The sequence below is a fragment of the Peromyscus maniculatus genome, chromosome 22 (assembly GCF_049852395.1).
Source record: "Peromyscus maniculatus bairdii isolate BWxNUB_F1_BW_parent chromosome 22, HU_Pman_BW_mat_3.1, whole genome shotgun sequence".
In the NCBI taxonomy this organism is placed as follows: domain Eukaryota; kingdom Metazoa; phylum Chordata; class Mammalia; order Rodentia; family Cricetidae; genus Peromyscus; species Peromyscus maniculatus.
In genome coordinates, this window is record NC_134873.1 from 41099893 (window position 1) to 41171981 (window position 72089).

The 72089-nt window shown below is 45.1% G+C and overlaps 1 protein-coding gene across 5 annotated transcripts; it reads left to right on the forward strand.

Annotated features, from left to right (window-relative positions):
- Positions 1 to 38799: 38799 nt before the first annotated feature.
- Positions 38800 to 54445, forward strand: Ypel5 (yippee like 5). Of its 5 annotated transcripts, XM_076559213.1 has the most exons (4): positions 38840 to 38952; positions 40147 to 40177; positions 50242 to 50406; positions 52565 to 54445. In XM_076559213.1, exons 2-4 carry the CDS (start codon positions 40169 to 40171, stop codon positions 52787 to 52789), a joined length of 399 nt encoding a protein of 132 aa, XP_076415328.1. In that variant the 5' UTR covers positions 38840 to 38952; positions 40147 to 40168; the 3' UTR covers positions 52790 to 54445. The 5 variants fall into 5 exon arrangements, with proteins under 5 accessions (XP_006990753.1, XP_076415328.1, XP_006990755.1 ...); XM_006990691.4 differs by lacking the exon at positions 40147 to 40177 and having other exon boundaries at positions 38800 to 38952; XM_006990693.4 differs by lacking the exons at positions 38840 to 38952; positions 40147 to 40177 and adding an exon at positions 39803 to 39932.
- Positions 54446 to 72089: the final 17644 nt, after the last annotated feature.

The following is a 72089-nucleotide window of genomic DNA, read 5'->3' on the forward strand; positions in this document are numbered from 1 at the left end:
GGCTCTGGCAAGGACACTGGAGGGCTGTCCTAGAGAAGGAAGGAGCTCCTGCCTCTGTGTTTCACCCACTGACCTGCCTCACCCTGGGTAGCCATTACTGGTGACAGTGGCGCCTGAAACCAGTTGTCATTTCCTAGGACTTGAAGAGACAATCCGGGGGGCTGGAGAAATGGCTTAGAGGTTAAGAGCACCGACTGCTCTTCCAGAGGTCCTGAGTTCAATTCCCAGCAACCACATGGTGGCTCACAACCATCTGTAATAAGGTCTGGTGCCCTCTTCTGGTCATACATGCTGTATACATAATAAATAAATCTTTAAAAAAAAAAAATAAATAAATAAATAAAAAAAAAAAAGAGACAATCCGGCCAGGCTTTGGTGGTATAGGCCTGTTATCCCAACACTCTGGAAGAGGCGGAGGCAGAACTGTATTAAGTGTAAGGCCAGGCTCGTCTATGAAGTGGACCCTGACTGAAGAGAAGGAAGGAAGGAAGGAAGGAAGGAAGGAAGGAAGGAAGGAAGGAAGGAAGGAAGGAAGGAAGGAAGGAAGGAAGGGAAGGAACGGAAGGAACGGAAGGAAAGAAGGAAGGGAGGGAGGGGAGGAGGGAGGGAAGGAGGGAAGGAGGGAGGAAGGCAGGCATGAATCTGATCGTGTTGCTTCAGAATTATCAGTCCAGGCTCTATCACTTCCCATCACCTCTCCTCACACATGCGGGGCTCCCACTGGGAACACACGCTAACACTTATGGGTGAGCATTCTACCTCTAAGCCTCTCCCTTTTTGCTGCAGACAAGGTCACGTGCTTCCTGAGGGTGTCGCCTCCACTCTGTCTTCGTTAGTTCGCCGTTCTTCATGCCTAGTAAGCAGTTCCTCCCGGGAAACGCTCTCAAGTGAGCTGCTGTGGAGATCAGCTCACGTGACACCAGCCCCCACACTGGAGACCACTTTCCAAGTACAGCTGTTGCTAGTGAGCATGAGTGGGCTCAGCAGATGGTGGACACCTTCAGGACCGGGTCAGGTGGGAGTTACCTCGTCAGTAATCAGTTCGAAGAGAGATGCACTGAGCCAGCATGGAAGGAGTAAGGGTCAAGGCCCCACCCACTGGCCCCAGCCTCCCCTGGCCCCAGCCTCCACTGGGCACCCCGCAGCTCTGGATTGTTGCTTTCTTCCTCAAGCCTTTTCTGTCTCCTTCCAAACCATCAATTGCCGTGTGCCCCTGTGTGTCACTCAGGACATGAACACTACAATCTATTTCCTGTCAACTTACGTTGTTTGACGTTTTCCCGAGAAGAACCAACATCTATTTATGTTGTGGAACGTTACTTTAGGATGTGTTACATTCTTTGAACGATGCAAAGACAGGTTACATTTGTTCGATTAAATAAAATTAACCTGGGGACAGGAGGCTGAGCCAGCAACTAGCTGACAGGAAGTGGTAGGGAGGCAGGAAGTGGTAGGGAGGAACCATGTGTCGCTAGGGTTCTTAAGTCGGGGCTGAGCAGAAGGCTGAGCAGAAGGACGCCCTGTTTTGGTGGAGACACAAGCTAGGAAAGAAAGTTAACTGCCACTCTGAGCCAGCAGAATTTCACCTCAACCTTTGTATCCTGAGTTCTTCAGAGGGACAGAGATCTAGATAAGGTTTCCTTTAGATGCCACCATAGAGCCGGTGCTTGAGGGAACAGAATTCCGGCCTGGCCTGGCTACCACCGGTGGAGCCGAACAGCCATGGGCGGCTGTGGAGCTGCAAACTGCCAATTAGGGCAGCAGTTGCTTAAAGGGCAGCTACTGAATTTAATGAAGAACAACATGTTTATCCCAGACAGGACTCCATTGACAGCCCAAAGAAATGACTCCACTCAACCCTGGCTTAGTGACCAGTGGGTTTATTGGGGTTACTCACTGGAGCCTGAGTAGCTGCATCCCTGAAAGCCCACCCCAGCGTGAGTACCAACTCCCCCGAAAAGCATCCCTGGGGCCCCCTGCACAACTTGCAGGCAGTTCTGTTCATCTGAGTGTCTTCTCCCCTGCAAGTACTCTCTGCTCTTACAACCTGGGAGAGGGACCTCGTGAATCTCACCAGCTTCTGGACTTACTGTTTCATTGGCTTCCCGGGTCTTGGGAGCCTCCCTCCCTGGGGGGGGGATGTCTCAGTTCTGAGGAAAACAGCTACATAACAGCTACGCTCTGTGACAGACTGGAGAAGCAGGCACATCAGCTTTCCAACAGTGATGTGCCGTCTTATTTACACAGGCTTGTCTCCTGGGAGTACAGCAGTGTTGATTACCAGGCTTTCTCACGCTCTGCCTTGGTGGCACTCAATAGGGTAATGCCTCCCTCCTCCGCCTATGATTCAGGCCTGTCAGTCACATACAAAGGAAAACGATTTATCATTTCTAAGTAGAAGCATGAAAGAATTGCTACAAGATCTCCACACCACACCACACACACACACACACACACACACACACACACACACACACACACACACACACACACACACGATCACTGCTTCTCCCAGCCAGTGACCTCCGCCAGGAGGTCAAGTCTCCCTCCACCTTGTCTCTAAGTGAGGCGACATGGAGCAGGAAGTGTGGGCAGCAGCAGCCTTGCTGGAACATATGGCATAAATAAGACATAAGTCTTTTTCCCCAGTCACGAGGCTTGGGGCTTTATTTTGTTACCACAGCAGACAGCAGGGCTCCACCTGTCCTTACTAATCCTTAAGCTGGCTTGGACTGCTCCTGTCTGGTTAGCAGTGCAGGGATTGGTGCCTTCTGGAGCCCTCAGCACTGGATGCTAATTGGATAGTGGGAAGACAGCACTCTCCCGTGACAGTCCACAGGATGGACCTTGGGGAGAGCACACAGCCCTGGGAACAGATTGAAGCCCCTGTAGGTCTGGAGAGGCAGTAATGAGCCTTCCAAAGCTGTGGCTGAGTGTAAGATCCCTCTGGGAGAGCTGGAGTTTGAAACAACACGTAATAAACACGCAAAGATAAACACTCACCCTAAAGACAAAATGATTCCTGAGATGGGAAAACCAGCACGATCAGTTGTTTTTATGCCATTAACTTGTCTAAGACAAGCATGGGAGTTGAAAAGGGAACATTTAGAAATGAGAACAGAAAACCATGCACAGTGGCATATGCCTGTAACCCCAGTACTTGGAAAACGGAGGCTTAAAAATCAAGAGTTCAAGGCTAGCCGGGTCTACATGAGACCTTATCTCAAAAGTACAGAAAGGGGGATGGGTACATAGCTCAGCTGTTAGAATGTCAGCCCGGCATGTGAAGGCCCTTGGATACATCCCTAGTACCACATAAAGCACCACAGGCAGGAGCTGGAAAGTGATAGGAGAGAGACTGGAGATGTCCTGGGTCCCGGGGCTGAGAGACCTTCGGCTATGGCAGACGAATAGATTTTAGACACCAGCTGCACAGCATCATGTCTGTTGTCAACGACATCAAACCACTCACTTGGAAATCTCTTAGGAGAGCAATCTCTGTCACACAAAGGTGGATAACATATAAATACTAAAGAGAAGAAATCTAGGCCACTAGCTCACACCTGTAACCACCACATTCAGGAGGCTGAGGCAGGACGATTGTCGTGAGTTTGAGTCTTGCTTGGGCTACTAGTGAGTTTCAGGCCAACCTGGGTTATAAAGTTAGACCCTTTTCCCAATAAATACAGAAAGAAAGGAAGTGGGGGAAAGGACGGAAAGGAGGGAGGGAGGGAAAGAGAAAATATTCTAACGAGACTCGCCAGTGCACACAGACGTCCTGAGACTATACACAGTAAGATCAGAAAGCGACAAGACAGGGACTCCGTGTGAGTGGAGCCCGGGCTGTCAGTGAGAGAGGCTAGGAAAGAGTGAGCTCCAGATAGTACATGGCACTGGAACCCAGGTGCTGGGGTTTAGAGTAGCTCTCTGGATGCTGGGAGAGTGAAGCAGAGGTGGATGGGAGGATTCTCTCAGGCAAATGTCATTCTTCGTTCCAGGGAGACAACCAGCAGTGAGTGTGTAGAGCCCAGGCTCTCCACTTTCTGATCCCCGTGCTGTGCTTCCTGTGGTCTTTGAGAAAGGGACCTGGCCGGAGGACCCCAGTGTTCAGTCTCCCTGCTGTATGTGACTGACGTTCACTCTGTTCTCTACTGAAACACTCCAGCCCACGGAATGATCACAATATGCACTACCTGGTGAAGTCTCCTAATGACCATCCAGCCTCTCCAGGAGGTTATTCCTCTGTACCAACAGTTTCCACCTGGCCTGGCTCATTAGAAAGAAAAGATGCTCGCATTGGCAAAATAACAAGACGGAGAAAGAACTTTAGAGCAGACCACTTGCAGTCCCTGTGAATGGGCCCATGCTGGCTCTCCACAGTTCAAATGCCAGTCAGCACCTCTACTCGCTGGATGTGGAGCCCTAGGTGAGTCCCCCACATCTTTCTTACAATGAAGAAAGCATCCACCTCAGAAGAGTGAGACTATTGGGCCCATCCTTTATTTTTATTCTTTAATGGAATACTTATATGCATTTCTCAAACGAGATACAGTTTTACCTAGTTCTTAGCATTTTCTCTCTCGAGACTTGCACATCATACTTCTTTTTCATGTGAATATGTTCAGAAAAACTTGATATTTTATCAGTGATAACCTATATGCCTATCTTTGGCAGGAAAGACTTAACTGAGATGGTGATATCATACCCTAGAAAATTACAAAGACAAAGGTAAATGTATAGATAAAAGATACATTTAACACACAGGAAGATGGCCCAGTAGTTAAGACGTCTTAGTGTTCTTCCAGGGGACCCAAATTCAGTTCCCAGTACCCATGTTAGGTAATCACAACTGCCTGTAACTCCAGCTACAAAGGTGCCCTCTTCTGGTCACTACAGTTGTGTGTGTGGGTGTGTGTGTGTGTGTGTGTGTGTGTGTGTGTGTGTGTGTGTGTTTTGTGTCTGTCTGTCTGTCTGTCTATCTCTGCCTCTGTCTCTCTCTCTTTCACACACACACATATCACAATTAAAAATTAAATTAAATCTTTTAAAGATAAAAGGATAAAAAGGGATTGGCAAGACGGCTCAGCTGGCGATGGCACTTGCCACCAAGCCTGATGACTTAACCTGAGTTCGGTTTCTGGAACCAATACAGTAGAAGGAGAAAAACCCAGCTCCTGCAAGCTGTCCTCTGACCTCCACACCTGGGCCTGAGGTATAAACAGGCACACACACTAAAAGTAACTTTTAACCTGAAAAGGTAAGAAAAGAAAGGTTGCTTATCTGCCACTGTGGTAGAATGCCGACCAACACCAACTCGTGGGAGAAAAGAGTTTATTTAGCTTGCAGGAGACAGTCCATCATCACCCACAGTCAAGGCAGGAACCTTGGGCAGAAACTGAAGCAGAGACCACAGAGGTACTCTCTCAGCTACCTTTCATATATAACTTTCATCATCAAGCCCAACTGCCTAGGAATGGCCCTGCTCGCAGTGGGCTGGGCCCTCCTACATCTGCAAGCAATGAAGAAAATGTCTCACAGACATGCCCACGTACCAACCAACCCAAAAGAGGCAATTCCTCAACTGGTGGTCTGTCTTCCCAGGTGTCTCAAGACCATCAAGATTAGCCATCACCACTTAGCTGGCAGTTTGTGTTCCAAGTCCAAGCTCAGGTGTCCTGCCGGTTTGACCTCTAGTGAAGGCAGCAGAGGTCAACACATCATGACAGGAGTATGCGTGTGTAAAATAGCTTATGTCACCAAACAGGAAGTCAAAGAGAGGCTGGGGACTCACAACCTCTTCTGAAAACATGCCCCCGGTGACCACTAGGCCTCACTTTCCAAAGGATCTATCACTTCCCATGATGCCTCCCTGAGGAACGAGATTTTATTTACAAAAGTTCTAAATAGAGGGGTTGCTCAAACCATAACAGTGAGAAAGAATGGGAAAGCAGATTATGAAATGGCATGGAGTCCACATTTCTGCCCAGAAGGGATCTGTTTTCCATCCTTTTCAATCAGGAAGAGAGTCTTTCTTTAGATGAAGCTAAAAGAACTTCTTATTGGCATCAGGTAATTTCCAGGGGTGTTGCTGGATCCTAACAGCTCCATTGCGGGAGGGGGTGAGAAGGCGTGGCATGGACGACACAGACACCAGGAATCATGTAAAAGGCAAATAGCAGACTGGCTTATTCAGTAACAGAGAAAGCCTTATATACCCTCCTCACAGCACCCAGGCTGTGTCCTCATCTGGTGACATTGTGTGGTCATCCCTCATTGGCCAGGCACAATCAGGAGCTCTGTCAGCGCCTGTTGCTAGGCCCTCAGGCAGACTCCAGGTTGGCTCATAAGGAAGTAAATTATGTGCATGCCTTGGCAACTGCTTGAGCCAATGTCCTTGACCCTATGGGCCTGTCCTACTACATATCAGGAGTAGCAAGCTTATTTATAATCTTTATTGTGTAGTGTGGTGGTTTGAAAGTGAATGACCCCCAAAGGGAGTGGCACTATTAGGAGATGTTGCTTTGTTGGAGGAATTGTGTCATTGTGGGGGTAGGCTTTGAGGTCTCCTATGCTCAAGCTACTTCCCGGTGAGACAGACCACTTCCTGTTGCCTGCAGGATATAGGCCTCTCAGCGACTTCTCCAACACCATGTCTGCCTGCACACCACTATGTCCCACCATGATGGTAATGGACCGAACCTCTGAACTGTAAGTGAGCCTAAATGTTTTCCTTATAAGAGTTGCTGTGAGGGTTGGGGATTTAGCTCAGTGGTAGAGCAAGTGCAAGGTCCTGGGTTCAATCCTCAGCTCAAAGGAAAAAAAAAAAGAGTTGCTGTGGCTGGTGGGTGGTGGTGGTGGCGGCGGCGGCAGTGGCGGCGGCAGCGGTGGCGGCGGCGGCAGCAGCGGCGGGTGCATACCTTTAATCCTAGCACTCAGGAGGCAAAGGCATTTGAATTTTGTGAGTTTGAGGCCAACTTGGTCTACAAAGCAAGTTCCAGGGCAGCCAAGGCTGTTACATAGAGAAACTCTGTCTGGGGAAAACACTAGCTATGCATGCTGTTTGCAGCATTTTGGAGAATGGAGAGATGGCTCAGAGGTTAAGAGCTCTGGCTGCTCTTCCAGGGGTCCTGAGTTCAAATCCCAGCAACACATGGTGGCTCACAACCATCTATAATAAGATCTGGTGCCCTCTTCTGGCATGCAGGCAGAACATTGTATACATGTATGCGTGCATGCATACATACACACATTTTTTAAAAGAAGAGTTGCTGTGGTCATGGTGTCTCTTCACAGCAACAGAAACTCTAGGACATGTAATTATCTATGTCAAAACATCAAACCTGTTGAATTTTTAAAAATATGTGCAATCTGTTGAATAGCAACAAAGATTTTTTTAAGTACCTTCCAATTATCATCACAGTTTGCCAAACACTGATCCAGGCAAAGAATGCCCCCCACACTGGGGCAGGGGGACACCTAAGAGGCAGGACAAAATGTACACAAGTTAGAAAGAGATTAACAGCACCTTGAAGTCAACATTAAAAAGAACAAATCTCTAGGGAAAGTGATCAATCAAGACTGCAGTTAAAACAAACCAGGGACAGTCACAGATACAAACACTGAAAATGATTTTTGCATAATGTTGAAGGCCCTGAAAAACTAAGCGTCATCTTTATACCCTGAATAGAACAGAAAATAACCTGAGATGTGATGTTTCCTGAGAAGTACCCCATGCTCACTAACTAACCCATTCTGTAAGCCTTACCACAATATCCTTCCTCAGAACATTTTCACTGTGAGTTCTCCGTCTCCGATTTTCTGAGCCCATGCCCTGCTGCCCCATGGCTTACAAGGCAAAATAAGACTCCCACTTTCCCTCTCTCCATTTTTCTCCTTTATAATGATGTTTACCAGACTGTCCTCCCACCTACCCAGTTCCCCAGGGATACCTGCTTTCTGCCCACCCCAGAAGTCCTTCCCCTTCCTAGACCTGGCTTCATGTAACAACCTCTGCAGACCCTTTCTTGGCATCCTCAATAGATGGTCACCTGCCTTTCCTTTCATTAAAAACCCATCTATAGGGACCATATTTCTGTGCCCCCAACTGGGACATGTGGATGTAGTTTTATGCTGTTGATAGATGTGAGAGAGAGAATATTGCTTGGATGCTCAAAAATGGGTCACTGGCAGATGTTTTGATCGTGCCTAGAGCCAGGGAGCAAACTATTGAAACAGTGACCTTGGGTCAAGCTGATATTCTGTCATTTGCCTTTTGGCATGGGCTACATACAGCCTATTACTAAATCCTTTTTTTTTTTTTTTGTATCTATTTTACAAATTTCAACTTTAATTATCTTGCAGAAAGAAACTATGTGAAAACTTCAGTATTGTCCTGGCTAGTTTTATGTCAACGTAACACAAGCTGGACTCATCAGAGAGGAGGGAGCCTCAACTGAGAAAAACGGCTCCGTAAGACTCAATGGCAAGGCATTTTCTTAACTAGTGATCAACGTGGGCAGCCCATTGTGAGTGGTGCCATCCCTAAGTTGGTGGTCCTGGGTTCTATAAGAAAGCAGGCTGGATGGCGGTTTCTCAGAAAATTAGGAATCAAACTACCTCAAGACCCAGCCATCCCACTCTTGGGCATATACCCAAAGAATGCTGATACATACCATAAAGATACATGCTCAGCTATGTTCATAGCAGCACTATTTGTAATAGCCAGAACCTGGAAACAACCTAGATGCCCATCAACGGAAGAATGGATGAAAAAAATGTGGTACATATACACAATGGAGTACTACTCAGCAGAGAAAAACAATGAAAGCATGAAATTTGCAGGCAAATGGATGGAACTAGAAAATATCATCCTGAGTGAGGTAACCCAAACCCAGAAAGACAGTTATGGTATGTACTCACTCATTGGTGGATTCTAGATATAAAATGAACAATCAGACCACAACCCATAGAACCATAGAGGCTATATATATATAGCATGGAGGTCCGTAGGACGACTGTGGCATATAATAAATTTCAGTTTTACTCAATTATTGAAAAAAAATAGCCAAATGAATGGAAACACATGAACTATGAACCAAAGACTGAGGGGCTCCCAGCTGGATCAGGCCCTCTGAATAGGTGAGACAGTTGATTGGCTTGATCAGTTTGGGAGGCATTTAGGCAGTGGGACCAAGTCCTGTGCTCATTCCATGAGTTGGCTGTTTGAAACCAGGAACTTATGCAGGGACACTTGGCTCAGTCTGGGAGGAAGGGACTGGACCTCCCTGGACTGAGTCTACCAAGTCGATCACAGTCCTCGGGGGAGGACTTGTCCTGGAGGAGATGGGAATGGAGGGTGGGCTGGGGGTAAGGGGAGGGCGTGGGAGGGGGGAGAATAGGGGAACCCATGGCTGATATGTAGAACTGAATGGTATTGTAAAATAAAAAATATATATCACAAAAAAAAAAAAAAAAAAAAGAAAGCAGGCTGGGCAAGCCAGGGGAAGCAAGCTAGTAAGCAGCACCTCTCCATGGCCTCTGCATCAGTTCCTGCCTCCAGGTTCCTGCCCTGCTTGAGTTCCTGTCCTGACTTTCTTTGATGATGAACAGAGATATGAGAGCATAAGCCAAATAAATTCTTTCCTCCCCAAGTTGCTTTCAGTCATGGTGTTTCATCTTAAGGCAAGGTACAACAAATGAAACACATCTTTTCATAATGAAACAAATGTAGCACAAACAAGTAAAACACATCCTTACATCTTTAAACAAATGCAGCATAAACAAATGTAACACATCTTTGCCCAGTTAAAATATTCCAAAACACATGCTAACAACCACCTGTAACTTCAGTGTCAAGGAATCTGACACCTCTAGTCTCCACAGGCACCTGCAATCACACACACACTTGAAAATAAATATTACCTAAAGAACCCTGTTAGCTGGTTCTAGGTGTGGTGGAGCATTTGGGAGTCAAAGATAGGTAGAACTGTGTGAATTCAAGGCCAGTCTGGTCTACCTAGTGAGTACCCAACCAGCCAGAACTACATGGTGAGACCCTGTCTCCAAAACAAAAGCAGCCTGTGCATGTGCAGAATAGAAGCTATCTTTGCTGGAAGAAGTCCTGGAGTAACTTCCCACGTTTGAAAAGCCTCCTGCTCACTGGGCTCCTGAGTGCCACAGTTCTTTATGGTTATGAGTATGGCTGGTGACGGGCCATGTGCTCATCCTTCACTAGAAGCAGGTCAGTAGCGTGCCTTGTGGGCCTCAAACATGCCATGTTAGTAGTCGCTGAGACTTCAGTGGAACAGATGCTTAAAGAGAAAACTGGTCTCTTAAATAATGGCTCCTCTGAAAAGTCCTAAGGCTCTCGCCCACCCCGCCCTCAGACTGTGAGTGTGGGTGAAGGCCCAGGCTGGCCCAAGCCCACACCACTATCCTCTCCTCCTGCCAGCTCCAGCCCCCAGGGCGTTCTCAGAACACCAGTTTAGCAGCTCTTGCAGGCTCTGTGCTGTGTTCACTGCAGGTAACTTGAAACAGGGCCTCAGGGAGGGGACGTCCCAGCATGCTCTGCCAGACAAGCTTCAGCCCCTTGGTCAGTTGGGCCTGGTTAAACCCTAAAAGGGAGAGAGGGTGGCTCTAGAATGTTGATGCTCCCTCGTCTGCGAGCCAAAGCTGTAAGTCGCCCACGTAGCACTTGGCCTCTCTGACTCCGGGTGGCTTTCTCCTCCTTTCCTATAGACAATTCATTCAGGATGGCCAGGTGTTCCGATTAGAGCCTGAAAGCAGGCCCCCTGCGGTGAAATAGCAGGCCTTCTTCTCACATCAAATTCCAAATGCTTGTGGGGCTTTTAGTCTAGCCTGATGTTTTTCCTTTTCGCCACCCCCCATTTCACACAGGCCTGCCTCTTCAGGTCTGCTTCATAAACATGTATATTTCACTTCCCTCAGATCATCCTAACTGGATGGCTAGGGCTTCCAAATGCCAGTGGCATGATTGGTGTGCTTTCTTTCAACAGGGGGGAAAGGCTGCCATCTAGTGCCCAGCACGGGGAGTGTGCACTGGCAGCGTGCCAAGCAAGTGTGGGCAAGAACATTTGTACCTGTACCTGCCAGTTTCCAAGAACATTGGTGACAGCTTGCCACACACTCAGACAGGCTGCCTACATTAAGACGCTAAGAAAGTGGTGGGTGAGAGAATTCTTCTCCAGTGTGGAATGATGAGCTGGCCTGGTTTACCAGAGACTGGGGGTCACTAGGGACAGAGGACTTTCAGAGCTGACATCTGCCAAGTCTCAGGAAAACAACAACAAATTGGTCACTCACCACATGGAGCGGTGAGAAGGCTCTACAGCAGAGCTCTGAGAAAGAGGAGACGTTGGAGCTATGGGCAGAAGACACTGGAGCTATGGGCAGAAGACACTGGGCCTCGGGAAAAGGCTGGCCTGGAGAGAAGAGATTTTCATTTTGTGATAATCTGCAGGAAGAAGGTCAGCTGGGAAGTGGACACGCTATGGCGTTGTGGTGTAAATAACTAGCCAAAAATATCATGATCAAGAGACCGGAATGAAGGGCTGGAGAGATGGTTCGGGGGTTAAGAACACTGGCTGCTCTTCCAGAGGTTCAAGAGGCAATTTCCAGCCCCCACATGGCAGCTCACAACTGTCTATAACTGTATGGGATCCAATTCTCTTTTCTGGCATGCAGAAACATATGCAAACAAAACACCCATATCCATAAAATAAATAAGTCTTTCGGGGGGAGGGAGGTGGAATGGTTATCCAGATGGCTAAGCAGGTAAAGGCACTTGCCACCAAGCCCGACAACCTGAGTTCCTTCCCCATGGTGGAGGGAGAGAACTGACTCTTATGGTTATCCTCTGGCCTCCACGTGTGCCCCCACTACACACACACCAGTATGTACATAGACGTCTTTAAGGAGAGAGAGACTGGCTGAGACCAGGAGCTGCTCCACGGCCTCCAGACGGAGGGATGACGTCAACAACAGGCTTTTCACTGGAATGAAGGCTGGTTCTGTGTCTGCCCCTACAGAGCTGACCTTGCTGATCTGGGCAGTGTGTTACTTGCATAAATCCCCAATGCAGTTTTAGCATTTCAAGCACACTCCTTTCGGCCACACTCAAGAAGTGAACAAGAACCAGGAACAAGCCTGTAATCAGAGCCTGTGGGAGACAGAAAAAATTAGAAGTTCAAGGTCACCCTCCTGCTGCACAGGGAGTTCCAGGTATTCCACATGTGAGATCCTGCATCAAAACAAAGGCAAAGCAAGTGAACAGGAGCAGGACACAGTGGCTCCTGCCTGTAATTTCAGCACTTGGAAGGCTGAAACAGGAGTATGTCTGTACGTTTGAAGCCAACCTGGACTGTACAGTGAGACTCCATCTTGAAAAGGCAGCAGGGGGTGGGAGTGTGGCAAAACCTTTTTGATTCACAGACTGTCTTAGTTTCTCATCTATTGCTGTGTTAAAACAACATGACCAAGGCAATACAGAAAAAAAAGGATTTGGGGGGCTTATGACTGCAGACAGATAGGAGGAGTCTATCACATTATGATGGGGAGCATGGTAGTAGGCAGACATGGCGCTGGAGCAGCAGCTTAAAGCTCACATCCAATCCACAAACAGGAGGAGGCAGAGAAAGAGAAAGAGAAAGAGAAAGAGAAAGAGAAAGAGAAAGAGAAAGAGAAAGAGAAAGAGAAAGAGAAAGGTTTCAAGTTGTTTGTAACCCTTAGGCCTGTCCCTGGTGAGACACTTCCTCCAACAAGGCCACACCTCCTAATCCTTCCCAAATAGCTCTACCAATATGAGGCCAAGTATTCAAACATGTGAGCCTACAGGGTGAGAGAGCCCATGGAGGCTATCTAGTGAAACTTGACTCAAGGTCAGAGAACCTGAGCTTGCTTTACCCAGCAGGGCTGCATAAGGAGATGATTTGGCCACAGGTGTGTTTACCAGGTGTTTGGAAGTATCTACAGTTGACTGTATGGTGTGCTTTGATCTTGGCATATTATAAAAAGCCCTTTTGAATAAACCTGGGCAACTGGGTATTGACCCAGGGCCCTCCCAAAGCTGTCCTGTGTCTCTTTCTCCTCCTCATCTAGGTCTGTCTTTCTACCTAATATTTCCTCATTCCTCTCTCCTCCACCCACGAACCCTTTGATAGGTGGGAGCAGGTCAGAGCTGGACTCCCACAGACTCCCACAACAGGGGCCATTCTCATTCAAGCCAGCACGCAGACTATGTGGCTATGTACCAGCCTCCTAGTGGGCAACTGGACTGCAAGGAGGCTCCACTGCCTCTAGCAAGCATTCTGACCCTGAACAAGTGACTTCACTGTTCAGAAGTTCCTTTTTCCTTACTAGACTCTTCTGCAAACTACATGAACGAGCATATAGTACAGCCCTATGCAGGGCCTTGACTTTGGCCAGCACCAGATACATCACAGCAGCTGACCAAGCCTGGGCTTTTCCCCTTGCATCCAGCTGGCCACAGATTAAACTCCATCTTCCACTTCAAGTTCCCACTGTCCACTTTACTTTCTGCTTTCTCCCTACCTTCTGGTCCTCACCCTTGGGGTGTGCTGCCGAGTGGTGGTGACATTAGGGGCAGTTAGAGGGCTTCCTGAGATGGTTCGTGCAAAGAGTCTGGAGCAGGCCTGACCTATGCAAAGCTGGAAAGCACGGTCAGTCCCCTGGTTTCCTCACCTTCGCTTCCCAGCCATGGACCCTGAAATTTTCACCTCTGCTAGAATCAAAGGGAAAAATGGGACTGGGGAGATAACTCAGTACATACAGTGTCTGCCATGTAGGCTTGATGATCTGAATCCAAGTCCGTAGCATCATGTCAAAAAATGGCATGGTGGGACATGTTGTCATCCCAGCACTGAGGAGGCAGAGATAGGGGATCCCTGGGACACACTGGCCAACCAGACTAGCCTAAAATATCAAGTCCCTTGGTTATTTGAGACCTTGTCTCAAAAAATAAGATGGTGGCAGAGTGAGATCCGTGTACCCTCTCAACACAGACACTAACTACTTGAACTCCAACTTTGATTTAAAAAGAAAAAGAAAAAAAGGATGTGCACTTTTCTCAGTCAGTTCTGATGATCAGCTAGTGTGTTAAAGAATTGTTATCACATTTAGGAAAAATAATAATGTGAGTGGTTCCTGGAGGTTGACCTCTGACTTACACATGTGCACACACATCTGTATACACCCAGGCACCCAAATGTGAACACACACACACACACACACACACACACACACACACACACATTAATATGAAAGCAAAGACTCTTCAAGTTTCACCTTAAAACCTAGGCACCGTTGAAGAGAGTCAAAGGCCTCTTGTCTGTCCATGCACCCGAGACTATGGCTCCTGTGTCACTATGCTAGTGGGGTGACAAACGTACCCCTGCCCTCGGAGGGCTTCCAGCCAACAGAGAAGCCAGCCATTAAAGCGGAGTCACAAGAGGGTGCTGGGATCTCTGTTAGGCTGCTGTAACTCAGACAGGAGAGTTGGGGAAGGAAATGAGTCCACTTGGGAAAGAAAGGGGTAAATAATAAAGGGGGAAAAAAAAAAAAAACAGCCGAGGAGAGCCAAGGCCAGGGACTGAGGCAAGAGCAGAAGACTGAGCAACAGCAGCAAAAAGTGAGAGATGCCCTGGGAGGATGCTAGAGCCTGCCTGGCCTGGAAGGTCTTTGTGAGGACTGTGCGCTTCCTTCTGAGGGCAGCGGGAATGGAGGAAGAGGATGGCATGGGGGTGTGGAGGGGTGGGGGATGGGGGGGTGGATGGGGGGGGATGGAATAGTCACTTTTATCACTGCTGCTTCCAAAATACCCAGCAGAAACAACTTAGAGGGTGGGAGGTGTGGGCGCCCATTCTTGGGTTCCTCGTGGCATTACCCAGCAGGTCCGCATAGAGGATGATCAGGACCACGGGCCTGAGTGCAGGTGTCTGAGATGGTCTGCACTTGGCTGTGCTGGGGGAGGAGGTCTTTTGCTCCACCCCTTGGCGCGTCTCTATTAAAAACCCTGGGGCAGAGACAGTCAGGGCCCCGTTGGAATAGGTTCCAGGCCCTCTTGAGGCTATCCTTTATTTTCTATCTGTTTAGCTCCACAATATTCTCCGCAATAAATCCTTCTATCTAATATTTCCTGCTGCTCTCACTCAAGAAAACCCTGGGGAGCTGTGGGGTTGGTGGGTAAACGCCCCACAGGGAGGTGCTTTATTTCACTCAGAGTTTCAGGAGATTTGGTTCGTCCCAGCAAAGAGAACCAGGTGCAGGATGCAGCTCAGTTCATAACAAGAGGGTCCAGGAAACAGAATCTGGCGTGCTGGAGCTCTGCTGGCCCTCTGCTTTCCCACTTCTGGAGAGGAGCTACCCGCATTCAGAGTGGTTCTTCCCCGTCAACTAGCCTCTCTGGAAACTCACAGACACACAGAGATCACAGAGATGTACCTCATCAACCTCCCAGGAATTCTAGCTCCAGGCAAGCTGATAATGAATGACCATCACAAGGAGGCTGAGGCAACAGACTGAAATCTGGAAAGCTAGCTTTATCTCTGAGTGTGGAGTTGAGCAAGATTTTGCCTTCTCCATATTCCTTCCTTGCGCAAGCTTTTCAAAGATGGCGTGGGTACACAAACGGGCTGCTCAGGTGGTAACCCTCCCTCCTCACATACCGGCAGACTAAGAGGCCCGTTGGGTTGATAGCGTAACTTTTCCTATCAAAGCATCCCTGAGCGAGGAAGACAACTAGGAAAATAGCTTTGCTCCCACCCCAGATGGCGGGGGAGGCTGGGAGCTAGCAGCCAGCCAGCTGCAGTGCCCACACAGCCCTCCTTTTTTCTTTTTATAACTAACTATATTGCCAGTTCTTATAGTTGGGTCAACAACTCCAGCTCATTGCAACCCTGTGTACTTCTCAAGACTGTACTCTGTACTCTGCTGGTCTCATGCGTCTTTACAGAAACAGCCCAACACTTGTAGAGGCGGGTGGATGGGCTGAGCACTTGGAGAAGTCAGATATAAAACAGAGACTCCGTTCTAGCGTTCACAGATTCATAATATTTGGGGAAGTGAAAACTGAATTCGGTAGGAGAAAAGGACAAGGCAGAATGTGCAATTTGGGGTTGGGAAACTGAGGCTGGGGGTGATGTAGGACTCCATCATCTAAAATTAAGGTGGAGTCGGTGCTGAGGGCCGCTGTAGAACCGGCTGGAGTAGACTGGCTCAAGTCACATGAAGACCTTTGGGGAAGGCCCTGGGGCCCTTTGTTCTGTGGATGACTGAACAGGGCCTAAGACTAGTGGGCAGCAGACCTGCAAGAGGTCACTCCGGTCATGAAGAGCTTCACTTTGGCTCCTCAGACAAACAACAGCCTTAGGACATTTCCTTGCTGGCTTGCTGGCTGGCTGGCTGGCTTGCTTGCTTTTCCTTTTGTTCTTTTTGTAGCCCAGGTTGGACTGGAACTAACAGTGACCTTCCTTGACTCGGCCTCCCATGTAGCAGTGCTAACCACATCCAGCATTGGCACACTTCTCTTGAGGTTCCCTCTTCCAGGAAATCTCTGAGCTTTCATCACCACTCCCTGGCCTCTTCTTCTGCAGCCAGCAACAACCCCACCTCCCCATGAAGGAAGGCCCCTTCCATCCGTGCCAAGGCACTGAGAATGAGCTTCTCTCTCCCTTCCCTTCCTCAACAGACCCAGCAGCCGTCAGAAGCTGCATTGCTTTAGTATCCCCGTCCGTCACACACACACACACACACACACACACACACACACACACACACACACACACACACACATAAGCCCTGCCCCGCAGGCTGTGCATGCTAAGGGATGAGGGTCTTCCCTGTCTGCTCACTTCCAGGGCCCAATCAAGCAAGAAGACAGCACAAGGCAGCCAGTGGACAGCTTCAGACGGAAATCGGTGGAGGAAATGCTGTAGAAATGGCTTCATCCGGGTAGATGGGAAACTGCTCATCACATTCAAAGGTGATAGAGTGGAGAGAAAACCAGGTTGAGCAATCACAGGGCAGGAATGTAAGTGCTGGGTGGCCTTTCCTTCCCTCTGTAGTGATCAAAGCATTAGAAACTCTAAATTCCAGGTTGATTTGGAGAACATAAAAAGAAGAAAGCAGGGGCTGACAGAGAGCAGATTGGTTAAGAGCACTTGCTGCTCTTGGAGAGAGCCTGAGTTCAGTTCCCATGATTGGTGCCTCAGAACCACTTATAACTCTAGCTCCAGGGGATCTGATGCCTTTTCCTGACCTCTTTGGGTACCTACATGTGCGCACACACACACACAAATACATATATATAATCAAATATTTTTTTAAATGAGAAAGCAGAGTGGAGAAGTTGTATAGCTCTGTGTAGAGAGCCTATTTGGTGTGCACAAGATCCTAGGTTCTATGCCCAAGATTTAAAAACAGCAACAACACTCACACACTCACATCCATATTGGAAAGATTAGAGACTGAGTATACATACATACATACACACACACATACATACACACACATATACATACATACACACACATACATACATACATACACATACATACATACACACACATATACATACATACACACACATACATACATACATACACATACATACATATCTCTAATTCAAACCACTGAAATCCAAAATGCTCCAAAATTCAAAACTCCTTGAGTATCAACAGACAATACAAGGGGAAAACTGCACACCTGACCTCATGTGACAGGCTTCCGTGAAAGTCTGGGTGCCCTAGTAGGGACTATGGAATAGCTCCATGGCAGAACACTTGCTTTTCATGTACAAAGCCCTAGGTTCAATCTCCAGCACCACAGAGACTTTGAATTAAAATAACCACATAAGCAGGGCAGTGGTGAAGCACACCTTTAATCCCAGCATTTGGGAGGCAGAGGCAGGCGGATCTCTGTGAGTTGGAGGCCAGCCTGGTCTCCAAAGCGAGTTCCAGGAAAGGCACAAAGCTACACAGAGAAACCCTGTCTTGAAAAACAAAAACAAAAACAATAAAATAACCACATAAAAGATGCACAAAAATTAGCTTCTGTTTACATGAACAAGCTGTATATAAAGAAGAACTGAATTTCATGTTTATATTTTGATTCTATCCCCAAGATAGAGTTTTATGTGTGTGCAAATATTTTTTTTTAATCTGGTCTCTAAAACCCTTCAGGTTCCAAGAATTTAGGATGAGGGATACTCAACCTGCATTCAATGCTCTGTAAACTACAAAATGCAAATAAATATATGGCTACTACTTTTCAGAGAAAATTACTACAATGTTATTTATATAAGTACTTTCCTTTGCCTATTTAAAATAAGCTTCGGCTTGGAAAAACCTGATTTAGAAGCAACATTTCAGAAGCTCATCCAGTATATAAATGGAGTCATTTCTACAAATGAGGGCAGACTATATAAGTTGTGTCTATTCTCAGACTGTTGTTTTCCTTTCACACTGTGCCCACTGACAGCTGGCCACACTTTCAACAATTTTTTAGTCTGTCTGTTTTCTTTCTTAAAAGGCTCTTTCCTATTTATTTATGTAGTATGCATTCTTGTGCAAAAAAGAAATCAGAACCTATAAGAAACGAGAGAAGAAAACAAAATCACCTGTAAGTGTATAGTCTAGGAGTAACAAAAGAGAATATCTTCAAGGGTTTCCTTCCTGATTCTTTCAAAGACTGGAATCACGTGTGGTAGTGTCATTTTGTATAGAACATGGAAATGAATGGCGTACGGAGGGCATAGTGTGGTAGAAAATGCACAAGAGTCTAGGTCTGACTTTCAGTAGACTTGAAGTCAAATACAAATTACCAGGGACAATGAAGAACATTACATCGCAATAAATGAGTAAGACCAGTCCAGCAGACATAGCAATTCTACATGAAAGTGTACAAAAAGAAACTTGATAGAGTTGAAAAGAGAAATAGACAAACCCATAATTATAGCTGAAGACTTAAACACCCCTGTCTCAAAAACAGTAAAGACAAAAGGAGGGGCTAAAGAGATCGCTCAGTGGATAACAGCATGGACTGCTCTGAAGAGGACCTACATTCCACTACCAGCACCTACGTGAGGCTGCTCACAACTCACTGCTCCAGCTCCAGCTCCAGCTCCAGGGAGTGATGCCTCTGGCCTCTGAAAGTACCTACACAGCACACGTGTATACTAACACACACACACACACACACACACACACACACACACACACACACAGAAAGTGAATTAGTAAATGTAACTTCAAAGACAGAGAAAATTGAAGTTATACACTGTATTTTCTGCCCACAATGGAATCAAACTAGAAACCAATGGAAGACTTCCTATCTTCCACATTCAGAAACAAGAGAGCAGCACACTTTTAATATTTCATGGGCCAAGAGAAGGTCTTCTGAGAAGATTTAAAGTCCACTGGGCAGAGTGTGAGTGAAAATACAACCTATCTAAACATGAGCGATGCCACACAGCAGGGCTGAAAGGAAAATTCCCAGCACTAAGCGCTCACATTAGAAAAGAGAAAAGAGAAGCTAATGATGTAGCTCTCACCCCAAGAGCCTTGAAAAAGAAGACAGCAACAGTCTGCCAAAATAAGCAGGAGAAGCAACAAAGATGAAAACAAAAATATCAGTGAAAGAGAGCTGGCTCTGCAAAGACCAATGAAACTGAGAAATGTACAGCAAGACTGGCCAAGTGAAATGAAAGAAGAGACAAACAGTGAAATCGGAGCTCACCACAGATCGTACATATATCAAAAACATAACCAACAAATATAGGAAATAGCTCTATAGACATAAAATTGATCATCTGTATCAAAAGGGCTAATTTTTTCACCAAATGTGTGAGCCCACAAAAATTCCAACTTGTGATTTGTTACTATTTTGACTTAAGGTCACAGAGTCAGAGTTTCCTTTGCCCTGTCAGGCTGCATAATAGGATATTTTGGCCAAAGGTGTGGTTACCAGGTGTCTTATATTTCAAGGCCTAATTACAAGATGCTTTGCTGCGAGGTGTGGGTACCAGGTGTTTTGGGAATTAAGAAAGGGTCTAAACTTGTTTGTACTTTGTACTTTGATCTTGAAATGGGGAGGTCTTTTGCCTCTCCTCTTACTAGTGTATAAAATGTCCATTAGGAATAAACTTGAGGTGACTGGATATTGACCCAGAGCCCTCCTGAAGCTATCCTGCATCTCTATCTTTTCCTTCATCTACATCTATATTTTTTCCTATCTAGCATTTCTCAATTCTTCACTCCCCCACTTCAGGGACTGTTCAACAGGTCAAGGCTGGACCCCAACAACCAACCAACCAAACAAACAAAAAAAAAAAACCACAACATCACACTCAATATGAACCACGTACTTTGATTAGCCCCATGACTTCAAAGGAACGTGTTATAACTCCCAGGCCCAGATGGTTTCAGTGGAGAGTTCTGTGAAATGCTTACTCAATGTTCTACTCAACACTTCCCAGGAAACAGATGAGGAATCACTTCCCAAATCATATGAGGAAGCTACTATACCTAACAAGCAAAGCCAAATGAAGACAGTACAAAACAGAAAACGATAGAGCAATGTTGTTCTGTATGCAAAAATCATCATCACAATATTAGCAAAAACACACCAGGCGGTGGTGGCGCACACCTTTAATCCCAGCACTTGGGAGGTAGAGCCATGAGGATCTCTGTGAGTTCGAGGCCAGCCTGGTCTACAAAGCGAGTTCCAGGACAGGCTCCAAAGCTGCACAAAGAAGCCCTGTGTCAAAGGAAAAAAATAAAAACAAAAACAATATTAGCAAAAACAGAGGCTGGAGAGGTGACTCAGTGGTTAAGAGCACTTGCTACTTGCTGCACAATCCTGAGGACCAGAGTTTGGATTCCAAGCATGCTCATAACCCCAGCATTGTGGGGGACAGAGACAAGAGGATCACTGGTGACTGCTGGCTTCTAGCATATCTGAGAAAACATTAAACCCAAGTTCAGGGAGAAACTTTGCCTCAGTGGAATAGGGGGAAATGATAGAGAACATCTGGTCTTGCATAGGCACACACACACACACACACACACACACAAATTAGCAAAAATAATCTGTAAAACTCATTGTAGGGCCAGCAAGATGGCTCAGTGGGTAATGTGCTTACTGCCAAGCCTCACCTCTTGTGAGTTTGATCCCTAGGAACTACATGGTAGAAGAGGAGAATACCAACACTTGAGAGTTGTCCTCTGACCTCCATGAAAATAATTATGTACACATCACCAAGTGAGGTTTATTCCTTGCAGGGATGAAAATTGAGTTCAGTACTCAAAAACCAATCTTTGTGACCACTGTATTAACAGACTGAAAAAGAATCACATATTACATGAGCGAATGCAAGCATCCAAGGAAATCCATGATTCTCAAAAGTCATGGGGAAAGGCTGGAGACATTGCTCAGCAGTTAAGAGCACCAGCTGCCCTTCCAGAGGACCTAGGTCTGATTGCCAGCACACAACCATCTGAACCTCCAGTTTCAGGTGGTCAGATCCCCTCTTATGGCCTCTATGGGCACCAGTCACACATATAGTGCACAGACATACAGGCAGGGATGACACCCATTCATATAAAATAATGCAATACACTTTTTAACCTTTTCAAAAAGGCTTCAGGAAACTATACACACACATGTTATTGCCTTTGTACTCTTAGTGTTGGTATATAATACTAAGCCTTTCCATAACCTAAAGTATGTTCACCTTTATATACACACTATTATGGGTTTTTTGTTTTATTCCAGACAGGGTTTCTCTGTGTAGCTCTGGGTGTCCTGGAACTCACTCTGTAGACCAGGCTGGCCTCAAACTCCTGTTTGCCTCTGCCTCCTGAGTGCTGGGATTAAAGGTATGCACCACCATTGCCCAACTTTTTTTCACATTATAGATTTTAAACAACAAAAAAAGTGGAATTATAGCAAATATATATTCTACAACTTAATTTTCTTATCCAATATATTTTGGGATCTTTTCTGAGACAGGGTCTCATCATGTAGCTCAAGTTGGACTAATATTCTCTATATATCCCAGACTGGCCTTAATACTTGATTCTCCTACCTCCTTTTGACCTCCTAAGTAGTGGGATTGTTGTACCCAGAGTCCCCCCAAAGACCACCAAGAGACCAAATCTGATGCAAACGCAAAGAGTCTTTATATTGTGAGTTAACTTGGGACTCTCAGTCCATCTGACGAAGCAGCAGAGCAGGAGAGGCCCTGGGTAGCAATGGGGCAGGGTTTTTAAAACAAAGGGGCTTGGGGGTGGGGAGTCTACAGACTACATAGGAACAGACTCAGAATTGGTTTATGCGAGTGGCAATCATGTTTGTAACTTTTAATTGGCTAGGGTCACTTGGGGGGTTACAGTTACCGATTTCTGGTCAGGCCTGGACAAGTCCCAGGCTTTGTCCTTGAGCTGCTATGGAGGCTGGCTGGCCTAGCATGTACTGACTGTGGGGGCTGGCTCAGTGGCCCAGGCTTTCACATTGACCCATGCACGTAGCTCTAAGTTGGTGAGGGGTCCCAGACAGTAAACAACGGGCTGAACCTTGAGCATTCCGAGTATGGGCAGAAAGGGAGCTACTGTGAGGACTATGTCTTTTGTCCATGGCCCTCCCAGAAACTGCTTGCTCAAGTCTCAGGAAACTGAAATTGAGGCCTGATCTCTGAGAGAAGACTGACAGCCTGTTATGGCGTCTGCCTGGTCCTTTCAGGATGACAGAAGTGTGACATCATGTTTGGCTATTTGGGGTATTTTTCTATAGCAATATTCTCCTTCTCCCCTTCCCCTTTCTTTCTGTTTTTTGTTTGTTTGTTTTCAAGACAGTATCCCATGTAGTCCAGGAGGGACTCCTCTCTTCTATAACAGAGGACAGTTTTGACCTTCTTATTCTCTTGCTTTCACCTGCCAAGTCCTGGGATGACAGGCACACACACACACCACCATGCCTGACTTAAATAGCCCACTTCCATCAAAGGCTACACAGAATGGCTGTACCATAATTTGACATTTCTCATAGTGTTATAAAAATTTTTTCCGTTGACATTGTTAGTTTTGTTGGAATACTGCTGGAAACAACTAATCATTTGTACAAATCTATTCTGGTGTTGCTTACTAGAAGAGTAAGTGGCTAGCCTAAAGTTTTGGCCCTTTAATTTAATTATTTATTTTACATTCTAGGGACTGAACTGAACCCAGGACCTCGCGCATGCTAGGCAAACACTCTTCCACTGTGTTTTATCTCCAGACCTTTGTACATTTTTATTTTGAGTCCGAGTCTTGCTAAGTGGCTCTGGCAGGCCTTTGAATCCTCAGTCCTCGGCCTCCTAAGTAGCTGAGATTATAGGCCTGTGACGTGAGGCCCAGATTGTCTTATCTATTTTAAGATGTAATTACCAGGTGTGGTGCATATACCTATAATCCTAGCACTGGGAAGGCAGAGACAAAAGGGAGTTCAAGGCCAGCCTGAGTTACATATCAATTTCCAGGCCAACTTTGTCTCCTGGAAAAGAAAAGAGGTAGGGGAGAGGAAGCGGTGTTAATTTTAGTTAGTACCTTCCAAATTTATACTGTCACCTATAAAGAGTAGACAGCTCACATCTTTTTTTTTTTGTTTTGGTTTTGGTTTTTTCGAGACAGGGTTTCTCTGTGTAGCTTTGACCTTTCCTGGAACTCTGTAGCCCAGGCTGGCCTCGAACTCACAGAGATCTGCCTGCCTCTGCCTCCTGAGTGCTGGGACTAAAGGCGTGCACCACCACCGCCCAGCCAGCTCACATCTTTAAAGCTAACATGAGGTTTTAAAAATTCTTCTACTATAAGCTAGGCATGCCTATAATCCCAGCAATTGAGAGATAGGGGAAGGAAGGTCACGAGTTCAAGACTAGTCTGGGCTACATGAAACCTTATCTTATAAAAAAAACAGAAACAAAACAAAATTCCTGTGACATATTTGTGAGAGTTACAGACATGTAGAGGAAAAAAAAAATGTCCTCTGACATAGGAGTCTAGGTTCACACACTAAATAGAAGAGTGAGACATTATGACACCAGTAGGCTTAAAGAAAGAAACAAAGAGTCACAGATAAAGATAGATAAGTGTAAGCCAGGACAGATAGACTGATGGACATATATATGGATGTTGTCCATGATATGAAATGTCATTTGACACAGTTGAACATTTCTAGAACACACAGCTTTGAACATCTGGAAAGTCAGGGACCATGAATACGTTAGATGGTTTCAGTGGTGAGGGAAGTACTATAATATATAAAACCCCAACATCTGAAATTCTAAGTGTTAGATCAAAGCAGCTGACACTGTAGAGGAGCTCACCCACACCTTATCTCCTACTAGTGACTTCCCCAAATTGCTTAGCTCCTAACCTGTAGTAACCCCAAGGTAGGCTGGGACTTAGGATCAGTTTCCTAAATTATACCTTATATCCTATATATCCTATCTAAGTAATTTCATGCCTTCACTAGTCTCCTAAGCTCAGAAACTCCTTCCCTTGAGCTCTGAGACCCTTTCCTTCTAACATCTATAAATATAAAGATTTTCTTTTGCCTGCAGGTTGCTGGTAGATCTCTACCATATTCCAGATTGCCCTGATGTGAGTGGCCTGTATTATGTAAAGGATCTGGTCACTCGGAATCTGTCCCAGCACATCTCTCTAACAAACCTAGACATAATCTTTAATATTTAAAACACTAAGCTGTACTGGAGAGACGCTCAGCAGTTGAGAGCACTTGCCTGTTCTTCTAGAGGAACCAAGTTCGGTTCCCAGCACCCAAGTAAGGCAGCTCACAACAGCCTAGAACTCTGGCTACAGGGAGTCAGGTGCCGTCTTTTGGCCCTGGCATCCAAATGCACACTCACGCACAGACACATAAATAAAAATAAATATATTTTTTAAATCCACTAAGGTGACTCTATCAAGAAGAAAAGTCAAGAAGGCCAAGCAGATGCTTTTCTAGGAAGGCGTGCAAAGGATAAGTGAGAAGTATATTCTCACGTGGGAGCTCAGGAACAATGGCCATACATCATCCAAAGCTTAGGCTTCTGAGAGGACAGGGATAGGGATGCACAATGACATGGGGGAAGGGACATCAGCAAGATGACCCATAAAAGAAACAGAGAGGGTCTCTGCATTCACATCACGGTTCAAGAGAGGCTGCGGGGGGGGGGGGGCAGCTTCCTGGGCATCCACAACTTGGCCCAGAATAGAACATACAGACTTCTTGTAGCAGCCGGGCAGGATGCCTGAGGGCTAAGGGTACTACATCCCTGTCCCTTTTTGCTTGGGATGGGATTCTGCTACCTGTTTTCCTTGGGGGTGTCTGCAGTCCTGGGTTCTTTCTGCCCAAGCCTCTTTCTTTGCCTATCTCCTCCCAAGCTTCAGCGACACAGGAGAACCAACGTCCCTCTCCAGCTGACTGCAGCTCACTGGTGCTCATGCCTCACTGTGTTTCCTTCATTATCTCCGGCTTGTCTGATGGCAGCTTGGCATCTGCTTCCTGGAAAACCTGAAGTGTCACGCAGGGCATCTGTGGCTCTGCTGGGAAGGGAAGCTGGGTGTTGGCGTAGCACCTGTCACTACCAGGGCCGCCAGCTGTCTCAGAGCTTAAGAAGACAGTGTCAGGCCACCCTTTTTGCTACTACTTTCTAGTAAAGAGTAACTGAAGAGACCATGCAGATCTGCCAGTCTGAAGTCAGCCCTGGTCTGCACAGCGAGACCGTGTCTCAAATGAAAACAATAAATAAATAAAAATCACATTTGAACCAGGCTAAGCTATGTGGCTGCAGATTGCAGAGCCAAGGAAGTAGAGCTGTCCAAGACCATTAGAACTCAGAATATTTGGCGAGTCCCAGATGCCACCTTCTCATAAAACTATCCAAGGAATAAAACCATATGGCCACATCCATCACAGCGATGCCTACTCTCTGGTACCAATTTCTGTACTCATTTGATTTCCTACTGCTGTCATAAACACCCATGACCAAAGGAAACTTGGGAAGGAAAGGATTTATTTCGGTGTACAGATCCAATTCATCATCAAGGGGTGCCAAGGCAGGAATCCAAGTTAGAAACTCAAAGCAAAAACTAATAGGGAATGCTGCTAACTAGCTTGATTTCCCTAGCTTGCTCAGCACCCAAAAGGCTACATTTTTAGTGGATTGTTTATGATATGAGATAGGGCCTTACTATGTAAGCCTGGCTCCCTGGAACTCTCTTTCTAGACCAGACCGGTCTTGGATTCAAAGCAATCTACCTATCTCTACCACCTGAGTGCTGGGATTAAAAGTGTGCAACACCACATCCAGCTAAGGTTTGGGTTTTTGTTTTTAGACAGGATCTCACAATTGGTTCAGGGTTATTAAGAACCCTCTGCAATCATCTTGTCTCAGCCTCCGGAGCCACCACACTGAGTTTGTCTAAGGTGTCCCAGCTATTATTAGACCACCATCCTTTCCAACTTGTTCATGTAGTGTAGACGATTACATACTACACACATGTCTGCTTTACATTCAAGACACACACACACACACAAGAGAGAGACAGAACTGAAAAAGCCTAGTGTTTCTCCCCAAGATCTAGGAAATAAGCACAATGACCGAGTACTACTCTAAACAAATGTTAGAAAATGGAAGGGTGTGTGTGGGGGGGAGTTAGAGAGGGGAGAAAGAGAAAGACAGAGGTGGGAAGTGGGAGGAAGAAAGAGCTGCCTGCCAGTATGCGGGACTGTGATCTCCCATAACTCAAAGCCACTGTTGACTGCCCGGGGCATGTTCATCTTGACATCAGATGATCCATCCAGGAGAGGCCTATCCTGCTCCAAGTCTTTCAGAGTCCTCACTGAGTCAGCTGCACTAATGGGCCAGAACTGCTCCAGAGGAGTCAGCCCTCTAGCTTGGTGCACATTAGCTGACGTGAGGTTCCCAGGAGCACAGGGGGACACAGTGGGCTTGGGGCTGAGGGGAAGGAAATGCTACTTATAGTTTGAGAAACTAGTATCTGTAGCTGGAAGTTTTCCTGTGTCCCACCCAGTCCTGCAGCCGCTCGAACCCAATTAAACACACAGAGGCTTGTATTACTTGCAAACTGTGTGGCCTATGGCAGGCCTTTTGCTAGCTAGCTCTTATATCTTTTTTTTTTTTTATAAAGATTTATTTATTATGTATACAGTGTCCTGCCTGCATGCCAGAAGAGGGCACCAGATCTCATTACAGGTGGTTGGGAGCCACCATATGGTTGCTGGGAATTGAACTCAGGACCTCTGGGAGAATAGCCAGTGCTCTTAACCGCTGAGCCATCTCTCCAGCCCTAGCTCTTATATCTTAAATTAACCCATTTCTGTTAATCTATATGTTGCCACATGTTCTGTGGCTTTACCTGTGTGCCATTACATGCTGCTCCCTGAACAGCAGGCTGATGTTTCCTCACTCAGCCTTTCTGCCTTCCCACAATTCTCCTTGTTTGCTTATCCCACCTATACTTCCTGCCTGGCTACTGGCCAATGTAGCTTTGTTGGAAGAAGTACGTCACTAGCATCAGGCTTTGAGGTCTCAGAAGCTCAAGCCAAGCCTAGCAGCTCACTGTCTTCCTGCTGCCTTTGTATTCAGATGTAGAACTCTCAGCTACCTCTCCAGTACCATGTATTCCTGTGTGCCATCATGCTTCCCACCATGAGGACAAAGGGTTAAACCTCTGAACTGTAAGCCAGCCCCAATTAAATGTTTTTCTTTATAAGAGGTGCCATGCTCATGGTGTCTCTTCATAGCAATAGAAACCCTAGCTAAAACAGGTATATTATTCACTTAGGATCTTTCACAGATGCTAGCTAGCATGCATTCTCCAGCAAAGTTGCCAATAAGGACATGTAGCTCTGTGTGTCCAGAGCAGAACCACCTTCATTATGAGTAATGGCATTCCCAACTCTAATGTTATAGTATGGAGAAGAATGGTGGCTGTCGATCATGGATACTCCCCCCTCACCTATGGCTGTGGTAATTGGTCTCTGATCCATCAGATCAAGCAGAAAGAATTCTTTTCTGAGACATTTCTAAATGGAGCATGAAGGAGAAAGATGCTTATTTCTGGTAAGGAAGCCATAAAGATGCAGACATGGGGCTGCATGGCAAGCATGGCAGAGAAGTGTAAGGGTCTGTTTGTAAAGAAAAAGATATACTGGGACAGAGTCAGCTGGTCTTGGCTGTTTCTAAATTCCCTAAATCCAGATCAAACCACCCATCCCATTCTTCGCTGATATGGATAAATGCATTTCCTCTTGCCAGGGGTAGTGGTACACACCTGTAATCCCAACACTGAGGCTGAGGCAGGAGGATCATGAGTTCAAGTTTAGCTTGGGATGCATAGGTGAGCTATACCTACTTTAAAACATAATAATAATTTAGGGTTGGAGAGTTAGCTCAGCGGTTGAGAACACTTGTTGCTCTTGCAAAGGACTCAGGTTCAGTTTCCAGCACCCACATGGTGGCTCACAACCATCTATAATGCCAGTTTCAGGGGATCTGATGCCCTCTTCTGATTTCCACCAGTATACCAGGTATGCAGGCAAAACACTCAAAACATAAATAAATATTTAAAATAATTTTTAAAATATCGTTCTTATGCATTAGCTACTTCAAGTTGGACTTCAGCTATTTACAACTTATCAGTTGACTTTTCATGGTGTGTGTGTGTGTGTGTGTGTGTGTGTGTGTGTGTGTATGTGTACTATGCTAGGCCAGTGCTCTTCTAATAAGCTACATCAGCTTCATGATCTTTTATTTTATTTTAATCTATCCTCCATGAAAACCAAGGACACTAAACTTAAAAATGCCCATGGTAATATTTACACGTTTTCTAATTGGCAAAGTTAAGGAGATAAGTATTTCTGACATCTATATGCATAGAAATGCATATTATGACCCCTCTTTCACAAAAATTAGGTCTTAAAATGTTTATAATCCTACCCAGATCCCACTTGCAAAACCAGTTTTGGATATCATGATATATCAATCAGCTCATATAAATCAGTCTTGTGCTTTGCTTGGTGGTGTCAGAAAAATTCATTCTCTGTCCAAAGTGCATTTTCTTCATTGACTGCCATTGGTAACACAGCATCAATGTAATCTCATTGATAGAATTTTCTTTTCTGGGAATTGAATATGTAAGAAGTTGCTCAACCACTGAGCTACAGTCACTGTCTTGGGAGTTTTAACATAGTCCAGGCTGGTCCTGAACTCCTGATCCTTCTGCCTCTACCTCCTAAATGCCGGGACTACAGGCGTTCCCTGCCATGGCCCTACCTCACATGGCCCTAGACTTCTTATTTAGAGTCAGCAGACCTTTGCTATTGACTTTTCATATGGGTTTTGAAAGAAGCTGAATGTACTGTTTTTCAATTCCATGATAAAAAATTATATCAGACTATTGGCAGAATTCCTCTTAAGTTGCACCACAAAAGAGACCTATCAGTCATGTGCCTGACAGACTATGAGAGGAACTTAACATTCTGTAGTGTGGACAGTACTGAGAAAATAGGAACCCTGACTGCTTCATTCATCAAGAGTTATAAAAATAGTAAGAAACAGCAGTAGTATTTAGGCAGCATGTAATTAGACTAGGGGTATTACCTAAGCATTTAACACTGACTGTGTGGGGATCTAGGATGGGTGTTTCATGCTCTTTGCCTCGTATCCAAAGAACTGAAAATAATGGCTCAGACAGATTTGAAAAAATTACTGAGATAATTTTATTGGAAGCAAAGTGATAGTACAGATTAAAGAGGGATACACTATCAAGGTCAACAGCGGTCCACAAAAATGAGAGTACCTTCAGGTTACAGCTTGGGGTATCTTTTTATGGGGTCTAAAGGAAGGGAAGGCTGGCTACAAAGGCATGTGGTTTGGATGGTTCTCTATTTTGATTGATAGATTAAGATATAGATTTACTTTCTTACTGCATATGTCCCTTTCTATAATAAATCTGATTCTAATCATATGTATATCCAATTATGCATATGCAGAGGATGGTAAACAGGAAGGACACAGTTTGCCACAATTATAAAGGCTTATAGAATGAATGTTTTGGTCCATGATTTTGAGTACTGCATAGATCTGTGTAGTCTAAAAAGATATGGCTGAATTTTATGTCACCTTCATGGTAGCTTTTAATAAAGTGGCAGGTCTATAACTCAAAATAAGTTAATATTTTTATGTATTATTAAATTGGGATTATTAGTTCAATAAATTTGTTTGCCCCTTCTACAGACTGGATGATCTTGTCTCCTCAATTTGGTGGTATTGGGAGGTGGGACCTTTTGTAATTGAGAGCCCTCGTGGATGGAATTAGTGACCTAAGAAGAGCTGAAATATCTAGACCTGGTGGAAATACAGCTAGGTGACTGCCTGTAAGCCAAGTCACAGGCCCTCACCTGACACAGAGCCGCCAGTTCCTTGGCCTTGGGCTCTCCCACCTGCAGAACTGTGAGAAATAACTACATAAACTGTGGTTGCTGTTTAAGCCACCGGTATGTGGGTCCCCCACCCCACTTTTGTGATTCAAACATTGGACTCTGTCGATGCTAGACAAATGCCACACCTCTCATGTACATCCCCAGCACAGTATTTTTGTTATAGCTGTCTGAAGGGACAGAGACACCCTCTAAAAGAACTTGTCTGCTCTCATTAACTTAAGTTAAAATACAACAAAATTTGAAAAGCAGTCCGGGCTTACAGCAGCTATACCCAGCTCTCAGAATCAATACTCCTTCCAGCTCTTAGCCCCAATGCCCACTCCATCCATGTTTCAGGCAGCAAGAGGGAGGGCAACAAAGAATGTGACTTTGATAGAAAGCAAGGGAAGGGCACACATGATTGAATGAGGTTATTGGGCCAGACCTTCTGTTGGCTGGGGTGTAAGCTAGGGTACTGGATGTGAGACTTTGATCATGTGCAAAACAGATCTGGCAGAGGGCAAATGCACAATAAAATAATTCATCCTGAAGAGTTTAATTGGCTTTAAGTTTTTAGGTCAGAAAACATGTCATTCCATAAAACAAAATGAGAGTTCTGATGAACTAGACAAAAAGAGTTTCAGTTTTACAAATGGAAAAGATTGCAGAATGCAGAAATAAAAAGTGAAATGCAGACTGATCATTTCAAAGTTACTTTCTTTGTGGGGTGTTGTAGCTAAAGTTTTCCGCCTTGCCCACAGTCAGGACAAATCTTTGTCACCCGCCAGTCCCACAGCCGCTCAGACCCAACCAAGTAAACACAGAGACTTATATTGCTTACAAACTGTATGGCCGTGGCAGGCTTCTTGCTAACTGTGCTTATAGCTTAAATTAGTCCATTTCCATAAATCTATACCTTGCCACGTGGCTGGTGGCTTACCGGCATCTTCACATGCTGCTGGTCATGGCGGCGGCTGCAGTGTCTCTCTGCCTCAGCCTTCTGCTTCCCAGAATTCTCCTCTCTCCTTGTCCCACCTACTTCCTGCCTGGCCACTGGCCAATCAGTGTTTTATTTATTGACCAATCAGAGCAATTTGACATACAGACCGTCCCACAGCAGGGTGTGGGCAGAATAGATAACTTAGAAGATCACTTGCCCAGCATGTAGAAGCCCTGGGTTTGATCCCTAGGGTTACAAAACAATAGATTTTAACAACTCCCTAATGTCAGGTTACCTCTGTGTGTTAGGACAAAAGGAACTTCATTGTTATGTCAATAGAAATTAGCATGTTGCCTCTCTGACTGGTTTGTTCAGAGGCTGGGTCTCAGGCTAGTGCAGCCTCAGGTACACCAGGCTTTGCTACCGCATCTGGCTCTAACCTTGATTTTTTTCTTTTTTGTTTTTTGAGATAGGGTTTCTCTGTGTAGGCCTAGCTGTCCTGGAACTCTCTGTAGACCAGGCTGGTCTCAAACTCAGGAGATCTGCCTGCTTCTGCCTCCGAGAGTTCTGGGATTAAAGGCGTGCACCACCACCACTGCCCAGCTATCTGATCCTGAAGGTCAGATAAACAACTTAGTTTCAGCTTGGTGGTGTACAACTATAGCATTGGTGACCCCCCCCCTCCAAGCCTAGAGTAGTACAGTAGCTTAGTTTAAAACAATGCCTCCTACAATTTTTATTTAACAGATTCTAACAACTCAGATGATAAATGCTTGCAGCAATTTGAGAGGTTAAAGTATTGGTAGGGCAGGTAGGAGGCAAGGGGTAGGGGTTGGCTTATAACCCACTACAGGAGGGAAGTGACAGTTACGGCCTAAAGAAATGTCTCTGCTGTTGAAAAGAGATTTAGGACTGGGTTTCAAGATCTAGAGAGTTCTCTGTATCCATCAGTATCCTCCATCACTGTCTCTCTGGCTTTGGAAAAGAACAGAGATTACCATCTGAGACTGATGGAAGTACCAAGAAGATAAGTGATAAGGATAGAAATGTTAAGGTAGAGGCTTAAGGCAGTTCATTTCCTTTGGATCTAGTGGAACTCTAAATGATGAGGAGGGACTATCTGCAGAGGGAGGCAGGTGCGGCGGTGGTGGGGCGGGACATTAGAATACTGGAAGTGTGAGGAGGCAATGGAAAGGTGTTCTTTTCTTTACAAGAGCAGTTCCAGCAAGGATCCTCTAAAACAAGGCAAGGGAACTCGGAGCAATGGAGAAGCCAATGGAAGCACCGTGTGTAGGGTCAAAAAGTCTGACCCAGATTTAGAAGTCATTAAATGGATCATCTACTTTGGTAGAAGACTGTAACAACTTGGGCAGGAAGTATTTGTTAGTAACCAGAAAAAAGACCAGGGTATGTTGGTGTGTATTAATATGCTCTTGTTTCTGGTTTTTCTTTTTCTTTTTCCTTTTTTTCCGGAGCTGAGGACCGAACCCAGGGCCTTGTGCTTGCTAGGCAAGTGCTCTACCACTGAGCTAAATCCCCAACCCCTTGTTTCTGGTTTTTAACTTATCATAGTTTCTGATTTTAGATTCTCAAAGAATCTCATATTTAACACATCAATAATGAAGCTTTTATATGGCAATGCAAAGCTGGTTTAAAGCTCAGAGATTCCCCCTGCCTCTGCCTCCCTTTTAATCCCTCCTGAGATTAAAAGTAGGCACAACCTGCCGGGCGGCGGGTAGTTAGTGGCACATGCCTTTAATCCCAGCATTCGGGAGGCAGAGCCAGGCAGATCTCTGTGAGTTCAAGGCCAGTCTGGTCTACAGAGCAAGAGCCAGGACAGGCACCAAAACTACACAGAGAAACCCTGTCTTGGAAAAACAAACAAATAAACAAACAAAAAAGTAGGCACAACCACACCTAGCCATTCCTTATTCTATATTAGAAAAAAGAAACCCTACAAATTCCTGAAATTGATGATTGATAGAAATATTCATGTATTCAAAAATAAACAAGGACTTAAGAAGAAACAAAATACAAAATGACTGGAAAGCAGGTGGTAAGATCGTGATTATTTACAGATAAAAATTTTTCTATCAAGAAAATTCAGGCAAATGGACATTAACTTTCCTAAGAAAAACATAAATATGGGAAGTTATTTCTAGTACACCCTGTATTATAATTTGATAGGAGGCGCCACAACATATACCACAGATTATGTGGCTTCAGAAAATATTAAATATTCAATAGTTATAGAAGAAAAAGTACAAGATCAAGATGTCAGCAGGGAAGATTTTTTGAGGTATCTCTCCCAGGCTGGAAGATATATGCCCTATCCTGTATCCAGTCTGGTAGATAGACACCCTATCCTGTAACTAGGCTGGTAGATAGATGGCTTATACTGTAACCAGGCTTGCAAATAGATATCCTATCCTGTTACCAGGCTTGTAGGCTGGTAGATAGATACCCTATCTTGTATCTAGGCTGGTAGATAGATAGATGCTCTATCTTGTGTCCAGGCTTGCAGATAGATACTCTATTCTGTTACCAGGCTTGTAGGCTGGTAGATAGATACCCTATTTTGTATCCAGGCTGGTAGATAGATGCTCTATCCCATATCCAGGCTGGTAGATAGATGCCCTATCCTATATCCAGGCTTGTAGATAGATGTCCTATCCTGTTACCAGGCTTGTAGGTTGGTAGATAGATACCCTATCTTGTGAACAGGTTGGTAGATAAATGTCCTATCCTGTATCCAGGCTAGTAGATAGATGCCCTATCCTATATCCAGGCTAGTAGATAGATGCCCTATCCTATATCCAGGCTAGTAGATAGATGCCCTATCCTGTATCCAGGCTGGTAGATAGATGCCTTATCCTGTAACCAGGCTTGTAAATAGATACCCTATCCTGTATCTAGGCTGGTAGACTTGTTCTCTATCTGCATCTGCCCAATATGTAAAAGTGGGTCCAAATCTCTTCTTATAAGGGCTTCAGTCAGACTGGTTTAGACTCCATCCTCATGTCCTCATTTAAATTTAATCACCTTGTAAAAAGCCATACTTCCAATTAGTCACATTCTGGGCTACTCAGAGTTCTGATTTCAAAATATCAATTTGAAAGACTGTCACAACTCATGACAAAACATCTTCAAAAAAACATATAAACTCCAAGATGAAAGCAGGGCATGATGTCACACAAATGGAATCTCAGCAATTGAGAAGTAGAAACAGGAGGTCCTGAAATTGAAGGCCAGCCTAGGCTACATAAGACTCTGTCTCTAAAATAAATAAATACTTGAATAAGTTGAGATATATACTATGCTCTTGGTGGAAGAATTTTACTGTTATAAAATTGCAACAAAAACCTGGCTGGCATCACGGCATGTAGCTGTAATCTCAGCACCTGAGAGGTAGAGGCAAGAGGATCAGGAGTTCAAGGTCACTCCCAGATACACAGCAATTTTGAGGACTGCCTGAGCTACAAGAGATTTATCTTTAAAAAAATAAACTATGGGGTTGGAGATTTAGCTCAGTGGTAGAGTGCTTGCCTAGCAAGCTCAAGGCCCTGGGTTCGGTCCTCAGCTCTGAAAAATAAAATAAAATATAATAAAAAAATATCAATTTATTCTAAGCTACTGCAGCCAAATTCCATGGGATATAGTTCGATCCTCTTTCCCTCCCCCTTTCATTTTGTTACATTATATTTAATTGTATTTTATTAGAATTAAAGTACGGATTTATTTTAGGCTATCCTTTCTCAGTCCATGTACCTTAAGGCTAAGCTCAACCAAGCTAGGCAAATGCTCTACCCCTGAGCTATTCCTCCACCCCGCTCCCCACCCCCAAGAAGACAGTTTCTCTTCTGTCCTTAAAGATCCGGCTCCATGGGCTGTGGTGGAAGGAGGGGGTGGGGAAGCAGCAGCAGGTCTAACCAGTGTAGGGTTTCCATTCTTTGAGATTTCATCATGTCGTGCTGGGAATGGCACAGCTCCGGCAGAAATCTGGCTTTGCACCGATCTTGGGAAGCATGTGGAAGACACTTGCTTCTGAAATGTCTCGGACAGCTGCGGCCATGACTGTTTCAAATAACCAACTTCTTAATGGTCTTGACTCTGGGCCCATACCAGGAGCAATTCATGAAGTGAATAAGACTGCTTGCAGCCTTTTCTGGAACAGCCACTGTTCTCTTTTTATCATCTTGGAAGCTGGGGCCTGGGAGACCTGTGCATCCATCTGTGCTGACAATGAACTATCCCTTTAGTTCCTTCTGGTCCCACTTCCCTGGTACTCAAAATAGGCATGACACACCATCCAGATCAACCTTTAGAGATGGGATTTTTCCATCTTCCTTAAAGTTTATAAATACTGTATTTCATAACTGTATCAGGTGAGCTGGGTCAGGGTAAGTACTGTAATTAGTTAATTCATCATTGATAAAATAAGGATGAAAACAATACTTACCTTACTATTATCAAATTTAGATTTAGTGACTTAAAAACTCAGACACCTTTAATCCTAGCACTCTGAAGGCAGAGGCAGGTGGATCTCTATGAGTTTCAGGATAGCCAGGGCTACACAGGGGCAGTGGTGGCGCACCTATTTAATCCCAGCACTAGGGAGGCAGAGCCAGGCGGATCTCTGTGAGTTCTCTCTACAGAGTGAGATCCAAATCACAGCATCAATGAAAGGATGATAATTGGAGCTGGTTGTGGCACTGGCTACTGTGTGGAAAGGTCATGGTCATGACAGAACCCAGTGTTAGTTTTTAGAGCTTTATTAGGAGGGAAACGGGGGTAGGGGGAGTGGGGAGGGGAGGAAGAGAAGAGCCAAGCCTGGAGAGAGAGATGGGGGGCGGGCAGCAGAGCAGGGAACAGAGAGAGTGTGGGGTCTGCGTCCGGCTTTTTAAGGCACGTACATAGTCGCCAGTGCCCCCTAATGACATAAGACGCAAGACGCCGAGCTGCGCATGTGCATAAGTGAGGGCAGGATCCTAACAGAGACCCCATCTGAAGAAGATGGGGGAGGGCAGGAGACTCTCCATTATTTCCCCTTTTACGTAGTTCTTAAAGTTGTTCTTTCCTGTGGCTTAGGCACTGTACTTCTTTTCCAAATTATGATATTTAGAAACACTCGCTGTTTTATCAATGATAACCTACATGTCCATCAGTAAGAAAAACTCAATAATAGATGTTAATGGCGTGCCAGAATATTATAGAGACAAAGGTAAATGTGTAGATAAAAATACATTTGATATCAAAGAATGATCAGGGATGGAGAGAGAGATGGCTCAATGGTTAAGAATACTTGATGCTTTTGCAGAGGACATGAGTTCCAAGGTTACTAACATCCATGTTGAATGGTTTACAACTGCCTGTAACTCCAGTTCCCAAGGATCTGACACCTTCCCTGACCTCCTCCAGCACCCAGACCGACAGGTCTATATGAAGATACAAATCCATATAAATAATAAAATTAAAAGAGACTGACCATGGTTGCTAAATTAAGTTGAAAAAGTATGCTATGTTCCCAACCATATCCATTTCGAAATTGTCAACGGAAGACAGAAGCCTCTTAGGAAATGAGGCAGCACGCTGGGGTGGTGGCACAAGTCTGTGAGCCCAGCTACTCAGGACAGCAGCAGTGAGGTGGAATCAAGTCACCAGGAAGGGCAATATAACTGGATGTGTCTCAGTCTAGCATTTCAAAAAGGGGAGGTGGATGTAACTTAGTTTCAAAGTACTTGCCTAGTGTGTGAGGCCCTGGACTTGTTTCCAAACACTGGGGGGGCGGGGATGAGGCAGTGTCCTTTCCTGTGATAAATAGCACCTTGATTTAAGGCAGAGTTTCACTGTTTTCACTTCGGTTTTCCAGAGTGCCAAGATTACAACCATGTAATGCGCACAGTGTGCACAGCTCTAAATGTAAGTTTTGTATGAAAGCAAAATAAAAATAAAGGAATGATGAGAACTCCCAATATATTTAAGTGAATTTTTTTTCTCCTGCAAAATTCTCATTTATCCAAGGATAGTCCTTTATTGTTGATGTTTAGAGCAACTTTGTTTTTGAGACACTGTGTAGCCTTGGCTGTCCTGGAACTCACTATATAAACCAGGCTGGCTTCAAATTTACAGAGATCCCCTTGCCTCTGCCTCCTTGTGAGCAGGGGTTAAAGGTATTTTCTACAAAGCAGGCCAGGGTAAGTTTTTTTTTAAGTGAATGAAATACTGGAGGATTTAGGATTAAGGAGTTAACTATTAGAGTTTTCTTCAGGACACCTATTCCATTATGCAAACTAAATTCAAGCTAGTGTGTGTGTGTGTGTGTAATACTATTATACTAGTTTGAAATTTTATGTGTATATATATATATATACACACACACTAGCTCTTTATGTTATATTTGTATATATATTACATATTTTTATAATTTTTTTTGAGAAACAGACATGACCAAATATTTTTGTTATCTTCACAGTCAGTCAAGAGATTTATTACCTGGGAAAGCCAATGAAATGGCAAAAATCTGTCAACTTAAAACACTAGTGAGGGCAAAGGGAACAGCGATCCTTTTCAACAGATCTCGAGATTCACAAGACATCACCTCCACATCAAAGACCGACATTTTTGAGCATTACTTCCATGGCCAAGAGAAAAGTTATGGAGTTGTAAATAAAATCGAGCACGTTGAGAAAAAAAACATTCCTAGTCCATGAATTCCTACATACTGAGACTCGAGAGTCGGGGATTTGTTCGTAAAAGGTAACTCTGTGTAAGGTAAAGGGAAGAAATAATAAAACGAGCATTTCAACCTAGGGTGCATTTTAACCTAAATACCTGTTTTGCCTAGAAAACAGCCTGTTGTTTTCGCGTCTTCCAGGCTTCCTTGGCTATCAGGAAGCTGAGGCCCCAGCCGCCACCTGGCGACGCCCGCCCGCCCGCCCATGACTGGCACCGAGTCCCAGCTGCGGCAATTAGGCAGGCGGAGGTGTCGCCTTTAAGAAGCTGACTCACGTGGATGCTGTGTTGTGTGTGCTCAGCTGGGAAGGGGCGGGTGTGCCCTCGGCCTCACCTCATTGGCCAGCTTGCCCGAGGAGGCAGAGCTGGCCTCCTTGATTGGCTGTAAGCCTGCAAAGTGTCGAGCTAGGGGCGGGACGAGCGGCAATGAGCCCGCCCACCCTCTGCGGTTTCGGGGCGGGGTGGGCGGCGGAGCGGAGGGGAGCGGGAGTGGGGGAGGGTGAGCCAGGGAAGGGGCGGGGCGCGGCGGAAGGGGCAGAGTGCCAGGGAAAGGGGCGGAGCCTAGTCATGAAGGGTGCTGCGGGCCAACCGGGAGAGCCGCCTGGAGGGAGGGCGGGGCCACGCCGGGTGATTGACGCCGAGGCCCGACAGGGGAGAGGCGGGGCCAAGGCCTGACTAAACCTGAAGACTTGGGAGGCCGAGGGGCTTCGACCCAGCTGAGGAGCGAAAGAGCCGCTGGCAGCGCCGATCTCCCCAGCGCGCAGGTGAGGACGGCGCCCGGCGCCGGGCTCGGAGCCGGCGGGGACTCGGAGCCCTCGGGCCGGCCGCTCCGAAGCCCTCGGGGAGCGGCCCCGGGGCGGGGGCCCCAGGCAGGAAGTGCCTCTTCCCCCCGCCCCGGTCGCGCCACTCGTCCGGGGTCCCGGCTCGGCCCCCAGGGCCCCCGAGGACTTTAGGGCCGCGGGCCGGGCCGTCGCTCTTTGTGAGGCCGTGGTGCGGCGGCGGCCGCCGTCGGCCCGCCCCCGCCGCGCAGCCGAGCGCCCCGCGAGCCCGCAACAGCCGCGACCCCCCTCGGCGACCTGCGGTTCCCCCCACCCGCCGCCCTCGCTGACCGACGGACGGCTCGCCCGGTTGACACCCTCCCCCCCAACCCCGGACGACTTCCCTCCGCCCGCCCCGCCCCCACGGCCGCCGTCCCCGCCGCCGCCGCCGCAGCGTCGGGGGCGCGCCCGGGCACCGCTCCGGGTCGGCCCCGCGGGCCCGCGCTCCAGGGCCGCGCTCGCACCCCAGCCGGCGGCTGCGGGAGGGAGGCCGGACTCACGTCCCGGTGCCTCGGCGGTGGGCCGTGCCCGCCTAGGAGCCCAGCCGCCTCCCTGCCGTACTGCCCTCCGGTCCCTTCGGACCCTGGGCGTCCCGGGGAGGGGCGGGGAGGGACGCTGCTGGGGAGCCCGCGGGTGCTCAGCACCCCGGAGCCCGCGCCCGCCCAGCTGTTCCGCCTGTGTTTGTTGTGCCGTGGAGGCCCCGCCGCCGCCGCCGCCGCCGCCGCCGCCGCCGCGCTCTCCGCCTTGCGCCCGGCGATTGGCTGGCGGGCGTCACGTGGGCGCGATCAGCTGGGCCGGCTGCGGGCAGTCGGCGGCCTGGCGGGGACCCCCCAAAGCTCTCGGGGGAGCCCACCTCGCGGCTCCTCCCTGCTGGCGGAGGTAGGGCATCCTCCCTGCCCAGCCTGTTATTCCACGCCGCTGTCCAGGTAGGTAGGAGGATGACCGCGTAGTGCCAGCCTGGCGTGAGAAGCCGCCGTAGTACCAAGGTCTGTTTAATCCTGACACTGTTTAATCCCTTTGGAGTGGCTGGCAATAAGGGGAGGTGTACAGCTCATTTCTCTTTAAACTTTTTTTTTTTTTTTCTGTTGACAGAGCCCCGTTGGAAATCTGAGGATTTTTTTTTTTTTTTTTAAATTTCAGGTGTCCTTTGACAGATGGAAAAATGGTGCCAGTAAGCCCAGGCTTACCTTGGTTTGGGAAATAAGTGAACTTGCCGGTGAAGTAGCAGGCATAATAGGAGTCAGTGTTTCAGGCTGCAGAGACAGGGTTGCAGCTGCATTCCAGCATAGTGAAAGACCGAGTTCTTCAGTGTTTCTAGGGTGTATATTTGTGCCAGATGTGAAGTGCCGTGATGTGTTCTTTTACTAAGAATCGCATATTATAGTGTATTAGGTAAGAAGGAGATGCCAGAAAATGTGAATTCTTCTCTCTGGACGTTCCCAATTTAGTAAAAGGTTACAGACCAATGAAATTGAGAAACAGCACAACGCTAAATATTGGTAAGTTACGAAATGAGTGTTACAGAAAGTTCAAAGATGAGGCAGTGAGACACCAGGAGGAGCAAGGAGGAAGTACTCTGAAGAGAACTGATATTAGCCTTAGAAAATGAAAAGCCTGTGGGTTGATGTTGGCCAGATGGGCTTAGGAAAAACAGCCCTGGGGCTTTTACAAATAGCAAGAAGATGGAGCATGTGCAGTTTGGCAGACGTGCGTGTGTGTGTGTGTGTGTGTGTGTGTGTGTGTGTGTGTGTGTGTAAATGCACACAACTTGGTGTGTGTAGTGGAGCCCAAGGTATTTTGTACTCTTTGGAAAGAACTAATGCACTTGTTTTTCAGTAGAATCTCAGGCCCCATAGTCCAGGCTGGCCTTAAACTCTGCCTTGTTGTCCTTGGTGCTGGGACTCCAGGTGTGTTAATTAATGCCCGCCTTATACCCTCATCCTGCCTACTGATCAGTAGAGATATTTCCCCTTAGTTGATGTGTAGCAACTATCTTATCGCTAGGAAAGGCACAATGAAATATATTCAATTTGTAAGGGAAACCAACTTGGATTTTTAACAGTCACTTTTCTGAGCATGCCTGATAAAATGTACGTGGCTTCTTCTAAAAGAACACCTAGTTGGAATACTGGGACTTTTCCTTGACTCATTTGTCTTCCCTGTCCACTGAGGAGATTTAGAAACAATAAAAAGGAAAAGGGGGCAGGGAAGAGGCCCCACAGTGAAGGTGCTTGATGAAGGTCCGACAGCCTGACTTAGTTCAGGAACCCACATGGTTGAGAGAACTTGTTCCACAAAGCTGTCCTGATCTGCATGTGCCCCACACAATTCAATAGGTCTAATAAAAATGTCTAAATGCATTAAGGACATAAGATGTACCCCAAACCCTATGAAAAAGTCTAGGAGACATGAAACTACTGCTAACTGTGCATTTGTGAGATGTGAAGGTAGTCCTAAGTATATTTGTACCTAGATTATCCTTTGTTTTGTAGTGCCTTGACAGTTACATAACTATGTAAATTAACACCATTTCCCTGGTAATGCTGTGTGGTAACAAATGTGTAATTTGGGAACTGTTAGCTAGACATGAATTTGCTATTTGGCGCTTGAGTCTAGAAAACACATAAACTATACTGTAGCTATCCAGCAAGAACCTTTCAGTGTTGTATCATGACAATCAAGGGGAACATGTTTGTCTTGCCAAGAAGTTTTTGGGGAGATGACCAACTCAGATTATTTGCTGACTCATGACTAGCTGCTGAGTTATGTGACTGGTCTTATTTTCTAATGATGACTAAGCAGTATTCTAGAAATATAGTCAGTATGGAAATTGCTTAACAAAACATAAAATAAGGCATTGTCTTAGGTGAGAAGACCAGGCATATTTACTTACTGTCAAATGAAGACCCAGTCCCACAAGCAGGCCATCCTTTGACCCAGCAGAGTGACTTGATACTGTACTGGACTGTAAGAGGATGAAATGGCTTTCTTATGTCATTGAAACTTGGCTCTTGCTAACCAAGTACAAAAGGAAGAAAATTGGGCTGGGTTGTATCGTAGTAGGAGTGTGTTTTTCTAGCACACAATGTATTTGGTTTGATTTTTCAGTATTACAAAAAGAAAAAAAAAGATTTTATAGATTGAACTGTTGTTTGTCCTTGTAACTTTTAAGTAGAATATTGTTACAAATTGTTATGAAAATAGTTAATGAAACTGTAATAGCATCAAATGTTTATTACTATTAAAATAATTATTCCAGCTATTAAAAAGTTTTATGGGTTTTGTTCTTTCCTTTGTTCTAGAGAGAAGAGACTGAAAACCAAATAGACAACCATGTTTTCATGTGAATCCATTTTAGCAGAATCAAAAACAAACTACTTCTGGAAGGGGCAGATTTTTGTAACCCTTTCACTACTAAAACCCTGTGTACCAGCCTCCTTAGACACACACTTTATATTCCCCCATCTGGTGCTGTGGAAAAACAAACAAACAAACAAACACGCCTCTGCTCTGTCCAGAGGTGCTGGGAACACTGGGATGGGTATTTGTGGAAATGCCCCAAAGGTATAATTCCTTAACTAAGGAATAGTCTTTCTGAAGTGTGGACATTTTCCACCAGGTCCTGTGCAAATGAAAATAGATGCCTATTGTTCTCCTTCGTATTTTTAGAGCTAGGAAATGGTGCCTCCTTAGGCTAAATCCATTTGCCAGGATAGAGACCAAATTGGATTATTAATTATAAGGAAGGCAGGTACCTATTTTAAGACCAAAGTTGAGACACTAAGAATTTGAAATCTTAGGTTTCTAGCTTTCGTCTTGTTTATAATCTCTACTACCTGAATACTTAACATGGCTGTAATTAACAGGAGGCGAAGCTGTTCATTGCTACTGTTTTGTATCCATTCTGAACCCTATTTTCACATCTGTAGTGGGGCAGAGTTGGAATGGGATGTGTAGTGTACTTTTACAACTTTTATTTAGCATTCACTATACAGGGCACTTTTCTCAGGATATAGTATCTCCATTTAATTCTCATTCAGAGATATTGCTGTTGCCTTTTTACATAGGAAACAGGACAATTTGTCAAAGTTTACAAGGGTGTCGAAGGTGGGGGAGCTTGAAATACAAAAATAGCACCTGGCTTTAGAGTTTAAATAATCTACAGCATACTGTGTAAGTTCTTGGGGTGAAGTGAGGAGGCAGCGGCTGAGTATGTATTACTGATTTGAATGATCTTTAATTTATATAGTTGATCTTTAGTATGCTCAAGTGTTTATGGAAAGCTAAGGATTTTTGTTTTTTGAGACTGGGACTCTCACTTCAATCCTCTGTGCTCAGTCTTCTGAATGCTGGGATTACAGACCTGAGCCACTGAGCCCAACTCAGAATGCCAATGATTTTAGCTAGAAAATCCATGAAGAAAATGGGAATGGAATTACAGTAATTTGTCAGCTACTCCTACTGATCTTTAGACCTGACTGCCAGCCAAGTTTCTGTTTTTCTGAGAAAGACTGTTTTCTAAGTGAAGATCTTTTCCCCTATCTCAGTGTGTTCGGGTTTTTTTGTTTGTTTTGTTTTGTTTTGTTTTTCGAGACAAGGGTTTCTCTGTGTAGCTTTGTGACCTTCCTGGAACTCACTTGGTAGCCCAGGCTGGCCTTGAACTCCTCGAACAGAGATCCGCCTGGCTCTGCCTCCCGAGTGCTGGGATTTAAGGCGTGCGCCACCACCGCCCGGCTCTCAGTGTGTTCTTAAGCAGGATAGACTTGTCCTGATAAGGACTGAGATGGTGGTGTTTGAGTGTTGCAAGCCACCAGTCCATACCAGCCATGTAGACTCTGCTGGTGGCTAGAAAGCAGTTAAGTATAAACGAAGGAGTTTGGCTATGTTTCAAAGAAACTATCACCACTGAAATATTTGATGTTTTCTTAACCTTTTAGAAGAATAATTTTGTTTTTAGAATGTGGGGAGTTAGAGATGATCTAGATTTGGCCAACTGACCCTGGTTTGCTGACCCCTGTGTTTTTGGTTTGGGTTTTATTTTATTCTCTGTGCATGGGAACTTTGCCTGCATGTACTTTGTGCACTAGTTGTGTGTCTGGTTCAGGTGGAGGCCAGAAGAGGGCATCAGATACCCTGGAACTGGAGTTACAGATGTTGTGAGTCTGTATATGGGTGATGGGAATCAAACCCAGGTCCCCTGGAAGAGTGGCCAATGCTCTTAACTGCTGAGTCAGAACAGACCAACAATAAGATACCACATTTCAAAAGAGCCAAACAGGCTTTTTTGATAATTGTTTTATGACCTGAAAACTAGGGATTTATATAAACCCATCATGTCTAATTTTTAAAATCATTCCTTTTTAGGGACATTGTCTCATGGGTCCTTGAAAGAAAGGTAGTTTTCTTTTTTAAACTTACAGATAAATTGTATAATTAAAAAATTTAAGGTGGAGATCCTGAGATACAGTTACTTAACTAGAATCTCCTGTTGCGAATGGAAGTTAGAAATTCTAGGGTGAGGGTGCTCTTTGGTGGGAGAAGAAATTGAAGATAATCAGTAAAATACCTGAGTTGTCTATGAACTTCACTGTATTTTCATCCTGGTCCCTCACTACTTCAGATAATAGCAGATGAACTGTTAAGCAACAAGGTTTGATACTTAGACCTGTTTAGGATTTTATAGCTCGGAACTATGCAGAAGTACTGCCAGGAGGGCTGTGCTTGTGTGTGACTCACAGACTAATATTGTACTGGTTTCACCTGAAGTAGAAGGAGCATCGTGAATATAACTTAATCCATACTCTTAGTTGGGGCCTAATTTCAGCCATATGTGGAACTTGAGCACAGAAAAGTATCAAATGATATGTTTTTTGCAATGGGACACAGTAAGGTGCTGCTAGAGACTAGAAGAAGAGACTAGCTGCAGACTAGTTTGTGAGAATCTTAGAGGCAAAGCCAGTTTGTGGGGATGATGATACAACTTCATAGAGTTACAAGGAGTTATGGGGTACTTACCGGTAGACAAGGTTATCACATGATGAAGTATTTCTTAATAAGCTCTTTGGGATTTTTGTTTTCTTTTGATATTCTGAAGAGATGCTAAAGATGGAAGCTAGGCCTCTCACATGCCAGCAAGCACTCTACCACTGAGCCATGCTATTAGCCCAATAAAATTTTAGGATCAACCCTCCACCCCCATTATTCAAACCTGGGCCTCATATGCTAAGCAGAATGCTCTTTCATGGTGCCACATCTCGGACATTTTCTACATTCTGCCCCTTCCCTTTTATTTTTAAGTTTTATTTTGAGACAGAACTTCACTGGACTTCTCAGGCTGATATTAAACTCCAAATACTTCTGCCTCAGCCTCTAAGGTGTTTAGTTTTTCTGTAAGAATCATCTCTGGGTAATCGTGATGGCATAGGTCTATATTCCCATCACTTGGGAAGCTGAAATACTATAAGTTCAAGACAACCTCAACTACATACCATGACCTGTCACAAGTTTTTCCAAGAAAAGGTTTCAACATTTATAGAGAAGCAGTTTCGTAGAGTTTTTAGAAGGTAGTGGCTAAATTGTATTCCCTATTTGTATTTTGTGGCACTAATCCAACGTAAGTGTAGCATTATCTGTGAGTGTGTGCTGGGTTTAAAACACACTGTGGCCTTTAACAGTCTTAGATGGGATGAGTGTTTGAATACATGTGGAAAAAGGTAAAGAGAAAAGGTTTTCCAAACTGATGTAAGTGGTGTGGTGTTATGTTTATAGTTTTTTAATTTTTGGCTACTTGTTGGAAATTGCATGGGCTGTATTTTTGCACCTATAAAAGTAGGATAATATATGCCTACTATAAGAATTATCACAGTTAAATGATATGTACCAAGTGCAGTGTCTTGTACACTGAACATGCTTAGGTCTGAGACAGTTCACACTGTTCAGGTCCAGACAAATGTGATGACTCTCAGCCTTTTAATGTCTCCTCCTCAAGAAAAAAGTGGCTTTCTTCAGATTACTGAAGTGACTACTGGGTGATTTATAAACAACAGGAATTTATTTCTCATGGTTCTAAGAAAAAAGCACTAGCAGAGTGGTGTCGGTAAAGACTTGTTTCCTGGTTCATTGATGCCCCTTTAGATGTGTCATGATGGTAGGAAGGGCAAGACAGCTCCATGGAGCCTCTTTAAGGCCCCCAATCCTCTAATGATGAGGGTTCTGTCTTTATGACCGACCCAGTTACTCCCCGGATGCCATCACATTGGTGACTGGGTTTCAGTGTACAAGTTCATTGGGGACACAGACTTTCAGGATACAGCAGTGGGATTGTAATTGATGTCAGCCTGGTGCCAGCTTTAGTACTTCAGTACTGTTTTACATTTCCAACTTTGTAAAGCTAAGGCTTGCCAGGATCTACTGACCATGCAGAGATTTTACTTCTGTTGACAACATAACTTTTTTTTAGCAAACAAAAGCTACATTTTATAGTTACAAATACTTATGTTTATATGTAAATGGCAATCACAATCAGGAATCATGAACATAAAGTTCTTCCTAGATATTTTTAGTCTTGGTAATGAATCATATAATTGAAGCCAGTAAAAATACTTGGGTAGAGTAAAAAATAGAATGAATTTGAAGCAGGAAAGAAGGCATATTAAGTCTGTTTACCCTCAGTACCAAATGGTCGGTCACAGCTATTCCTGTAATACTGAGCCAAAGATAGAATGATGTAGGTAGAAGGCGTACAGTTTGTTTGGAACCATAGCATCTTCCATAGTAGCATCTAAGGTCAATCTAGAAATAGAGTTATTATTTCATTACAGTTAAATCAAGTCTGATATTTGAAAGTTGGAAAGAAAATTACCTTTAAAACAAATCCCAGAAACTCTGGCTGAAGCTAAATGAAAAAATAAATTGGGATGGGAGAGTATGGTAAACTGCTTAACATAGTTGCTATGAGATAATATGTTGTGTTATTCCATTACCTGATCCCCTCCCCTCAAAGTACAGGCGCTTCTACCCAAATTTTGTTTTTAAGGGTTCTGTTTTATTTATTGAGTGTGTGTGTATCTCGTGTGTACAGGTTCTCTTGCAGGCCATAAGAGGATATCAGATCTAGAGCTGGAGTTACAGGCAGTTAAACAGAACTCTGGTCCTCTGCAAGAGCAGTAAGTAAGTGCTCTTAACCACTGACCTCTCTCTCCTGCCCCCCAAATCTTTTTTTGGTTTTTCGAGACAGGGTTTCTCTGTGTAGCTTTGTACCTTTCCTGGAACTTGCTTTGTAGACCAGGCTAGCCTTGGACTCACAGAGATTTGGGGGCCGCCGCGGCCTGGCCCCCAAATCTTATTTCTTTAAGATTTATGTATGCTTTGGTCAGCCATGGTTATGAGTGATCATGGAGACCAGAAGAGGGTGTCAGAGCCCTTGGAGCTGGTTCTACAGTCAGTTTTGAGCTTCCTGATGTGGGTGCTGGGAGCTGAACCTGAGTCCTCAAGAGCACCAACTGCTCTTAGCTGCTGAGCATCTCTTTAGCCACCTAGAATTTTGTGTTTTGATTTTGTTTTGAAGGCATGGCTTTTGTGTTTAGCCCTAGCGTTCCTGGAACTCACTCTGTAGATAAGCCTGGCCTCAAACTCATGGAGATCTGCCTGCCTCTGCCTCACAAGTGTTGGGACTAAAGGTGTGCACTACCACCACCCGGCTTGCATTTATTTTTAATTAATTTATTTGTGGTGTAAGGAGTGAGCACTACATGAGCACTCTACCATTGAACTACATCTCCAGTCCTCTTTTCCTAAATTTTAGTTATGTTTGAGTCAGGGTCTCTTTCTGTAGTACAGAAACTTGCTAAATAAACCAAACTGGCCTGAAAATTGTGGTGTTTCCCTGGGGGCTCTGCCTCTTGACTGCTGAAATTACTGGGGTCCATCACCAATTCTGGCTCTTCCTCAAATTTTAAGTATCAGTTCACCTTTTTAAAGTTAATAAGAGCTTGTATAGTTCAAATGAAATTTGTGTTTTGTTCACTGCTGTATCTCTGGGCTGATGAATTCAACTTAACAGGCCTTAAGTTAGTGTTCGTTCTCTCTCTCTCTCTCTCTTTCTCTCTCTCTCTCTCTCTCTCTCTCTCTCTCTCCCCTTCTCTCCCTCCCTCCCTCCCTCTCTCTCTTTCTCTCTCTCTCTCTCTCTCCCTCTCTCTCTCTCCCTCTCTCTCTCTCTCTCTGTGTGTGTGTGTGTGTGTGTGACCATGGCTTAAGTCTGGTGTTGGGATTTACATAGTGTGGCTTTTGTTCCTTTAAAAATGGAAACAAAAACAGAAAACCAGTAGTCTTACTGTAGCCTTGGCTGCCCTGGAACTCCCTCTTTCTCAAGCATACCTCAAATATGAACTGATACATCCCGCCTCTGATGATTTTTCTTTAATATATTTGTTTTCTTTTTTGAATTGTTTTTGTTTTTTTGGAGACACGGTTTTTCTCTGTAATAGCTCTAAGTGTCCTGGATCTTGCTCTGTAGCCCAGGCTGACCTTGAACTCACAGAGATCTGCCTCTCAATGCTGGGATTAAAGGCGTGCGCCACCACCGCCTGGCCTTAGTTTCTCTTTTTTAATTAGTATTTTTGGTTGTAGAATGGATTTCATTATGGCATTTCTAACGTGTGTCATACTGTTTCATCCATTCACCCGTTTTCCTCTCCTGTGTCCGCTCTTCCCTTCAGAATGGCCCTTCTGATGACACCAGGATTGTCTAAGGGCTGGAAAAGTTCATAAATGTAAGAAGAAAGAGCTTCCTTATTAGTTTGTAATGAAAGTACTACAGATATGTCTGGATTCTCCCCACCACCACCACCACCACACACACAGGACAGCTGTATCAGCTGCTCACCACTGAACATGTTAGTAAACATTTGAAACACAGGAAACTGATAACACCCAGAAACACTTTAAAATGAAACCTGGCATATATTCTAGAGATTTAAAAATACTTCAGGAGAAATGAATTGCAGTGAATTTAAGGGATTGAATCTGTTGCCTTCTGTAACTCTTAAAATACTAAGGTGTGTGTTATCCTGGTTTCAGAAACTTGTTTCAAAGCTTTGTTGGTTGAAGATTTTAGTGCTTGTGTAATTTATTGGATCAGTAATCAGTAAAATTCCTTACTGCTAAGTTACATCATAGCTGGAAAGTCCCTGTTCTCTTTTTCTGTCCTGGTAGCTCTAGCCTGAAGCTGGCTAGGCTGGCACCATGCCCCCTTCTTTAGGGGAGGCAGTGGAGGGTAATGAAGAACTTGGTCTTAGAGTTTGTGGAACTGCATTCCAGCTACTATTCTGTAACAGCTGCAACCTTTGACCTGTCAACTTGTTTGGGTGAAGTGGGGGGTGGGGGTGAAACCCTCCCAGAATTGTGAATTTTAAAGTAAGGGCTCCATGGACTTTAGACTCAGACTTACTGGATGAAGTTAGTGCTGTTTGCCCCGGGCAGTGACCACAGACCTGTCAGCTCACCTCTCCCTCTTAAGCCACAGGTCCCTCTTGTTTTTATTTTCATTGTATTTGTGTGTGTAGTGTGTGGTGCTGCGGTAGAACTCAGAGCTTCCAGTATGTCAGGCAGGTGTTCCACCAATGACCTATATTCTCAGCCCTTCCTTCTTTGAAATTGTACTGTTACCTGCTCTTATCTGATCACCCCACCTTTGCCCCATACCTCCAAGTCTTTCCTTAAATTACATACCACACGCTCAGAATGTAGACTTAACGCTGGTGCTGTGCTCACTTTGCTCACACTGTGTATCTGGGTATTTTGCCTGCATGTAGGTCCGTGCCTTTGGAGGAAATTGAATCACCTGGAGTTACAGTCGTGATCCTTCATATGGGTGTTAGGATTCAACCCCAAGTCCTCTGCAAGAGCAGTCAGTGTTTTAAGAGTATAGAGCCATCTCTTCAGCCCACCTGTGCCAGTGATAGATAGATACATATTTTTTAATGAAATTCCATTTTCCTTTTGTTTGTTCCTCACACCAACCTTAGTCTCAACTAAGCATGTTTATGGGGTGTCTTGGTTATTTGTTTACTGTGTGAACTTTGAATCCCTTTGTTCAGGGTCAGGTATTTCACAGAACAGGTACTAGGGGAAAAAAAAGAGAGATCATAGTATTTAAATAACCTATAATACCTCCCCTAATAGCTGCTACCAATTTTTTTTAATAATGTGTGTCTTATCTTTTTCCATTTGTTCTAGGTTTTTAGAAGTTTAGCTCTCAAAATGGGCAGAATCTTCCTTGACCATATCGGTGGTACCCGTCTGTTTTCTTGTGCAAACTGTGATACGATCCTGACCAACCGCTCAGAACTCATCTCTACGAGGTTCACAGGCGCCACTGGTAGAGCGTTTCTTTTTAACAAGGTTGGTCGAAAAAAGCTTCATTCTTACATATCTTCAGTGGATATATTTGAACGCAACACTAGACTATTCCCTCAAGAGTTTACACATACCAGGAAATACAGAATGGCGGCTGAAGCCTCCAGAAGAGGCTGCCTGTTAGCTTGTCTCTAGGATTTCAGGGATACATTACTGGAACATGATTTTATTTTATTTACGTATTTATTTTTGTAAAGCCTAAATAAAGAGTTAGAAGAAGAAGAGGCAGAGTGCGATGGCTTCTGTCTGTAATCCCCGTACTTGGAAAGCCGAAGCAGGAAGATTGCCACAAATTGGAGAAATTATAGGCCAGTTGGATCAGCTTCAGCTACACAGTGAGACTCTGTCTCAAAACAGCAATAAAAAAGGACGGGTCCCTGTCTCTTTGGGGAATATGCAGTATAACAATGTGTTACTTTAGAGAATTTGGAAGAAGAGGTTGACATATCCATCTTCTCTCCCTTCTGTGTCACTGACTGGCCCATTAGGGAGGTAGCCATTGCAGCTAATCTATTGGAAGCGAATCCAGCTAACTTCTCTTGCTGTATAATTAATGGTTGCCAGTCAGCTTTCTGATTATCATTTGGCTTCTTTGGATCTACCAAAAGGAAAAGCATTTACAGATTTGCAAATGTGTGTCTAGTCTGCTTGGCTTTGAAATTTTAGACCTATTTTGAGATGAGTTGATGTGACTGTGCACCCTGGAGCCTAGCAAAGTTGAATTTCCAAATCTTTTAGACTAAGAAACAGATCTAGGCTTGTCTCAAGTGAGTGCTTTTAGAAGATCAGATTAACTTTTCATTAGAGATTGTTGCTCTGTTCCGTGAGTAAAGAAGCTTCTCTCAGAGAATCAATAGTGTGTTCACAGGATGAGGTGACACTGTGGCAGGCCAGCTGCCTGTTAACTGTAAACAGTCTCAGTCTCGCTCATTCATTTACTTCATAGTCTGGGTTTTATGTTAGTGTCAAGGCTAAGTAGTTGGAATTAAGACTGTGTAACCTTTAAAGCCAAAATTATTTACTATTGATCTGTTAGAGGAAAGTAAAGCTTAGAGGATTGTTGGATATTTAGAATGGTTGGACATTCTCCAGATTATTTTAGAATCCAATTCTTGTGTTCATTATCTTTGCACTTCCTTAATCTAATGTGTTGCATTGTATAGCTTGTGGTAGCTTAGCCTGGCCCAACATGTTTGTATATATAGAGTATGTTTTCAGAAACAAAAATGACACTTTATGGAACACTGATGGTATTGTGACAGGTTCTTTGATTATCTTACATTCATCACTACAGAGTGAATTAACAATTGAACCCAAACATATATTTCATGGCTTCAATTCCAGACCTTTTTCTTCACAACAACCAGAAATATAACTACCATATATAAATGGCTAGACTTGGACTTGTCTAGTACTATATAAAGACTACATTAGATTGGGGGCTGAAAAGATGGCTCAGCAGTTAACGAGTAGCTCTTGCAGCAGACCCAAGTTTGGTTCCTAGCAGTCACATGCAGGCTCACAGCCATCTGTAATTCTAGTTCTAGGGGATGCAATGCCTTCTGACCTCCACAGGCACCACACACACATGTGCATACATGTGGGAAAAGCACTCCTCCATATAAAAAGAACTCTTTTAAAAAAATTCCCAAATTAGATACCCAGTACAGTGCAATTACCAGATGTTTACCTGTATTTTTTGTTTTTTATTTTTTATTTATTTATTTTTTTTATGTGTGTATCAGGGGTGTTTTTGAGACCAGAATCTCCTATACGTCAGGCTGGCCTGAAACTGACCTATATGGGTGAGGCTGGCCTTGAACCCCTTCTTTCCTACTTCTGCCTCCTAAACACTATGATTACAGGCCTAGCTATTCCAGCATCTCTTCAGACCAGCTCTAGGTGGCTATCACGGGTGTAACTACACTTGCTCAGTGGTTTGTTGTTTTGAGGCAGGGTCTCACTGTGTGGTGAGGTTGGTCTCACCTCAAACTCATGATCCTCCTGCCTCGGCCTCTCCACACTGGGATGGGTCATGGGCATGCACAGCTCTGTAATACTTAATGGCTCATACATTTCCTATTGTCACAACCTTACATGACTTTACAAGCGTTTTTGTGTGTGTACATGTATTGTTTTTTAGGTAGTTAACTTGCAGTACAGTGAAGTTCAAGATCGGGTCATGCTCACTGGCCGCCACATGGTTCGAGATGTGAGCTGCAAAAACTGCAATAGCAAACTGGGCTGGATCTATGAGTTTGCTACTGAAGACAGCCAGCGTTATAAGGAAGGCCGTGTGATCCTGGAACGTGCACTAGTTCGAGAGAGTGAAGGCTTTGAGGAGCATGTACCATCTGATAACTCTTGAAGAAGAAAGATAAATCCATCTTTTCCCAGGTCTCCTTCACTGAAAACAAAAATCTACTTACATACACTGTCACCTTAGCATCAGCGTCGGATTCATGAACTGCGGAACAAGAGGGTGTGAGAATCTTGAGATGGAATCTTTCTTTCTCTCTTTTTTTTTTTAATTTTGTATTTCCCATCCAACAGCAGTTTGTAGAGAGAATATTTTGCAGATGCCGTTAATTTTTTCCCTATGTTTACATCTTGAGGCATAAGAGTCTGCAGCTACATGGTGGGCTATATGAGGGGAAAAAATTGGGGCTCCTAGAGTGAAAAGGAGTGTTTTGTGTACATTTTGAGTAGAAAATATGTCAAGAGCATGGTTTTTAAACTTATTTGGGCTTCATTTTAAACTTTCTTTTAAACCCAGTTATTTCACTTAATTTGCTAGCTTCAAGAAGAGATCCGAATCTGTGCCTGGCGCTGGAGGCTCAGTGTTAGCATGGCTTGTGCTGGCCAGTGTGCCATATTCTTGTTGGAGAGGAACTGTAGCACCAGAACCCATTCTTCCTTGTCAGACTTGACCCACAGATGTCACCTTCCCTAGCTCCTTGTCACCATGTACTTGGTGTTGATTGGAAACTTTCTGAAATGGGGCAGAACTGCTTGGCTGTCTTTCCCATGTAACTTAAGCATAGTAATATAAATAAAGTGATAGTTGGATGTTTTGTCCTGTGTTACTTCTAAAAATACTGTGTAAAAGAGCAGAGGTTTGATAAGTGAATTTCTTAGGAGGTAAAGTGTTTTCTTCTCAATCTTAAGCTGCATTGACTATGTATAAGGTATTTGTGTAAACGGAAGCATACTGTTTAAACCCACAGTATTGCATTTAGAAAACAGTTGAGCAGAATGTCAGTGTGCATCCTTGCATAAACCATTAATCTGCATCTGTTCTAAAAGAAGGGAAGAAAATGAAGCAGCTTATCTAAAAATACTGCTTCCCAGTGTTTCAGCCTTCCCGCTTTGAGTTGATTTTGACAAGTCTGTAGCACCTAATAGTTTCATCAAAAGACGGGATCTCTCCTTAGCATCGTTTTTTCACCTCTTCCCTTAGAAGTTCAGCCATTGCGTTTGAGCTGCACTTGATGCCCTCTGTTGGAAAGGGTCAGATTTGACCCAGCTTAGCCCCAAATGTATGACATTACAAAGTATTAGAATATGCTTCTTCATCTGAGCCACTTCTGGGCAAACTGGTACTTGCTTTTGGTGAAATAAAGGACAGTGAAATCGGCTAGTTAAATGAACAGATGGATGTTTGTATGCTCAGCTTCCAGGTCTAATGAAGGATTTTTGCCTGAGTTGAATAAGTGAAATCTTTCTGTCATTGATATTAAAAGTGATTTCTGAGTGCACTAAAGCTTCTCATAGTTGGCTTTGCACTCTTGGTTAGTGGCATGGTTGTTGATTGAGTAGGGATAATATCATAGTCCATTTTCAGTGAGTGAACACAACTCTGTCTTCAACTTGAAAGAAACCTTCAAGACTTCAGAATCGTATTTGTTTTCACGGATTTCCACTCTGGCCTGTGATATGCGGACTCCTAGTCGCATGCCTCACCTGCAGCACCGAGTGCATTGCTGTCAAAATAAAGTATATTTTGTTGTGTGTTGGTGCAGAACTGCTGCTTATTTTTCATTGATCTATTTGGTGACCATCTTTGTAATTTTAAATCTCTAAATACATCATTTTTATTTGTTTTGAGATGCCATCTCACTATGTAGCCCCGACTGACCTGGAACTTACTTGCTGCTTAATAGTAGGCTGGCCTTGACCTCACTACTGAGATTTTAGATGTGTACCACCACACCCAGTTGCCTCTGTGCTTTTGAACAGCTATTCCTTGCTTTTCTTTACAGTGGTAAAGTAATAGTTAACTCTTCTTTATGACTGAAAACACCAATTTTACCATCATTAACTTAGGTCAATTTGCCATAGATGCAACTGGCTTAGTAAATATGAAAATTCAGTTAATAATTATAAGTAAATGTCACACTATTAGGATACTCAGGTGTCTGGCAGGTTAAACAACAAGCCATTTGTTACCTTCATTTAAGTAACTTGCATGTTTCTGGACTAAGGTGTAGCTCCATGGCAGAGCACTTGCTCGGTGTGCTGGAGACCTGAGTGTGATCCCTATGACTGCAAAAACAAAAATTCCATTTTGAGGATGTTTTAAAAACTAGAGGAGGGTCTGGAGAAAGTACTGCTCTTCAGAAGACCTGAGCTTAGTTCTGAGCACCCAAACCGGGCTGCCCAAACTGCTGTAACTCGGCTGCAGTGGAGATCCACCACCTCTGGTTTCTGAAGGTTGCGGTTACAAGCTCATTCCCCAGTACTCCCCCAACACATACACATAATGAAAAATGTTTTAAAAAACATCTGGTAATTTTTAATTAAAGGATCTAGTCTAATTGGATTATTTGCAAAAAATCAAATGGGAACATTAGTTACCAGAAATAAATGGGTATGGTAGTTCGTACCTGTAATACCAACACTTTGGAGGCCGAGCTGCAAGTGTGAGGCCTTCCTAGGTTGAAGACAATTCCAAGCCAGTATGAGCTACTGCTCGAATAAGACTCTTGTCTTCACAAAACAAGGATGATTCTGTGCTGGGGCAGGGAAGTTAACTGCACCTCCTGTCTCACGGTAGGAGTGCTGGAATTGGTGTGGTACCATTCCCAGCTTTTTAAATGGGTTCCAAGAATTGAACTTGGGCCATCAGGTTTATACAACTAGCACTTTTACCTGCTGAGCCCAGCCTTTGTATGGCATATATGTGTATGTACACACACACACACACACACACAAGTTGGTTTTTCAAGACAGGTTTGTAGATTAGGCTGGCCTCAAACTCAGAGAGATTCACCTGTCTCTGCCTCCTGAATGCTGGAATTAAAGGCGTGAGTCAGGCCGGGCAGTCGTGGCGCACGCCTTTAATCCCAGCACTCGGGAGGCAGAGCCAGGCGGATCTCTGTGAGTTCGAGGCCAGCCTGGACTACTAAGTGAGTCCCAGGAAAGGCGCAAAGCTACACAGAGAAACCCTGTCTTGGGGGAAAAAAAAAAAAAGGCGTGAGCCACCACCACCTGGCTAATGGCTTCTGTATTTTAAAATACACTTCTCAAATTCAAATGTACATGGGCAAGAAATAATGCACTAAGGTTTTATTGAGGGTTATGATCCTGGACATCACTTGACACAGTCAAGCTTTAAATTCACCTGCTACATTACTACCTAGGAAGCCTGTTAAATATGTAAGGTAAGTCCTTTCTTTCTCTAGTCCTGAAGGGCATTTTTTTTTTCAGCCAGACTCTCAAAGTAGCATGTCTGCTAATGTTAGTATATGAGGATCACTGCTTATTAAGGTATTGTTTGGATTTAAAATGTCCATCATCACAGGCTCTTGTATGTGAGCCCTTTGCCCCCACCTGATGGTACTGTTTGGGGAGGTTGTGAAACCTCGGGGACATGGCGCATCATTGGCTGATGTAGGCCACTGGGTACAGGCCTTACAGAGTATACTCAAGCTCTGCTTCTCTCTCTAATTTCTGCTTCTTAGTTGGCTGAGGTGTGAACACTGCACTGCAAGCTTCTACCACCACAGACCAGCCCATTCCAGTCACCCATACCTTCCCCACTGTAAGGGGCTGCACCCTGTGAGGCTGAGACCAAGTAAACAGCTCGCGAGTTGCTTCTGCCAGGTATTTTGCCACTGGCAGGAAGAGAAATTCATACAAAGTATTAAAAAAAAAAATCAAAACAATCTGTTTGCCATGTTACCATGTGGACAAAGTAGGTTTGCTGCTAGAGGGTCACAGTATCTGACCTTTTTCCTGCTTAAATGGTGAGCCAGCCAGGCTGGTTGGTGGTGCACCAGTTTAATCCCAGCACTCGGGAGGCAGAACCAGATGGATCTCTGTGAGTTCGAGGTCAGCCTGGTCTACAGAGTGAGTTACAGGACAGGCACCCAAACTACACAGAAACCCTGTCTTGAAAAACAACAAAAATGCTGAGCCAGACATGATAGCACATACCTTTAAATCCTAGCACTAGTGACTCTTAAAATGGATAAATAGAGGCGTCTAGCTTAAAGATCACTGGGTACAATCTAAATACTAGTCTTTTCTGTTGACTAACTTAATTGACTTTATGACTCCGGGAAGTCAACTTCTAAGCCTTTTCAAGGGCTGACTGAAAAGTCCTTTCTCAAGTGATTCTTAGAATAGCCTGCAAATGTAGGCCATACAAATGTATTGGTAGTATGCAAATTGTGGCAGAACTACTTTTCTCTCATTTTAGTAATCTTCAGCAGCTCTTCGGGTTGTAATCCAATTTTGTGCTGAGCTGAAGAGGGACCAGCTGCTTTGTGAGCTCTTCAGTCCTTCTAGGGTTGACGTGTACCATGTTTGTTAGATCTTTCGGAAATGAAGGCATTCAGTCTGCACTTGTATCACACTGTCATCTTGACCTGTGCTTAGAAGGACTTTTGATCATCTGCTGGGACAGACACTTGGCATTGCTTTGCTTTCACTAATCTTCAGTGCTCCTAAATTTCTACCACTGTGGAGCAGAAAGGAAGAAAAGATGAAAGGTCACTGGCCACAACTTCAGTGGTGAAGTGCATACAAAGCCAGCCTTGTTCCCCAGACAAGGTAACTGAAAAGAATTGGTACAAGTTTCCCTTATTAGCTATTGGCTATATCTGGGTTGTTTGTTGGTTGGTTGGTTGGTTGGTTGGTTGGTTGGTGGGGAAGGGCTATTGAGACAGTCTCTGCTTCCCGAGTGCTGGGATTAAAGGTGGGTCCCACCATATCTACCTGAACATTTACCAGAGCTGCTATTTTTATCAAACATGATTTGTCATATCACAGCTGTGTGTGCCCCTCAGCCCGGAGGTTAGCCTCAGCTGTTTCAGAATTTCAGTCACACCTTGGGTTTTCTGTCTTCAGATAAGCCACATCCCTGCCCCCTTGCAAGACAATTTCAAAGTGCTCAGAGGCATTTCTGAACACACACACACACACACACACACACACACCCGTCAGTATGCCAGAAGGAAGGAGAGGGTTCCCAATTCCTTTCCTGAGGCTTAGGTCCTGTGTTCAGGTAGGCTTTCAGGACAACAGAAAGGTGGACTCAAAGGTTGAGCTGGGGAATATTTCTAAAGACCTGAATGGCAAGAGCTAAAACCAGGTGGTCCTGTCGAGCTTGACACTGAGGAAAAACATTTTTACTATGAAATCAGCCAAAACTAGCCCACTCACCAGGTGCTACTGTGAAGGACTGTTTTACTCAGGGGTTAGCAGTCAGAGTTAAATGTGGAAGATAGACTTCGCTGAATATCAAGTATACAAATTGCTGTTTCCACCATCTGTGATACACCTCCCTCCCGTCACTGCCATCTTTGCCTCAGTGTTTATGCCTCACAGGCCTTTAACAACAGCAACACCTATTGTCAAACTTTTCAACATTGACTTTCATTTTGATAATGGCAATCCAAAGTCACAGGAAATCAGTGAATTTTTTTAATTCTTAATTTTATGTGTACAGATGTTTTGCTTGCATCTAGGTCTGTGTCCCACTTGCATGCCTGGTACCCATAGAGGTCAGTAGAAGGCATCAGATTCTCTGGAACTAGAGTTAGGGGCATTGGTGAGCTGTTATGTGGGTGCTGGGAATCCAACCCAGATCCCCTGGAAGACCAGCTTTTAACTACTGAACCATCTCTCCAGCCCCTGAAGTCAGCCTCTTGAAACTTCATGTTCTCGTTTTTGGTTTTTTTTTTTGTTTTTTTTTTGTTTTGTTTTGTTTTGTTTTTTTTGGAGCTGAGGATCGAACCCAGGGCCTTGCGTTTGCTAGGCAAGCGCTCTACCACTGAGCTAAATCCCCAAACCCATTTTCTCAGTTTTAAAACAGAAAAAAAAAAAAAAAAGTAATTCTGAAAACCCAAGTGAAGATTTAAAGTGTATTCCTATAACAAAGGAAGTCCAGTGAGGTATTTAACTGCTTAAACTCTTAGTTGTCAGTGTGTTTGAATATCCCCTTATCCATGCAGCAATATTTGATATCTGTTGCACCTGGCACCTCCTTTCCAGCAGCTATGAAGGATATTTACAAAGCTCAGTAAATGCTCTATCAGCTGCAGGAAATGAAAGTCATTCTGGGACGGGTGCATGAGTTCATGGTGCAGAAAGAAAGATCCTCACTCTTCCAGCAGTTGATTCTTCCAGCGATTTTGGAGTTAGGAAAGAGCTTCCCGAATTCAATGAAAATAAATCGTTCCATATGCAGCAGATTCTGAAATTAGATTAATCACACATTCTAAAACAAGTTTCATCTGTCTGCCTCCCACAAGATGATCTAAATCACCATTCTCAGGTCACATGGCAGAAACACTAATATCTGACAGCCAGCCCAAAGTGGAGGACTCTTGACAGTGAACGGCAAGGAGCTGAGGCTCGGTGTGCTCAGTAAGTCTAACTTCCAGAACTGCTTGCAAGGAGCACTTGGTGAACTTGCAGGCCCTGCCACCAGTGCCCTCGTGCTGGAACCCCGGCCCCGAGGTCTTGGCGACCATGCCCTTGGGCCGCTCCTGACTGCAGCACCTTCATTTTTGTACTAACAGTACCTACTGTGTAGGGTAGCCCCGAGGGTGGAATGAGTTGAAGGGTGGGAAGGGCTCAGATGGAAGACCAGCCCATTGACAGTCATCCTCTGATTTGCAGGGAAGGGCCCTCCACGGAGGTCAAGTGTGTGTACACTGCTGGTATGGAACTCAGATTGTTTTAATAATGTATTTTTATGTTTACATACGTACATGTGTGCCACATGTATGGGATGCCCTCAGAGGCCAGGAATGGTGTTGGATCCCTTGGAGGTAGAGTTAGATGCATGCTGGGAACCAAACTGAGGCCCTCTGCGGGAGCATAAGTCCTCTTAACTGCTGAGCCATTCATTCCTCCATCCCCTAAACTCAGTTTTGTGTATACACTCCTCTCAAAGCCTGACCACTGCAGCACCTGTGTATGCAGTGAACCAGACAATAGAGGAGTTGGAGCAGAGCCCGCAGCTCGGCACCACTGTGGCTTCTTCCTGCTTTGCAAAAGTAATGTAGGCTCTAAAAAACCACAAGGATGAAGAAACAGTTCCTTTCATCAGAATTTCTCAGACTTTGGCATCTGTGAAAGGATCTCCTGTTGAAACATTTCTGGCCTCAATTGTGAATGATTTAGTGGGTCTGGGTAGCATGTGAGAATTTGAATTGCTTACCATAGGTGGTCCAGGGACCAGGCTTGGAGAATCACTGACTTTTTTTCTTAATCAAAATAATCCTGTAGGCTTGGAACGGTCTGTCTTGTAGAGAATATGGCTGGTTCATCCAATATCATACCACTTATAAGGGGTGGGATTAGCTTTGAATCAAATTGGTCCAATTCATAAGTGGTTTTCAGCCGGGCGGTGGTGGCGCTCGCCTTTAATCCCAGCACTCAGGAGGCAGAGCCAGGTGGATCTCTGTGAGTTCGAGGCCAGCCTTGTCTACAAAGTGAGTTCCAGGAAAGGCACAAAACTACACAAAGAAACCCTGTCTCAGAAAATATATATATATATGGTTTTCCTACCTCACCATTTGGAATGAGTATCAACATTTACTCCCCACAGTTGTTGTTTTCTTTACTCTTTTGAGGAGCCCGCCACCTAGCTCCTAAATAAACCACGTGGAAGCTTATTCTTACTTATAAATGCCAGTCTTAGCTTGGCTTGTTTCTTACCAGCTTTCCTTAACTTACCCTGTCTACCTTTTACACTCTGGGCTTTTCCTGTTGTCTTACTTCTGTAAATCTTACTCTTACTCCATGGCTTGCTGTGTAGCTGGGTGGCTGGCCCCTGGAGTCCTCCTCCTTCTCTGGCTCCTAGATCTCTCCTCCCACATTTCTCCTTCTATATATACTTTCTGCCTGCCTGCCTGCCAGCCCTGCCTATCCTTCTCCTGCCTCGCCATTGGCCGTTCAGCTCTTTATTAGACTGTCAGGTGTTTTACACAGGCACAGTAACACAGCTTGACAGAGTTAAAACAAATGCAACATAACAAAAGTAACACACCTTAAAATAATAGTCTACAACACCCCACAAGAAGAGGTGCAAAGATGGTCAGTGTGTTAACTTTCTGTCACTATGACAGAATACAACAAAGCACAAAGCTTGAGAAAGATTTTGGCTTCCACTTTGAGGAATCAGTTCATCATCCTTTGGCCTCATCACTTTGAGTGTGTTTAAGCAGAACATCAATAGGCTGTTGTGTGGCTGAGGAGAATACTCACTTCATGATGGCCAAGAAGCAAAGAAAGGGGACCTTGGGGTACTAGTATCCCCTTTAAGGGCACATGCTTAAGGACCTAACTTCTACAAGGTCCCATTGTTCAGAAGGACCACAGGCTGGCAATGAAACCTCCAACATCTGGCTGCTCAGGGACTTTAAGATCCCAACCATAGCAGGATCCCTTGTCTTGGAAACCATCAACAGGTAGAAAGGATGAGAGGGGAGTTCCCTGGAGAATGGAAGATCTTTCTACAGCTCTACCCACCTCCTCAGATGCTTCCCTACCTACTCTGCACAGACGTCTGCTAGGTGTGTCCTGACACTAGCTTCCCCTGCCTTCCCACACTCTGGTCTGCCCCTGAGTTCATTCCTCTACAGCGTCAACCTCACTGTGCTTGCCTGTCCCAGAAAGGGCCATGCTGTCCCCTACCACAGCATGTTCTTCTCTGTCTATGTTGCCCACACCCTTCCGTGCCTGGAACACGCCTACTTGTCTGTGCAGCCCCAGGTCTTGTGGCCACTCGCCCCTCACCCTTATCCTTTGCACCTCTTTCATGCCACTTACGTGCACTGTAGACTTAATGTTTCACCTGCTTGTCTAGGACTGACTAACTTATCTCAGCCCTCAGAAGAGGTTACAACATCTGGTGCCAAGTAGGACCAGAGGTAGTGGTTCCAAATCTTGTCTGTAAAGCAGAAGCATTTGGTGAGTGTCTAAAACATCCAAAATCAGTTCACTCCAGACCAAACAGTTCTGAGTTTCAGAGCATTTCAAACTTTTGGATTAGGGATGGCTCACAGGTTGAATCTGTGTAATAAATATTCCAAAATATCTTTAACTGAACCACTTCTATTAAATACATACTCAACATATACCATAGAATGGGTGGATTGTGAATAAAGGGATTTCTCATGGTTCTGAAGGCTGAGAAGTCAAGGTCACAGTACCTTTAGGTGTAGTGTGCATCCTCATGGATAGTGCCTTTCAGTGTCCCCTCATGGTGAGAGGGAAGAACTTTGATCTCTTTGGTAACTGACACCCCCTCCACGTGTGTGTGTGTGTGTGTGTGTGTGTGTGTGTGTGTGTGTGTGTGTCCATGTGGAGGCCAGAGGTTGATGTTGAGTGTCTTCCTTAGTAGCTCTCGACCTTATGTATTAGGGCATCATCTCTCACTTGAACCCAGAGCTCAGCAGTTTGTCCAGTCTAGCTAGCTAGCTTGCTTTGGGGATTCCCTGTCTTGCTCCAGGAATTCCAGGCTAGCTGACACACCTGCATGGTATTTACGTGGGTGCCAGGAAGTTCAGTCTTCATGCTGGCAGAGCAAAAGCTTCCCAGCTGTGCTCAGCCCTCTTCAGCTCCACCCCCAACCCCCTTTTTCTTTAGATTTAATTTTGTATATAGTGTTCAGCCTGCCCGCCAGAAGAGGGCGCCAGTTCTCATTACAGATGGTTGGGAGTCACCACGTGGTTGCTGGGAAATGAACTCAGGACCTCTGTAAGAGCAGCCAGTGCTCTTAACCCCTGAGCCATCTCTCCAGCCCCCTTCAGCCCCTTCTAAGAGCACTAATTCCATTCATGAGGCTCTGCCGTTGTAACCTAATCACTTCTCAAAGGCCTCTGTCCTCAAACCAAAGTCCTGACCAGTAGACACTGTGAATGATAGCATTTTCTTAAAACTACCATTTGTTACATAAGATTGTTAGAGGCCATTTTTGAAGGGAATATTCCCTTTCAGTTGGGAATATTTCCTTTTGCAACTGCATGCAGTATGACACGTGGACAGCAGGGGGAGCCATTGGAACATTTTCTGGTCTGGCTATCCCACTAATTGTCATCACTGATGCTGAGGATTGTCCCAGTGACGCGAGAGGAAATGCCAGACCAGTCAGGAAGCAGGTTACTGATCCTTGTGGGTAAGCTAATGGTGCCCTGGGGGCTAGTCTGCTCTAGAGACCAGTTCAAACTAGGATCCTCACCCCTGTCACCAGGGAGCCCAGATGGGGGAGCCCTGCTTGGTAGGTTGTGAAGTTTCTGGGTGGGCTTGAGTACAAGTCATCACTGGCTAGAGATATTTGTGTAAAATCCCCACGAAATGCTGAGGCACAATTGGAGGAGGAACTTCAGTAACTGGCTTGTTTTGTTTTATTTGTTTGTTTGTTTGTTTATTTTGAGAAAAAGTTTCTCTGTATCCTTGGCTGTCCTGGAACTCCTCTGTCGACCAGGCTGGCCTGGAACTCACAGAGATCCACCTGCACCTGCCTTCGAAGACCTGGGACTAAAGGTGTGGGCCACTCCTGCCCTGCAGTTTTGGGGTTTTTTGTTTTGTTTTTGTTTGTTTATAGGATTTTTGGTTTTGGATTTGGTGGTTTCAAGATAGGGTTTCTCTGTGTAGTTTTGGTGCCTGTCCTGGATCTCACTCTATAGACCAGGCTGGCCTTGAACTCACAGAGATCCACCTGCCTCTGCCTCCCAAGTGCTGGGATCAAAGTGTGCCACCACCACATGGCTCTCGGTGACTGTTTTTAGTGATACAGTGATACATTTGGTCTTGAAAATACAGGGGCCGAGTGCCTTAGTGACTCTCTGCTGTCTTCTGTGCTCTTCCACTCAGAAACGCCCCCTTGGCTGCCTCCTGGGCAGCAGATAGCTACATATTACTACACATGGGCAGTGGGCCACCTCCAGCATCTTATGACTGAGGCTTTGGGGGCCCCTTATCAGCCTTGCACATCACTGCCTCTCCCAGTTTACAGATCTAGGCCCAACCTCGAAGAACAAAAGCCTGCCAATTGGGTGGTCCCTAACCTTTTTTTTTTGTTTGTTTGTTTGTTTGGTTTGGTTTGTTTTTTTCGAGACAGGGTTTCTCCGTGTAGTTTTGGTGCCTTTCTTGGAACCCACTCTATAGACCAGGCTGGCCTCAAATTCACAGAGATCCGCCTGGCTCTGCCTCCTGAGTGCTGGGATTAAAGGTGTGCGCCACCACCGCCCGGCATGGTGGTCCCTAACCTTAAAAAAAGTACTGTGTAGCCACACCTAAAAAACAGTCATCCAGCTTAAAGAAGGTCACATGGCTGGCTGTAGAGAGAGCACACTTTCCTTTCCAGATCCTGGTCTGGTCAGGATGTTCCTACCTGGAGTATGTAAAGACAGCAGACATCGACAGAGACTCCATCAGTCTATCATGAGAAGGATGCCCGAGGAACACACAGCGTACCCCTTGAGGCAAAGTCTCTACCAGAAATGCCTTTTCCTCCTTACAAAGAAACAAACTTTCCCCACAACAGATGAGAATAGCCTCACCTGCTGCTCAGCAGGCACAAAATCAATTTTCTGCCTTCTCTCACCTTCCATTGGCAGCAGAACTCAGTTACCCAGCTTCGCTTCCTGTTCCCTCGGTAACCCTATTTGGTGAAATTAGAATTAAGAGTTTAATTCAATGTAGTGCAAAGCCCAATGAGATTAGCTCGATGGTTTCAGACCTGGGCTAGGAAACAACATCCTTCTGTCCTCTATTCTTCTTCCTAAAATTGACATAACCGAGGAGAAGGGACGGTGTGGGCGCATTAGCCTTGGTCCTCTGCCCTCCTCCGCCCAGCATGTGTGCTCAGTCCTGGGTATCTAAAATCCCATTTCCTGAAGCTTGACCTGCATATCTCTTTACAAGATGAAGTTACGCTTAGATTCCTTTTCCATGCCGTGTAAAATAAGGTGGCAAACTGAGCCCCAGCACAAAGGACTGCATTCTTCAGTAACCTCTGCATGTGGGCTAGAGTTTCCATGTGGCATTTCATGTCATCTATTAGCTGTGCTGTCTCTGATGCCTCCGCAGACTTGTGGATGTTCAGCGACCATGCTCAGAAAGGCTGTGTTCTCCTGACCTTGTGGATGACCAGCAACCATGCTCAGAAAGGCTCTGCTCTCCTGACATTGTAGCCTCAGGATTCTACTTTCACCCATTTGTTTTATAGTCATATAAATTGTTATATAGCTGTTGTTTGACACAAGACCTTTTTACACAGCCCTGGTTGTCATAGTGGTCCTCTAAGCGCCGAGATTACAGATGTGTGCCACCATGCCAGCCTCTAATTATCTTGAGCAAAGGACCCCCCATTTTAATTTTGTTCAGCACCCCAAAAATTGTATGACTCGTCCTAGCTTCACCATGACTCTTATTTAGGAGGTCTTATTACTCTCACCTTTTAAGAAAATTCTCGTTTTTAATTATATTGCGAGGGGGTCTGTGTATGGTATATGCACAAGAGTGTAGGTGCCCCTAGAGGCCAGAAGGGGATCTGGGTTCCCACAGCCCAGCTGTGAGTTGCCCAGTCCTCTGATAGAGCAGTGCATTCTCTTCACTGCTGAGCCATCTTTCTGGACTCCCAACCTCACTTTTAAACGGGAAACAGAGCCAGGCTTGGTGGCACATGTCTGTAATCCCAACACTCGGAAGGGGGGTGGCTGAGGCAGGAGGATGGCAGGCTTGAGGCCAGCCCAGACTACACAGCAAGTTCTAGCACTGCTTCATTACATCTGAGACACTGCCTGTAAACACTAGAAACAGGTGAGCAGGGTGGCCATAGGGCAGCTCCGGGAAGGCCACACAAACAGAAGGGCAGGTCTGGGATTGGAAGCAGGCTCCTGGGCCCTGTGCTCATCAGGACTAAGTGGTAATTCCCTTTCTCCTTACCTGTCTAGCTACAGCCAGCCCCATCTCTGAGTGAGGTTAGTGATTCTAGCCGTTCTAAGTTAAAGCACACAGGTGCTCTATTTCTACTCCTAACCGCCGAGATCGTTACTTTAGCTAAGTCGTTTTGCATGTAAAGCATTGATTTTCTGAAGTAAACTTTCTTTAGCAAAATGTAACACATTTTATCTCTGAAGCCTAGATAATCTTCTTATATCCTCATACACTTTTAAAATGTCATTAGAGATGTCGACACGAAGAACATTTGTCCTGTAACAAAATTATATTTCTTCCCAAGATGTAGTGATTTAATAATTAAAAGAATATCCATGAAATATAAATACTAAGTATTCATCAATAAATTAAATTAGATTGTGGATGTTAGGAGCCAATTATCATACAAGAGATCTCCAATGGTTGAAATAATGAGGCCAAATTATTACTCTTGACATTCTCTGTAGGCCATGATTATAAATTGCTAGAGCGGTCTAATAGATTATAGAATCTTATGAGATTTGAGGTCCCCTTAAAATATTCATCGTGTATTAGAAATTAGTTGCCTTGACTGATTTTAGTTAGAATTCCATTATATGTTTACAAGACAAGAGAAGGCAGGGTGCCAGGGAATTGAAAGGAAAAATGTGTTCTGCTTATGAAGTAATAACTAAGAGAGTGGCACCGTGAATAAGAACGCTCTACAAATCTAGATTTGGACCCCATCTCCACACTTCCTAACCTGGCGGCCTTCAGCGATGTAGGGCTCTGATGAGACAGTTCTTGGAGCAGGTTAACACCGTGACTGGTACTTGGCAAGCCAAGTCAGTGTTCTGATGATTCCTGCTGCCACTGAAGGGAGATGGAAGGCTTGGGGAGGCGCCACCTCCCTCCATGACTTCCCACTTCTCAGCCCTCCTTAGGCTGCAGTGTTCTCTGTAGCATCCACTTGAAAAGTCATTGGTACGGTGTCAGTGACGTGCGGGCACTTGCTGAACGCCCAGCCCTGTCTAGGTGGCGAAGGAGCCGGGGACACCAGGTTTTTAGTACTTGCCACTTTCCATGGTGTTAATACAATGACAACCTACCCGAGGGACTTCACTCACCGTGGAGTTGGGATGAGATGTATATATGCGCTTCTCACAACGTGAAAGGACCCAGTGCCCTTGTATCCTACTTTTTTTTTTTAAAGATTTATTTATTTATTTATTTATTTATTTATTTATTTATTTATTTATTTATACAGTGTTCTGCCTGCAGAAGAGGGCACCAGATCTCATTACAGATGGTTGTGAGCCACCATGTGGTTGCTGGGAATTGAACTCAGGACCTTTGGAAGAGCAAGCAGTGCTCTTAACCTCTGAGCCACCTCTCCAGCCCCGTATCCTACTTTCAAATCAGGAGTGGGACGATGGCTTCTATTTCTGGCTCGGCTGCCCAGCCCAGCCCAGCCCAGCCCGCCCCCCTCCCTTGCATGACCCTGGGTAATTCAAGTTTCCCTGAGTCTCAGCTTCTTTATCTGATGGAGATAGCAGCACCTGCCTGGTGTGGCTCCTAACACGGATGCGACAATGAAACGAATATGGAAAAACCTTTGACGCCCTGCAGACCAGTGGAAGCGAGGGTAACGGGTCGTGTCGTCTATGCATAGATGACTGACTGTAGGTGATTTCATCAAACCCCCGTTCTTTACCTTTTAATCTACTAGACAGCCAGGCCCTGGAGCTCCTGGTTCACTCACCTGATCTCTTTCTCCTTCCCTGTGACTGTTCAGCTTACAGTGGTCACCTGAACAGTTAACTGTGAAGCCTTTCCAGCTTGCAGCAAAGCAAGGCCAGCTCCTAATGCTTGACTTGCTTCAGGGCACCAGAGTTTTCGGAAGCCTTCAACTGGTCCACCACACCCTGAGCATAGGAAACACTGGCCTGGGAACCCGCTCACATTGTCTTCCTCTCCGAAGTGGAAGTGATTAGTCCCTGTGCCAGTCACAAGACTCGGCCTTCTTTTCCTTTCTCTCTTACTTGAGTACTCTTGGCCATGGCCACTTCTGCTGCAGTTGCCTTGGAGACAGAGGACTGGCAGAAAATCCATTTTTCACATGACCTGGATCCAGATTCCTGGTCATCCTGTCCTTTCTTTGATCTGGCTACATAATCCTGCTGTGCCTGAGGCTCTCCATCTGTAAAATGGAGCTGATAGGACCGACCTCCTCAGCTTGTTGTGCAATTAAAAGAGCTGGAACCTCCTTTAATGTTAGGAGAGCCACAGACACACAGCAGACACTTATTGTTAAGAGCTGTCTTCTGCTTCCATGAGTGTCTTTCCGCGATCTCCCATTGAGTCTGGACTGTCCTTAAGACTGACATATTCAAGCCAGTTTTTCTTGTTCTGTTTGCAGAGAAGTGGCCACCTTAAGCTATGTAGCATTGTCACAGCTATAAAGCAGGGCCGGTTAATGTGTGAGGAGCCCCCAGGAGTGGGCCTTCATCTGAGGAGCACTGTGGTCTTGCAGGTTGACACCAGCCTCCAGGTTTCCTTCCCTCACAACAAGTTGACCTTCTGAGCACTAAATAGGACCACAGGTGTGTCCGGGAAGGCACAAGTCCATGGCTGTGTGTAACAGAGGACCACAGGTGTGTCCAGGAAGGCACAAGTCCATGGCTGTGTATAACAGAGGACCACAGGTGTGTCCGGGAAGACACAAGTCCATGGCTGTGTGTAACAGAGGACCACAGGTGTGTCCGGGAAGGCACAAGTCCATGGCTGAGTGTAACAGGAAAACACAAAAGTTTCGCTACTTGGTCGCAGGTGGGCATTTTAGACATTTGCCCTCCACTTTGCTGTCAACTGAGTTCCCATGGGCCCACTCCTGCTGCTGACAACTCAGGAAGAGGCCTCTGAGTCTCAGGCTGGGGTGCAATAACCTCCAAGGGGGTGTGGTTCGCTTGATAAGAAACAGCTTCTTCACGTTTCTTGGAGGGAAAACATTTAAGAATGTGCTTCCAAGGTTCAGCTGCTCATCTAATAACAATAATAATTACCTTAATGTTCTTCAATCGGGGATTAGTTAAACAAATTAGGGAACATCCATAGTATGTGATGCAGCCATTAAATTAAACGAGGTAGAACAATACTGTATTTCATTAATCCTTACCCCACTCAAAATCTGTCATGCTGGAGGTTTCGTTACAATGTTACAATGTTTTGTTACAGTGTTACAATGAGGGTGACTACTGTCAAGGATTTGGGAGCTCAAGTCAGTGCCCAATACCTCTTGAGCTAAAGTCGTACACCTGGATGTGAGCCTATGTTGCATTTTCATCCTGGCTTGAAAGGGGGGAGATGACCCGGCATACACCAGCTTCCTGGAACACCACTGGAAAGCCGAGCAGACACTGCAGAGATAATTCTGGGGGACGGTGTGGTTAAGAACTGGATGTTCCGAGTGGACAGCAAGTGTGAGTCACTAGACTGAGGAAGTGTCAAAGATTCCTTCTGAACTCCATGTCAGCTGGTCAGTATGGCTCAAGACCATTGCCAGCTGCCAGCTGGTGGACTTAGCTGTCATTGTGGTACTGAACATCTGGGAAGCCCAAGAGTAGACTGGAGATTAACAGGGATCCTGGAGCTGGGGAGCAGACAAAGCCCTGGGGAGGGCAAGGTCATGTGCTGTGCCTCACAAGTGGCGCAAGGCTTAACCAGTACCAGAAGAGACATGACATCATCTGAGGGAACATTTTTAAGGCCCCACCCAAAAGAGAGTTGGCAGTCTCTGGACTGAGGGAGAGAGAAATCACTCTGGAGTGGGTGACCCTTATCATTGATCCAAGTGTATGGCAGAGGAAGTAGATAGCATGGAGACTGGTGTATTGAATTTATAACCTCATGACAAGGGACCTAGGGAACATTTTCTGGCTTCTGGCTTTCTGCCTGCGACTCACAAGGCTGGTGTGGCTCTGCCTGTCCTCACCAAGCTCATGCAGCAAGGACATCTTGGTTTCTTTCTGTTGCCCTCACAAAACAACATGAATTATAGCTTATAAACAACATGAATTATTTGTCACCGTTCTGGAGACCAGGATGTCTAAGACTAGAGGCAGGCCCATACCCAGGTTCTGGTGAGGGTTTTCCCCTGGCTTGAAGATGGCGGCCTTCTTTCTGCATCCACATATGGTAGAAGAGGTAAAAGAGTTCCCTTGGTCCTCCATCTGTCCGATGCACGGGGAGCTAGTCACCTCCAGACAGCTATCACCTCAAGTGTTGGGATTTCAGCACATGAACAGGGAAGGCACAGATACCCAGACTATAGCAGGTAGTATGCTGCCAGGGTTTCAACTCTCACTGTTGCTCTGAGCTACAGCCTCCTGGGTGTGCCAGTGGTCTGAGAACGAATCAATTTTGGCTAGCAGTAAACAGGACTAACAAATGAAGCTCTGATCTGAGGTGTTCAGACGGGCCTCAGTGGGAGCCGAGGCAAACATGGCCGCCCAGTTAGCGACAGACTCCCAACATTCAAGACCTTGATGGGTATAGACAAGCGGGCTCAGGTTCATGGGATAGGAGTCTCATTGTGCTTTCTCTCTAGCAGAGTATCCAAGAATGAGAACTATAATATAGCCATTTATCTTCTGGCATGTGAGCCTCTGTGTGAGAGATGACCCTAAAATGGAAGGGGCTCACCAACACCGCACAACAAAATTCCTACCAGCACAGAACAACAATGGTTTGTGATTTCCATGGCTCAGGAATTCAGAGCACAGAGCAGGCAGGAAGGCTTGTCCCCACTCCCCTAGGTCTAGGTCTTAGAGTGGAGAGGCAAAGGCTGGCAGCTGGAATGATCTACAGCAGCGGTCCTCAACCTTCCTAATACTGTGACCCTTTAATACAGTTCCTCATGCTGTGCTGACACCCCCCCCCACCATAAAATTATTTTTGTTGCTACTTCATAACTGGAATTTTGCTACTATTGTGAAATGTAATGTAAATAGCTGTATTTTCTGATGGTCTTAGGGGACCCCTGTGAAAGGGGTCAAGACCCACAGATTAAGAACCAGCTGATCTACAAGCTCATCAGCTCTTAAATCTATAAGGATGCCAGCCATGGGCTGAAGGGACAGAACTCCAAGAAACAGCCTACTGTGTGGCTGGATTCTAAGGTCAAGGGTCTCAGGAAAGAAACCCAGGCAGACACTGTATCCTCTCCATGACTTAATGTGGAAGTCACATCGGATCACCTTTTTCCTGTTTGTGAGCCACACTTAAGGAGAGAGACACAGTCCATCTTTGGCAAAGGGGAGTCAAAACATTTTGAGAGCTATTTTGAAATGATTAGCTGGTGGCACAGGCCTATAATCCCATCTAGGGAAGCAGAGGCAGAGGAATGGACTCAAAGCCTGCCCGGGGAACAGAGTAAGATCAAGACCAGCCTTGACAATTTAGTGAGTGAGACCCTTGTGTCCAAGTCAGAAGTGAAACAGGCCTTGGATGTAGCCAGGGAAGAATGCTTGCCTAGCGTGTGCAAGGACATAGGTTTGTTCCCTAACTCTTCTAAGTAAATAAGTGAAAAAACTGCCATAGGTAAGAACTATATAGATTTTAACAAATGGGGCATTTAAGTTTGTTTGTACCCCATATTTCCTTTCCTCACCAAAACCAAGATGTTGAAGCTTGGGGGCAGGTGTGGACGCTGAAATACCACAGTCGCCTTTTGCTCTCGCAATGTTATTCTGTTCCCAGCCGGAGTATATGAGAAGGAAGAAGTTGCGTTCATTCGGGCTTCAGCCAACAGTACTGAGAGAAGAATTGAGTGCAGTCTGGAGGTGGGGGTGGGAGTGGGGGGTCCTTAGCTGAGTGTGGTGGCATGCACCTGTAATCCCCGCACTATGGAGGTAAAAGCAGGCTGATCTCTGTGAGTTCAAGGCCAGCCTGGTCTACAGAGTGAGTTCCAGGAGAGCCAAGGCTATGTAGAGAGGCTCTGTCCTCCCCACCCCCTTCCAAAAAAAAAAAAAAAAACCCAAAATGGGGGAGGAGGATCTCACCCTATAAATAAGGAGGAGCAATGGACATTATTAGGTGTAGTTGTTAGCATTCCACCAGTCAAATGTTAATGTAAGTTATTATATTATAATAAATGTTAAATGAGTTAGACCTGACACAGGCTACTTATAAAGAAAATAGCTTTATTCAGCTCATATTTGAGAGGTCTGTATTGGCTCCCTTCAATGAGGACTCTCTTTCTCTATCTCTGCTGCATGATATCAAGGTAAAGA

What these genes read in the sequence shown, in the direction of transcription:
- Ypel5 (XM_076559213.1), top strand. An exon ending in GAGCGTTTCTTTTTAACAAG is followed by an intron (nt 50,407 to 52,564) that starts GTTGGTCGAAAA and finishes ATTGTTTTTTAG; the next exon opens with GTAGTTAACTTGCAGTACAG.